Source organism: Drosophila mauritiana, chromosome X (genome assembly GCF_004382145.1).
Source record: "Drosophila mauritiana strain mau12 chromosome X, ASM438214v1, whole genome shotgun sequence".
Lineage (NCBI taxonomy): Eukaryota > Metazoa > Arthropoda > Insecta > Diptera > Drosophilidae > Drosophila > Drosophila mauritiana.
Genome location: NC_046672.1, coordinates 176860 through 248948, shown reverse-complemented (window position 1 = coordinate 248948; position 72089 = coordinate 176860). Strand labels below are relative to the sequence as shown.

The window sequence follows — 72089 nt, the reverse complement described above, 5'->3', positions numbered from 1 at the left end:
GGTACAGGAAGGAGCGGCACAGGAACTCAGATTCAATTTCACATGCCAAACGGCAGGCGGATTCTGAGGTCACTTGGAGTTCCTTGTCAGTATAGTAGTGCAGACCAACGTATTGGGCCACCTTCTCTTCTGAGACCCCCATTTTTTGGGAATTGCCAAACGAACGGTTATTTTTACAGGCCTGAACCGGCTTTAAGCACAGATTCTCAAAGTAATCCGTACCCTGAGCATCCACTAGTTGAACAAACTGTCCAGAGCTGCGTCTATCCGAATCACTGAGCACACACTTCATGTTGTTATAATCATACTCCACAGATCGGCATACAAATCGCCTTTCGTTGAGGCAAGCTGATAAACAGGCCTCTTTTGTACTGGTGTATATTAGTGCATTGTCCAGGCCGCGGATCACCTTGTTTGGAACCCTCTCGAAACTCCACGGTCGGTGGCACACATTCTCGCTGCGCAGCTGCAATTTTACCATGTAGTACATGTTTGCGCTTCTTTGCGGAGCTGCCGAAGGATTGGCTGCGGAGGAGTCGTTCTGCAATTGACAGTGGGTCTCTTGCGAAGGCGACAAAGGGTTAACTACAAAACTAAAAGCCGCCGCTTGGCAATCTGCCTCCTCGCGACACCATCCTTGACACTCATAGAGTGAAAGGTTTTTCACGCTGTAATACGTGTTGCCCGGAAAATCAAAGTCCGTTAGCTTTTCAAATGCCATACGGGCATTGATCTGTTCAGGCAAAGTCACCAGGACGACCACCACGGCGCAGAGAAGTAGGGGGCCCCTGTGCATCGAAGATCGATCACCTTTACTTTGGGTTGACTGCATTGCGATCTGTAAAATGAAAAATGTTGGGCTTAAACGGATCTATAAAAAACAAGAGAGAATGCTATAGTCTAGTTTCACGACTATCAGATACCCGTAACTCATATAAATGATATGAATATCAAATAAACAAATAATTTTAATTCTCATTTTATTCTCAACCTTAAAGCTTTTTTAGTTCCACAGATCCCGAAGTTCATACAGACGGACACGGTCAGTTCGACCGCCTATCGATCCTGATCAAGAGTATATATACGTTATATGGTTGAAAACGCTTCCTTCTGCCTGTTACATACTTTTCAACGAATCTAGTATTTCATTTTACTCTACGAATAACGGGTATGAATATGGGGAATATTTTACATCGAAAAGGAAGATTTTTTAAAAAATGTGTCGTAGAACTGAGTTCTCTTGTTCCCATACATTTTTTATTCCCCAATGTTAAGTAATTGGTACTTCTGCATTTTCTCACCTTTCTGGACACAATCCCCGACTCTTTTGTTTCACATCTCTCAGAGTGCTGATAGCCTTCACTTATATGGCGAATCCATAGATCAAGAATGAGGATTATACTTAATGGAGGGGCACAGTAGTTAGTACCTTTTGTTTAACGTAGTGCAGTGACTACTACTTCCGCCCTCAGACTGACCCATTACACGCTTAACTAAGCGCCAAACCACTGAACCACCGAACCAACAAAATGTAAGCCTCAATAACTCTTTTCCCCTTTTTTATGCACAGCTAAAACAGTACTTTGACTCAAGTAATTGCACCAGACATCATCCCACATCCCCGACTACATAAAACTCTAACCTTCTAGAGACTTAAATGAGCTGAACGCGGGGAAAAGAGATTCATCTTATTGCCAAGGTGCGGTTAGAGCTCCAAACAGCCGACTCTATTTCGCAAATTCTATTATTTGGACTACCAGCAGCAACTCCAATCCAAGTCTCTGGCAAAGCAACTTTTTAGCATTCTTGTGGTTTCCGTTGGTGCAGGCAGCAGCAAATTGCTTTTTGCGGGCAAATAGTTAATCTTCATCATCAGAAATCCCAACCAATTAAGTTCGGATGATGCCTATGGCGGTTCAGGGGATGGACATTCAGGTGTACAAGGAACTTTGGTGCAATATGGAACATTGTCATTTGCAAATAAGTCGGTGGTCTTCAGTGTGGGAGCGAAGATAGTTGTCATATGTTAATTCTGTACACGTAAGCATAAATTATAATATTTATAATAAATAATTTGGTCTTCATGCAGCATTATTCATTTAATGGTCTACAAATTTGCTTACCTATTAAGCAAATATTCAATTGGCAACCTTATTAGGGACAAAATCAAATTGATTCACACACACCAAGTCATGAATTACTTTCCAGTCTGGTCAGTCTGGCTAATGCTAATGACCACCGTTTTCCTATGAAATAGACTTGTGCGGAGGCATTAGCATCTGGGCAGGTATATTAACAATAGGAATTCTACTAACAAAATTCTTAAGCTATACGGAACACTCCAGACCAGGACCTTGATTGCAAGTAGTCCTCGGCACTGAGTATAGTATACGAGCGGATAGTGGCCAAGAGCAAACCGATACCCAAAAAAAAAAACAGATGGAAACTGTTAAAATAGTTTTTTTCAGGAATTTGAATTGGGATGAAGCCATGTTTTTCAATATAAGATTAAATTTCTTGTGTTACATTATTAATACTCTATTATAACACATAACAACTATTTCTTCCTGTGCATAGAGAATTTGGAATGGAACACGATGTCAGAGCAACGAATTCTTTTTTGCCAGTGTCAGATGTTGCCCGATGTCGGCCGGTCCGATTGCAGCAACATCGACAACAAAATCAGCAGACAAGAAAGTTTCTCCAAGTTGTACGAAATAGGTGGCAAAGACAGCGAGGAATGCCCGCTGAAGCTGCAACATTAGATCCCCTCGAAAGCACAACTGCGAGAGCGACCAGAGCATCTGAAACAAGAGCAATAACAGCCGCTGCAGCCAGCAGCACTGCTAGCAGCTATGGGAGCTATTTGTCGTTGCACCAGCTGCAACACGAGTAGTTTTCTGCAGCAGCAGCAACATAAGCGATTGCTTTCTTGTTGCTTACTTAAAAAAATGAAAAAGAAAACTATATAGTCGAGTGCTATGACTATTAAATACCCGTTACTTAACTAATCAATTTTAAAACTAGAACAACTTCGGATGTATGGGGGCAAATGTACATATGTAAATCGCTCTTCCAATCCGCAACAATGCGATTAAAATGCTAAGCCATGTCGATGGCCTTTTTTGTGGCATTAAAGTGAGTGAGGCAAGGGTGAGCAAACAAATTGGACCGCTCACCAACAGATGCATGGACGGCGGGCATGATTGGATCAATGGGTGATTGTAAAAATAAAAGCAAGAGGGAATGCTATAGTCAAGTTCCCCGAAAAAATAATCCCATCTGCATTAAGAAATTTGTCGTGTAGATACCACATCTGAATCCACAATATAGATTAAGTCCTACAGTAAAAGATGACAAATAATTTTGAGTGTCTAAATATTTCTTCGTTTTGCTTACTGTAGGTATGGTATAGAGTTTATAAAGTTTAGAAAGGTCACAACTCTACAATGAAAACTGTTCCGTTTTTACTACGAATTATAATTATATGGTAGAGTACTGGAGATCGATGGACTGTAGGACTGTTTCTCATCAGCTGGTGGTTGGGCCATCTCGTCTTCTCTGCTGTTCTTCGGTTTATTCTTGGGGCCAGTGGCGCGTACTTGACTACCCAGTAATCAAGAAAATTTGCAGTTACGACAGAGATAGCGAAAAGAAGAGAAGAATGAGAGGAACGGGAATGAGATAGAATTGAATCGAATCGTATATGAAGGGGAAGAGAGGTCTCTCGTACAGTGATCTTTGAAGGGTTATTATTAGACGCGCCGACTTTTACCATCTTAATCTGTCCATTCTTATTCTTGGTTAAGAGCCCTAATTGCAACACAAGGGGAAATCGGAGAACAACGTATGCATGGGCAGTTACAAATAATAATAATGGAATAATTTTAGAGTGTATGCAAAAAAACACATCAAAGCGACAACGGTCAGTGAAAGTAGCTTAGCCAAATATGCAATAAGAGACTGCCAATTTCAAGAGCATCTAAAATATCAGTCACAGGGACGGCAGTTTAAGGCGTGGGATAAGAGTGCCAACTTTTTTAAACAGACTTGCAAAGACCTCACCTCTAGAATTTTCATATTTAAACTTAACTTTCTAGCTTGAAAAGTTCCTGAGACCTTCATACGGATAAACCGACGAACAGACTAACGGACATGGGCAGACTGTATATATACACTGTATATGGCGAGAAATGCTTCCTTCTACGTATTGTATACTTTTTATACCAATTGACTCCACGGGTACGTTTTTCCCTTTTCTTCCCTGTTCCAATTTTCTTCTGCAAAAGTATCTACATATCGTTTATACTATATTAGATCAAACAAAAACACCTCCTGATGAGGTAAAAACATATGACAATCGCTTGATTAAAGATTGGATATCAACTTACATATGCGAAAAACGATTTTGCACTTGATATATGACTATAACTATAAGAAGTTTACTCATTCGACAGGCTTCATTAGAAAATGACCGGGTCGACAAGTAAATATTTTAAAAATTCTTTCTCGATTTCTTTACGTTATGGTGGCACCTCTCTCCCTTTATTTTGCAATTATGTAACTTTCAATCACCCGTTGTCTTATAGATGCCGTCTGCAAATGTGCAACCAAGTAAAGTTGAAGCACCTGGCATGAACTATGCGTGCCGCAACTTACCTTTTTTTATGTATTTTTTCTATCTCTATGTGTATATTTATGTATATATGATAATGCTTTTTTAATAGATGTGCGAAGGGGCAATAATTACTATCGAACAATGGAAGTGGTGTCCATCTTTTCCGTGGCCAGCTGAATTTACCCAAGAGTTTCCCCATTTCCCAGGGCATTCTCATTCTTACTCTTAGTTAGTGCAGTAAATCCAGTTTTTAATTTTAATTAAGTACTTTTAATCGTTTAAATATAGAAAAAAAAACTATTTTGACATTGTTGTTAAACTGAAGTTGTAAAGTTTAAAATCACTGCCTCATTGCTGAGAAAAGGGCAAACAAAGATCGTAATAGTAGCAATAAGACATAGGCGATTGCGAATTTTCGCAATATTCTCAAGGTATGGGCAAAATAGTTGCAGCTGCTTTTCTCTTCGTTTGGTGGTTGCCCCTTGTTGTCATTTCTTTTGGTTAGAACCGGATATTTATTGCATAACAAGTCAGCAGAAACGATATCCCATTCTGGAGAACCTGCCTCAAGGTTGATGCAGCGCACACATAACAACATGTGAAGAGTTATTTAAAAGTGCTGCTCAATCGCCGATGAAGGCAACAAGATATGCAATTTAGAAGACTCGGGGAAGACATGGATGGCACCCGGTTCAAAACCTTGTAGTCAGCCGATGTAACGTGCAACATTCAGCAGAATACAAAAAGAAATCCAAAGATCCCAAACATTACTTCGCCAAGGTATAGATTTTTTTTGTTCTGTTTTAGTTATTCCACTCCAAGAGAATAGGAGCACATATACTCCGTCTTTGGCCTCACTCATTTTGACATCAATAGCTTTTTCGCCAGAAACTACTGAAAAACAAAATGGGAACATAAAACGGATGAATACCTAAATAGGTAAAAAGAGACTTAGAAAATTGTAAGAATAAAATCTAAAATTAAAAGCCTTTTCAAGTATAATCACTTCTGAAAATGTTTACGAATCTAAAACATGAGTTCTCCCTCAGCTTTTCTAATATCTTTGATACATTTTTCGAACAGTGTAGCAAGTGGGCAAGAGACTTTTTATTCTTGGAATCAGGATGGGATAGAGGGCATCTTGGTCTCGGGTCTTTCGCGGAAGTTAAGCAACAAAAGCTATTAGCCAAAGAGAATGGGAATGAATTCAAGTTGGCTTGAAAGACGGATATGGGAAGATAGGTTTGTAGAAAGAGGCTGAGAGTCAGAAACCAAAGATGAGAATGAGGAGGAGTAGAGAATTGAGGTTGGCAACAAAGAGCAGGAGTCATTAGAGGCGCATTTGAGGCCTTGGAATGTGTCTGATCCGAAGAAGCCCAAGTAACTCTCTCTTGGAAGACCGAAAGCTGAAAACTTCAACCTCATCTGCAGCTTTAAAATCAGGTTTCTAGTGGCTGGTTTAAGAACGTTGCATGATTTATGGCAATTATGAGGAACAACCACGCTAGAGAAAAAATTATGATGACACAGGAGAAAGGAGCAGAAAACAGAAAAATCCAAGCGCGAGATTTAAAATTTTACAAGTAATTGCAATTGTGGGACCTAAGATGTAGGCATGGTTAGGAAAATTAGCACTGGAATGCCCGATGAATACAGAGAGAAATCCAAATAAAATAGACCTTATAACCGAAGTTACCCAACAGATGGGTTGGGAATCTAATTGGGTGAACATCGTTGTTCTACGTTCCCCGTTTAGTTTTCTAGTATGCTGCATTAGCCAATTATTTTTGGCTCGTGCTCATTATCTTATGTCAACATGTGCAAACACATCTGCATATGGATAACATATTAGGCTGTAAGCCTGGCGACAGACAAGCCCGGAATCACAATCGGTCAGGATTGAAAATAGTTTTAGCTTTAAAGGAAAACAAGGCACACAGCTGGTCACGTCGCCCTATTTTAATACCCGTTACTCGTAGAATAAAAGGGTATACTCGATTCGTTGAAAAGATCATATGTAACAGATAGAAAGAAGAGTTTCCGACCATATAAAGTATATGTATACATATATTCTTGATCAGGATCAATAGCCGAGTCGATATGGCCATGTATGTCTGAACTCGGGAATCATAAAATCTAGAAAGTTGAGAATAAATATTCAGATTTCAGAGACATAGACAAGCGCAAATGTGTTTCCAAACGTGTGGGTATGACGTCTGATAAATGTTTTAATATATTTTCAATTTTTTATTACTCTAGTTTATTTCTATAGATTTTCCAAAAAACTTTTTTGCACGCCCACAAACCGCCCGAAACTGCGTTGCTCAGACCTTTGATATTTTTTTCAACCGATATTCTGGTTCGCACTTCCATTAACTGAGTAACTGGTACCTGATAGTCGGGGAACTCGGGCATCTTGCACAGCAAGACAAAGAGGATATAAAATTAATTGAATGCCAATGTCGGTACTGACTTAAAAATATTATGAGTTTAAATGGTCTAGAATTGGCTAGATTGTTTAATTTCAATCAGTGTCAAATTAATAATAATAATACTGTTCATTGAAGCTAAGCTTCATTGCTGGCTAACGGAGAAAAACTACGTCAAACGTTACTTTTGTCCCGCTGCTAACTGTTAATAGCGATTAGGCCAAATTACCATTAATTATGGACTATTATTGGAAAGATACCAGCGTCGAACTGAAACGCTATCGCGAGGTAAATGCAAATTTTTGCGTTGCAGGTGAAAATAAGATTCATTCGAGGAAGAAGAAGATAAATAAACAAGTCAAACAAAAACATGACGCCCAAAAGAATTCAGCATGCTAAGTAGGTCGGACGGGCAGAGCTATTTTTTTAAGTAGACTATAACCGCATGCGAATGCGAGCCGTTAGTTGACCTGATTACTTACCATTTGTATGAGCAATGGAGTAAGGTTGCGGCCTGAGGTAACCATAATTTTACTGATACAATGTACATATATTTCTTTCCGCAAACAGCACAAGCCACTATGCTAAAAAATACATTTGAAGCTCACCAATGACAAGTTAATCTATGTCAATTCGTTGTTTTAAAAACCACCGACAAGTTTCGATCAAATAATGCATGTTAAACTTTATCACATTTTACCTAGGTTTTAGAAAACTTGGGTATCTGATTGGAAAAGTGGTTCGAAGCTTCCTTCTGCCGTTATCAATGCGGTTATTTTAATAAATCACACCCAATAGCTGTATAAGAACTTGATTGCTGGGAAGCGCTTAAAAATTGGTGCATGGGACGAGAACGCGGTTACATGGACACATACACACAAATCTATCGTGAATACCAACATTTCACTAGGGGCGGATTCAGTTTTGGAAGAACATTGTGCCGTTTGGGCATTTGAGTTGGGTTAGACGGATATTCAATTGGGCTTACTTCTGTCTGCCGATCTTTGACATTTGTTCACCTGAATGTTGTTTCTTTTTGAGGCTGGGAAGCTTGGAATATTTGCATTTCACAAAAGGTTTATTTTTAGGCGTACATAGTTAGTATTCGGCAAAATAATGCCAACTGTCCTACCACAGTTCAACTCCCAACTACGTGCTTTGTCAACATTTTTCCACCACATTTGTAGCTGGAAATTTTTTTCCGTTTCATTTATTATGCTCACCGCTGTTTGCACGACCTAAGACAATCTGGCCTAGAGAGACCGCTGAGTACAAAATTTCCAACCGAGGAACAACCTCATTCACATGCCACTCAGGCTATTTGGATTTGAAATTCGATTTGGCGTTGGACATGGCCAGAGGAGGTGCAGAACGGGAGGGGATGGTTGGATGTGGTGAAATCGCAGGAAGCCGACATACGACCGCGATCTTCAAGAGCTGTAACTTTGGGCCTAACAGTACAACAAATTTCTTCTCTCTTCATTTGTAAATAAGAGATAACGCTTAAATCGGGCTTATCGTCTATTAGATACCGGAACAGAAGGACGGAAATAGCAATATATACCCGGCTAGCGATCTTGATCAAGAATATATATTCTTTATAGATATACTAGCCTTTTACTTTACGAAAGGCGAATATGGTACAGGTAAGACAGAAATATTAATATATCAAATATGTAAGGCTATGTAGATTTTCATTAATATATGAGTGAGTGGTGAATATGAGTGGTTTGCTTTATAACATCGGACGCATTTTGAACTTAAATGTTTATGCTTAGCAGAAAATGTAGAAAACATTAATTTGCTTATGTCGGCAAAATTGCTTGCAGTGTATAAAAAATTTGACACAATATAAAAAATATATATGTATACGCCTTCTCTGTATTACCAACAGACGATAAAGCCATGTCCGTTTGCAGTCCGTCCGTTTCTACGAAAACTAGTCTCTCAGACTTAAATTTTTAAAACTGTCTGCATAAGACTTTCCCAAAAATCTTTTTATTGCAGATAGTATATGTACATGAAGGTCAGATGTTACTGCATTAAACCAAATATGTGTAAATATATTTTTTTAATATAAATACAAACAGTCGAAAGCCTTAGTTGTTAAAATCCATTATTTGGCTAATCATAGAAAATTATAGAAATGTAATTAGTTAAAATAGAAACAAATAGTCAAAATACTTGGTTGTTAAAAATCCGTTCTTTGGGTAATCATAGTAAAATTGACAGGTTTCGTATACTTTATGAAGTTGAAATCGTTTTCATCCACTAATCACATAATTTTCAACGAGAACAGTATACCCTATAAGTCAAAGAGTATCATGTATGTATAAATACAAAAAAGAAATCAGAGTAGACCTTTTCAGTTAGCTATACACATATCGATAAGCATGTTTTGCCTTGGTTCGTGAAAGCGTGAGCGACATGCTAAGAATTCAATAAGTTAAATACAATAAATTTGGTGAAAGCGAGATCTTTGGTGCGGAAAAGTGAGGATTCGTTGCCCCCAGCAAAAGGTGTGTTGCTGCTTGGCCTTGCCTCCGTCACTCACAATTCCGTCATCGTTTTTCTTTCGGACTTTTCTATTGATCTCATTTCGCCGAAAAACTGGTTGTCATAAAACACTCACAAAAAAATTGACCCCTATTAAGACAAAGCGTCTTCAAGCAAAACAATAACTAATAGTCAATAAAATGTTTGCTTCCTTACCTGATTTCTTTTTCGATTAGTCTTTTGTTTAACGTCTTCTACTGAAAGAACAAACAGAAAGTAATAGTAAGCGGACAATAGAAAAAAATAAAGAATAATTTGATAAGTGAGTCAAAATAAATAAATGGTATACAATTCCAATGCTTAATTTAAAGAATTTTAATTTTATCAATGAAAAAAAGAAAAGAATGTATATATGCATGTTCCTTAATAAAATCAGGCAACTGCAATACGCGTTACCATATGACCAATAACAATATAAAATGTATAATTAACATATGTTTGTGCTAAGAAAAAAGTTTTATGAAGATAGCAAAAACTTAACTTAAACTTAATAAATAGTGGACCTTATGATCTTCTCAAAACCCATTGACTACAACATGGGTTTGCTTGCTGTAACTAAAATACAAGTTTCATCCAAAACCTTGTATTTACCACATTTTCCGTTTTCCACGTCGAAGGAAAGAAAAAAAATAAATCTAAATTTTATTCAGTGTGCATAGATTGGCTGAATGAAAAAAAAAACAAATGTTAGAGCAAGTAGACCTTTCCCTTGACTTCTCCTTATGTAAAGTACAACTCGAGAATAGGTGAAAAAAAAACTTTGAAGAACAGAATCCACGCTAAGGCCACATTTTTTGTGAACAAAACGTTAGTAAAATATATAAAACACCAAATCCTGGCTTTGCTTGAGATATAAATAAGCAGTAGGTGGTATGGAGATCAGCTGCAATAGGCAATAACCATAATTCGCAATGCAAACTTGCCTAAAAGATGGATATTTTTTTTTTTCGGCCACCTCATGTATGCAAATTTCGCAGATTAAATGGCCACATTTAAAGATAAAAAGTTTTATGTATTAGAATCAGTTTAATTTCACCACAAAGAATATGAAAAGGATTAAATAATTCAAATGGTTGTCGTACACATTGGGCTCTCCTTTTTACCAAAGGTTTTGATTTTTATATGCGGATGCGTTTCGTATGATATTTTGATATTTTTTCATATTTTTACGCGTCTTTTAAATTTCTATTGATTATAAAAAAAAAACTTACCCAGCCCACTCTAAAACCAAAAAAACTGCCAAGCCCAGGCTGTTGAATAATTTTTAAGTTTTTCTCATTTTATTCCGCAATATTTATTGATACCCCAGAAAAGTGGTGAAATGTGTTCGCATTTCCACCAGCTGAGTGAAGGGTATCTGATAGTCGGGAAACTCTACTATAGCATTCTCTGTTTTAAATTTAATTTAAGCATGTATTTTGAGAAGCGACGACGTTATCTAAATGGCTGACGTGCTCGCGACATTGATGAGTTCATGTGGACCTTATTATCTGGAGACCAAAATAAGAGGTCCCTGATTGAAATTTCCATTAGGGAAAGCTTGCGCGATATCTTTGTTCTTTGTTGTGTTGGCTTTTTTAAAGTTTAGCTTTTCTTTGTTGTTTCGGCGTTTGCGTGTGTGACGGGTCGGGTATGTATACGTATGCCTATATAATGACATCAGATCTTCTGGCTCCTTCGGTTTGGGTGTTTAACTACAATTTGAGTCACGTTTCATTACTCGTGATGCCAGACAGTAATCACTTGATTTCACAAGCGGCTTTTTTGTCCCAAGAAGTGGCTAGTTGCCAGTTGCTCTTTGTGTAGCCGTTCTTGCTGCTGCTGCTACCACCAGATGAGACACGAAAAGCCGGCCAACTGGTTGATCAACAGACCTTGGCCAAATGGTGCTACTAAAAGAAGCAACAAGATGGCAAACAAATCTTGTTAGGCAAGTACAAAAGTAAGATCACGGTAGCAACAGCTGGAACACGAATTTTTCAATGGACTATGGCGTGTTATTCAGGGTTCATATATAGAGCTTCGTTTTAACATTGTCGGGACGAAAAATAAATTTATTTGTTTACAAAAATAAAAATCAATAATAATTTTTTTTTTACTTTGAAAATTAAAAATAATTTTACAAAAACACCTCGATCGAGGCAAAAAACAAGGGACAAACAAAACTTCAACTTACAAAAAATCAGATAACCTTTTTTGTAACTAGACTTTAATTAGATCTTGACATATCAATACACCATATAAATTTTCTCATTTAGTTAAGTTACCACAATTTGGCTTTATCCCGACCAGCCTTTAAATTGCAAAAACCATTATAATCCCTAAGATCCGTTGCCGCCATGATTTGGTTTTGCACTGAGCAGCTATGTTTTTGGTTGCGTTTACTCTGCTCGCACAATGTTGAGAGCAGAAAGAACTAAAAATAGAAAGCACTTGCCTGTGTTAGTAAATGCAAGGATAAAATACTTAAGGATATACATATGTGTACACATACACATCGGATATGGCTGTATGTGCACAAAAGAGCCGCTGGCTTTTGAATACAGAGAGAGCCTGGAGCCAGGTCTAAAAGCTGCACGAAATAATCGTGTTCATAAAATCGCATCTTCATACTCTAATGTTTTTGGATAAAGGCACACGGCAGGATCGAGTCCGATAGGATCGTCTACTGATTACATACTTTTCATCAAATTTGGTATACAATTTAATCTGAAAGTAACAGGCTTAAAAACATTGCGGCATTGCAAATGTAAAATAAAATATAAGTCGGCCTTTTTTGATAAAAATAAAAAGAATTTGTTATGGCCCCAGATTTTCTTAGTGAACATGATGAACCAGTTCGTGCCATCTGAGGATTTAATGTTGCCTATGGATTTAATTTGGTTTTATGCTGCGATCTCGTGACGCTTGTCATTGAACCACTTAAATGTGGAAAAAGAGAGGTTATAGGAGTAAAAGAAGAGAATAAAATTAGACTAAGGGGGCCTGTGCTCAAATTGGCAGAGATGTCAGGAATAATTAATTAACATGGCTCCCCGGGCAGTCGCCATCGGATGCGGCCGAGATATTGCTGTTGTTTATATTCCACATCATACGTGGCTACGATAGCTACTGTCTAATATTGCGGTTGCATTTTCATCGCCTCGACTTGGTTTTTTCTAATTTGCGGTTAACCGCAAAAGAAGGTCCAAAGAAAATTGAGCGAAAATCACAATCCATTTACATTTCTTGTGTACCTTTCTTATTTCAAAATTTGTATATTTTTGTAGGTTTACGAAAATTCTATAAAACGCTGTGCGTTCTTTTAAACCTCTTTTCCTAACGAATACATATAAATAGTCATAGTCGATGGATGGGTCGATTGAGTGTTTGAAAAAAAGACCAGATAAATTGACATGTAGGCGATGGGTTTTCAGGTTAGTCGTGGAGTAAAAAGGTATACTTGATTCAGGAAGAAGAAGCGATTGATCAGGATTAACGGAGTTGATCTGGCCGTGTCCGCATTAACGCTGACATCTTGGGAACTATAAAAGCTAGAAAGTTAGCATGAGACATGCAGAAAGGGAAAGTTTATTTCAGAAAATTGCACTCTAACGCGCACAGGCCGCAATTTTATTATATTATTCTTCAAAATAATATTGAAATTACTCCCTTGCTCACCCACTAGCTGAGTATCTCAACTATAGGGTTTTTTCTTATTAGTTTTGCCTTTTAGGAATTTTTAACGTAAACTCGCATTTCTTCACCTTTCTTCATTATTTAATTTTACATGGCGTGTACCACAGCATCCGATGCTTACGTTATTTTTTAACAATTAACAAAAAACTAAAATTTGAAGGTACAGAACGACAACAGTCGGCCATAGTCAAGTCATCCAAGTCGGCCTCCACTTTTAAGTAGGTTAATTTTGACCGGTTTGTATTCTTGTTGTCTCTATCTCTTTCTTAAGCGTTAGTAGAAAAACTTCTTTGTTTGTCTGTGGTCGCTGATGTTCCACATTGAGACTGCTGACTACAGACCACGCAGTTTTTTGACTAACCGAAGTCAAATTTGCTTTAATGCGGGGTATATGGTGCATGCGCTTTCCCTTTGATTTTTATACCAGTTACTCGTTGAGTAAAAGGGTATACTAGATTCGCTGAAAAGTATGTAGCAGGCAGAAGGAACCGGTTCCACCCATATAAAGTATATATATTCCTGATCAGAATCAAAGGTTTTTGATCCTGATCAGGAATATATGTACTTTATATGGCGGAAACGGTTCCTTCTACCTGTTCCATACTTTTCAACGCAATGGCAATCTTCTGAAGCAAACTTGCGATTTAAAACGTTGGGGCGATCTGACTATGAATCTATAGTAAACTAATTCAATTGCAGAATTGCAGAAATCAATGTATTCATACGTTTTATAAGCCCCAAGCATTTTACCGTCATTCTAGAAAACCAAACCTTTACATTTTATTTACGAAACGATTCTGATCACTCAACGACTTCTTTTATGTTTCCTTTTGAGTACTGCTAAGATCTATTACAGATACTAGCTAAAATGGGATGGCTTGATATACTATTTGCGAGTACATAATGGGAATAGAAGAGAAATAGACCTTAATGACAGGACATAGCAATTCATTCTACTAAGTAGTTCAAGATGATCGGCCACAATTACAATCTAGTTGGTAGAGGGTTTAGGGGGGACGGATGGCAAAGGCTTATAACTTGAATTGACATAAAAATCTCAAAATTAAATTTTAAATAATTTCCTTCACATGTTTGAACTTAAGAAAAAAAAAGATTCTTTCAGTTTAAGTATTCGTATTCTATAAATTTTAAGCATTAACTTAGTCCATCTTTTATTCTTAGGACCAATAAAATTATAAATATGTTTCTTGTCTTGTTTTTGTCGAGCATTTGCCAAGTGCACTTTCTATAGGGGTCCGGATATTCAGTCGGTGGTACCTTAGTATTGGTCGCCACTTTAGCATAAAACATAAATAGCAATTACACTGAATCTTAGAGTCTGAGAAACCAGTGGGCTGGATGGCCTGCATGAAAAATGCAAATGCTAGGCGATGTCGGTCTTTGTTTCTGGAGTGGCCAACCCATGTGGGGAGATCCATAAATGGCGATCCCATCTCAGACGATGATGATGTTCTTTAGCCGAATTTGATTTGTAAAATAGCTACGGCGCCTTTTTGGAAACCTGATATGGGTCTGAGATCGTAGAGTGCACTTTTAACATCGTTGAAAATAGTAAAAGCTGCAATGCAATAATTTTATATCCATCAGGATTTATTTCTATTCATAAATAAGAATTCCAGTTCTGTCCGTCTATTATGGCCTAATTGCTAAATTTGACTATATTCAACATTCTGATCATGAGTAACATTGTGTTACCCCTTCCTTCAAAAAGATTGCAAAAGGTTCAATAATTTTGTCTCAATTCTTTGTTGTAAAATATTAACATTGGTTTAAGAGTTAGAGAGTACGCGCAGTATGAATCTTGTGCCATTCATACTGAAAAATGGCACTGTTTTTAAAATCATTTAAATCAAAAAAGCCGTAGACAACGCTCTCATAACATAGTCATAAGCACCGTTTCATCAAAAAATGTTTTCTCTGCTCTCTACGTCTGTCTTTACGTTCGTGCTCAGCTGTTTGTTATTTCTTTTGACGCTGTTATGTTGATGTTGCTTTATATTGCTGATTTACGTCTTAAGAAAATTTTTTGTTACAGAGGTCTTTAAAAAATGGGTTAGATCTGAGAAAGGGGAACCAGATGTGACGTTGTGTGACAATTTGTACCGAACAATGCCTGCTTTGTTGAACCTTTACTGTTACTTTGCTTGCCTTTTAACTTTTTGTTTTGTTTTTTTTTTCATCTCTTTGTTATTATACCCGTTTTTTGTAGATTGAATGAGTATTCTAGATTCGTTGAAAAGTATGTAACAGGCAGAAGGAAGCTTTTCTTTCTATATAAGGTATATATATTCTTGATCAGGATCAATAGCCGAGTATGAGTATAAGAGCAGCGCGCAGTCACACCCACACTTTTAGGCAAACTTTAAATTTGTTTTCATTTTTTTCCCCCAATTTCTACCGGTATTCAAAAAAATATTGGAGTTTCTGCATCACACGTCCAGCTGAGTAACGGGTATCGGATAGTTGAGGAACTCGACAAAAGCATTCTCTCTTCTTTCTTTCTCATTTTATTCCCCAAAAAATGTTGTTCACAAAAAATTATATTTCCAGTCAAATCATCTTAATCGTTTTCATTCGATTTTCTTTTAGATTCTTCTTGTGGCCGTTTACAAGAGAAAATAGTTGAAATAGTTAAAAATTCAAGTTGTAGCATTCAGCGCTTCTCAGTGATCATTTTCTCTTCTCTGATTCTGGTTCCATAAAAACATGTTTCCTTTGGCATCTTTCAGCTGCGTAACGGTAACTACTAGGAGGTAGATACACAGATACAAAGATACACTACATTTGCTAATTCGACTTATATACATAGAATGTTAATGTACAGGCCCCCTAACACAGAACTATATAGCATGTTGCCACACCCACCTGTGGGTTAAAATCATTCGGGTTGATAATTTTCCAACGACGAAAAGATTTGCATGCAATATGCTGAGTAATTAAAGCAACAGCGAACGGCGAAAAGTCAGCGGTGCAACATGCTCGCAATTAAGGTGGAAAATAAATAATTAATTGACCGTATTGCTAGTCGCCATTTTAAGACACAAAAAACAAAATACTCCAAACACAAACGCGAATTAAAATAGCTTGAGAAAGCGAAGCAGTAACTAAAAATTTTCCTATTAAACTAAACGGCTATTGCTATGGAAAAGCAAGTGCCCTGCATGGCTGTATTTTTATCGTATTTTAGATTCCGGGGGAGCGTAAAATACAGATGGAGATAAACCTCATCTTCCAAAGGGAACAATCATTCGCGCACTCCAGAAACACACTTTCCATCGCTTTACCCTTCTTCAATAGCCATTTGCATACGCATGACGCTTGTAATTAACTCTTATTCGTTGTGAACTCATTAAAACAAGTACCAACTATAGTGAACTGGAGCCCAGCCCACCAGAACCGGAAAATAAAGAACAGAGAACAAGGTGTATGAACCTTATCGGCGGCACTCACGCACCCAAGAAAAACTCATGTCTTACCCAACTCGTTTTGCCCTGTACGTTCAGTACACCGAAAAACATTTGGAATGCGTCGAAGTGAGAACTTGAAATTTATAATAAAGACCAGAAAAACAAAATGAGAACACTTTCACACGTTCACCGGTTACATTTTTGTTTATTATGGAAATAAAATCTTTCTTTCAGCATCTGACCAATAATTTAAATTTTAAAGTTTTATTTACGCCGAAAAAAACACTAGAATGAAAGCTAGACAAGCCGAAGCTTACATACCCTTTACCCAAAGGTAAATATTTTGAAAAAAGGAGAATGGTAAAGTGAAGTTTATTCATGAGAAATAACAAGAAAGCTAAATTTTGTCACTTTTTGAAGTTTGTTTAACCTGCAATAACAAGAATAGACCCTTTCGGTCTTTGACTTTTAGAAATTGGGAGATTAGTTTGCGTAGAAGAAAACGGACATTGATATTAACTCGTATATTAGAATATGTCTCTTTTTACAAAACGTATGGTATCTTCATAGGTATTTTGACAATATTTTTTGTGTGTATGTACATACATATAATACATGTAATTGTATCAAATCAAAAAAATAAAGATCCGAACACACATATCGTTAACTTTTTTTCGTGCCGCAACGAAAAAGCTGTATGTGTTCTAACTAAAAATTATTTCGTTTTAATCAAAACGCGAAATATGGGTTTGGGCCCTTAAGCAAAAATAACCGTTAAAATAAGACAGATTCATTAACGAGGTCTTGGCTGCCTTTGATGTAGCACAGTTATTAGTGTTTTCGTTATATTTCCATAAAAAAACAAAAAAATTCGTTTGGATCGACGGCATAAGTGCTAGGTCATCGACGTCATCGTCATCATGATCACGCGTTTATTTGGTGATATTACTATGGATCAAACGACGGGCCCAATTAGATTTGGAACAGTTTTTGTGGTATTTTCTATATAGCAAGAAAATATAAAATACGAATGACCACAGACCCAGTTCCTAAGAATTTCGTTTCATAGGCCTCCACGCAAGTAAGTCTAAAATTTTTGTCTGTAATAATAGTATATCTCCAAATGAATTCGATGCGCACCAGGATTTGGTGGTGTGAATATACCCTTAGAGAACAACTTTAAAAATGTCAATACCCTTAAACAGTTTACATAGCACCCTAGAAATCGTTTTTGCTGGATTTCGCCAGTCTAAGTACACAAAAGCCAATTTCTTCAGAATCCACTTGCGCCATCTTTCGTCATTAATACCCACTCCAGCTTGTATCGTTTCATCATTTTTTAACAGCCCCTCAAAACATCAAGGGTTTAATGAAAAGGTACACTCTGCCCATTCGCATAGAAAATTTCTAACTCCATTTGTGTAGTGTCATGCGTATGGGCTGAACAAGTGCCTCCAATTGAATATAAGACGACCCACATAGGTAATATGGGGAAGAGCAAATCTGTGCCAAGCCAAGCGGAGCAAGCCAAAAAGAAGGCCATCAAAGTGGGGCACTAATGAAATCTAAGATGCTAGTGCGGGAAGTCAAGAACACGATAAGTCTTGTTCACTATTTTCACTTTGGGCTTAGCTAGTTAGCGTTAAGTGTTAGATCTATGTTTTGCATTATTTTTTTTGTATACCCGTTACTCATAGGTATGGAAGCTTTAAAGAATACTAGACCAGTTGATTAAGCCATTTTAAACCTTTGAAAAAAATTATGATAGTTTAGGTAATTCTCGCGCAACGCTTGCTCACATACCGCAAATACCACCTACAAACACGCAAAAACCGTCACAATTTTTTTTAATTGTTATAAGGTGCTTTTAATGTCATTGCATGACCAATAACGTTTTTTCTTGTAAATGAATACATATCTACATACGTCGTTATGTAGAATATCACCTGGAGTATATCTGTAGGAAAAAATAGTTTAATGGTTAACGGGTATCTTACAGTCGAGATACTTGACTTCGGCGTTTTTCTTGTTTTTCTTTTCTTTTTGGGTCAACTTTGAACACGCATTGGAAAGGAGAAATGTGCCGAGTAAGTTGAGGGTTTAAAGTGGAAATCCGTCTTTAATGAGGAGAAATTTTTTCCTGCCTCCATTGATGGATTGCAAGACTGGTTTAATGGCGCTGTCGCTGATTTGCATCGCGGCAAGACATTAAATGATGTTGGATGCTAATGTCTACCCCTTGGGGTCTGCATTTCGGTTCTTTGATTGCCGTTTTTCTTTACCAAAGTGCCGAAGTTTTTTCTGCCTACAGGTTCTAGGTTCCATTTCCGAAATCACATTTAATGACTCCATTCCACTCCATTTCATATGTTCTGTACTTTCTGTTTTTTTTGCGGTTCTAGTTCACATATTTATTAGTACAGTAGAGAGGTCACTCTTATGCCAGATTAATACGCTATTTCCGGAACGATAGAAAAAACAAAGTTTTCATTCGAGCCGAGTTTGTTTTATTACTAAGAAACCTATTAATACAAACGCCAAGTAACTGGGAGCTCACTAGAAATGAGGATTGGGTTTTCTTGTTGTGTCCGGTATATTTTTCTGTTTCTTAAAATTTCCAAACGTTTTTCCAGCTTTTCTCTTGGCTGCGCTTTTAATACGTTTCTCATGCTCTCTGGCCGTTGCTTTATTTTTTCTGTCCACACGCACAAGAACATGGGCCACTAAACACTTGCTTAATGAATGGGGTGACCATACCGCTGGGTAATAACGGTTAACTGCGTTAACGGCTTTACCAGAAAATCTAAAAACCGTCAACATCTTAGAAGCGAAGAGGTTACACCCCACTTGCCACTTAAAATTTCAGATTTACATAGACTTTTATACAATTTAGTACTATTTTAAAGTTTCATTTTGCATAGTGTTGTCATTCATATAATTTGGTAATTCGAACAATCTTAAATAGTTCTATTTCTCATCTCAATTAGTTGGTCTCACTGAAATCCCCAGCAAAATATATTAGATGGGCATCCTATCGTAACTAGCAATGTATTCAAAATATTTTTTATTTTAAAAAACATTTATTTAAAACTATCATAATAAAAAATTACTTATACATATGTATGTATTCATTTTTCCTTTAATCTCTTTCAACGAAACTCCGATATCAGTTTCGTTAGCGTTTTCTTCTTTGCTTTTTAATTTTTTACCTTTCATTGGCCTGACAAATAAGTGTATGGAGTAGATGTAACAAAAAGGAACGTTACAAAAGTTCATAATTTTTTTATTTGGCCGTTTACATATATGTGACAGACATGGCCGGATTAAATTGGCAAGCCAAGGTACTTGACTATACCGTTCTCTGTTTGATTTTATTTTAATTTTTGTATAATCTGTCTATTACTTTTAAATGTTTTTATTCACTTTTGTTGAAAATATATCCCTTTTATCTTTTTTCGCCTTCGTTCCTGATCTTACCTCTGTAATATATACGTATATGCTCAGTATTTATTGCACAAATTATCTGGCTCGTGGCCTTAATCCTCTAACGAATGTTTTTTAGTTTGTTTTGCACTTTCACAGTTTGTGTTTTGTATTATTATTGTGGTTATTCACTTGGGATGGTGTTCACTTGATAAAATCGCAGCTGCAAGGAGTGGAATTTTTCACACACGCGATTAACAAAAAAAAAAGAAGTACAGAATATTGCTACGCTGCTGATGCTCCGCTGGTGATTGGCGATGACCTTCTAGCTAAAAACTCGAGCGGTGCGAGGTGTTAGCACTTCAATTGCATCACGCGCAATGGCTGCTGTTGACGCTTGAGCCTCACTTTTATGCCTTTCTCAGCAGTCCGATCCATCCAAGAAGAAGAACCACCCAAGCCCATACAAAAAACCCGAATACGAATCCGACACACGAAGAGCGGAAAAGAACGGATGGAGAAAGCAGCAGCACAGCATAGCACAAACCCCATTTCCACGGCACTCACACATACACAAAACAGTGCACTCACACGCTTCAGCGATCGTACACTAAAACACAATACATATTTCTTTAGTTTTCCATATAAGCCTGAAAATTAGTTGGATGTTGCAGTTTTGATGACAGTCAATCAATGTACAAAAATTACATGTTACAGCTTTTACAAAAATGTACATGTAAATCTCCTAAACAGGTTATCTAAGTCAAATCAGTTCTTTAAAAGCCACTTGAAAAAAGAGATAGAAAAATAAATTGTTTTCTGTGTATTTAAGAAGTGAGAGACCGATTTGAAAGAAGCCCCTCGAATGTTTAAACTCTCTTTTCACTTGTAAGGTAAGCAAGCGGTGAGCTGGTAGGTTTAAAGGGGAATGGGTGAGGCTTTGTAGCATTGAACTTGAATGAGAGGCAGGCACAGAGCGACCTTCTTCTTCTTTTACAACGGCACCTGTTCACAGAGTTATTTCTTTTTCGAGTGACTAACGCTCATAAACAAACATATGAAAATATTGTTAAATTCTGTTCAAGTTGAAATTAAACGAGTAACGGCTATAAATATACGTTGTTTATATTCTTCTGTAACTACATTTAGCAAGGTGAAAGCCGTTAGTTTTATTATTTATATTTTAATCTTAAAGTGTTTTATTTTAAAGATTTTTTATCATTTTACCTTTTTTTTTGTTAATATAATATATATATAATTGAATATAACAGAATATATAAAGTCCTTTTTTAGTAATTACTGGGGAAAATTATTCTTCCCATAAGAAGGCTAATACAACACAAGTTCTATAAAAAGCTTAAAACCAGCCAGACCGATGTTTTTTGGGATGGCACTAGCATGAGCTCAACGCGCTCATTAAACTGGGTCATTATGGACAGATTTTGATCCAAAGTGCGAAACGGAATGAAGCTAAACTAAACAGCATTATATTTAAACTCGTTCGGTAAAAATGCTTATTTGGCGTTAGGAGCACATATTTGCATTATCAGACGCCAGAGCCGATAGAGCAGGAGCAATGAAGAACATCTACATTGGTAAAGCGAGATATAAAGAAAATAAATATTTAAACTGGCTATTATGGCGTTGGAAAAGTTAGTACACTGGGAAAATTATCTTGAAATTATTTATTTATATTTTTCGGTTATAGAAATCTTTGTCCAAAAATAATAAAAAAAAAGCTTTTTTAATATTTAATAACGTGTAATATCTAAACATCTTAATGAAAATAAAAAAAATTGTATAATTCGTATATGTTCAATTATATTAAATACACAGGAGAAGAATACACTACAAGAAGATAGCACCCTTCCAGAGGATATCATGATTTCAGTCAAAAGTTTGCAAAGCAGTACAGAAGACATTTGCTACTATATAAAGTATATATATTCCAGATCAGTATCAGCAGTCGAGTCGATATCGGCAAATCCGTCTATTGGTTTTCATGAATCTTTCTCTAAAATCTTCCTTCTAGCATAGATAGATAGAATGCTGTCGTAGAGCAGCCAAAGGAACAGACGGAATATAATAATAATATTAGCTTCGGCATGTCGATGTATTATATCATCACTATACATATATAATTTAAATATTTCTTTCTCTGTTTTAATGATTAAACAACGAGCAGTAGGAACTTATCCAAAGTCCCCCAACCTTTCAGGTGATTGGCCACGGTGTGATTGCCAAACTTTGTACAACTGCTAAAAGTGAGCGCTAACAGTTACCTAGCAGTGAAATTTCATTCGCCTTTTGTTTTCCGCAAAATTACTCACTCCCCTTCTCAATGTGTTTAATTATAGCAGCACTTATAATTATAACAATCAAGCAACATGAATGGTTTTCAAAATCAAGCTTGAAAGAAATAGAAAATAAAAAATCCTGATAATCCGCCTGTCTATCCGTATGAGATCTCGGGAACCATTCAATGATTCATATATGATCCTCAGCTGTCTATAAGGGCGTGTAATATTTTGCTTTTGTGCGTATTTCGCCTTTTCTAGGATTCAAAACTACAACAGAGCTTAATCTTGTCATCTTAAGAAGAACTCACAGGATTAATGTAAGTTAATAATGCTTAAAAATGCCCACAATCATTGCTCATCTGCGTCGAAAATGGAATTTCTGTTTGTAGACCGCTTCCAGATGTCTACCAAGACAGGGCTCAAGTCTTCCTCTGTCGGTTACCACTTTCTTTGCCATTCCTCACACCTTTGCGCTAAGAACCGGCAATTCCGTTTTTCCGAAAACAAAACGGCCAAAAAGCCATTACCAACACAATCAGGCATCGTGGCTAATTAGCGCCTTTAAAGGCAACGGAAAAAACGGACAAGCATGAACGCACTGGGAAAAATTAGGCTAAGTTGTTTTGAATATAAAAGGGATAAAAAAGGAAAACACCTAACCATTGATCTGTAGTGTAGTAATACTTCTGCTTAGAAAGTTACAATCAGTACTGGCCAAGCTTACAGGCATATTAAAGCCATTTACTTTCAGGGCTTACAGAGAGCGCGAAGAATACGCCCGAATGGTGGGCTGCGAGGATCAAAATTAAGGAACTGGGAATCATTCATCAAGCCTGTGTATAATCCAATACAAGTGATTAGCATGGATTAGGAACTTGGATTTATCTAAACCGGAGATCACTGAGGGGGTATGAGTGGCAGACATGGACCATTTAGGAATTTTACCAATTTGTTTGGCCAATTATCTTTATATTTTAAATATCACTTCTTGGACAGAGTCCCACATGATGAAAGTAAGGATGGCAAAACTGTGATTGCAGTTTTACATTGCTCCAATTATAATGAAAATTCCGGAGACATGCGAAGCGCACATCGATCATAATTTGCGACATGGTAAAAAAAACTTAAACGCAAAGAAAAATCAGCATAATATGAGGAAAAAGTGAAATGCCCTGGAATTCATGGAGGCGGGGCTGAAAGGAGAAGGAGCAGGAAGAAGCTCGCTGGTCAATTAATGGATAAGATAATGATGATGATGTTTTACCATGAATTGCAGAGACGGTCTTTCGCACCCTGGGCATTAGAATTAAGCTTTAACTTCGCATCAAAATTAAATGCATAGCTCGCAAGACAGCCAAAAAACAAGAGAGAACGCCATAGTAGAATTTCCCGACTATCGGATACCCGTTACTCAGATAGGAGGATTGCAAACAAGAACTGTTACAACTTTTTGGCAAATCGATAAAAATGCGCAAAAAAAATTCAAAAGCGTGGACACCACATCGGCTTGGCTAGTGACCCTATTCACGAATACAATTACTTTCCCCTTATCTGTTACATATTCTTCAAATGTAGTACACCTCTTTCTTTATTATATTTCACATTTCAGGGTTTCCTACATTCTTGTACAAATTTTTTACCTTTCAAAACAGAACAATGAGAAAAAAAACAAATCTTGCAGAAATGTAAGTTCAGAAAAAATTAGAAGAAAGTGGTTGGGAAAGTGTTCTAAATAAGTAAGCTTATCATTGCTAGACTTCTGGCTAACCCATTCGGTATGCCATTTAGGCCAGGAAGACCAACTGGCACAAAACCTCTTGGGTGACAGTTTGACCAGGCGACAACAATTGACCGATTTCCATTTTACTGTAGCCTCCGCCATCCACCCCAATCTCTATCTTTATTTTCCAGCTGCAGTACTCAACATTTAAAACACCCCGCTCCCGGGTTTCACTGTTCGGCAAGACAACTGATAACTGAATGAGACGTTGACCAACAACATGCAACATACAAAACACAGGAAAAAATAAAGTTGATATAAAATTCTCATTGGATTAGTTCTGATTTGACTTTAAATATTGTGTTGTAGAATTATACGTATGCGAAATTTTTATTACTGTGAGTACCAATGATAACAATACTGGTTTTGCGTAATTTCATTTAAACCTAATTATGGATAAATAATTATTGAATATAAAGTTTTTAAATTAAAAAATGAGTGCTCGTAATGCTGCGATTTGGCCTGGCCTGTTCCCAGTAGGTAATGACCTAAATTGCAAACTCGGCTTTAACTTGCGACGACGTCTCAGCAGCATCGGAGTAGGACTTGAATTCAACTTCAGCTTTTACTGTTGTCTTATTGTGTCTGACGTTCCGTTGTTGCTGTTCTGCAAACTGTTGCAAGTTGTAGCTTTTGCTGTTGTGTTTGTTGACTACGTAGTTGTGGCCTATGTGGTATAAAACGTCCGCAGGAATGGTTGTGGTCAAATCTATCACCGAAGCTTTGTTCATTTTAGTACAGAGTTTGACTAACATCACCTAAATTCTAATAATTAATATGCTTATATTATTCTGATTTCAGAGCAGTATATTTTATAAGCAAGTCCTATATACCTGATAAGAAATAGTTTTAGAAGTTTGTAGGGACAATTATCAATCCTTCATAAATTGTTATTAATATATTTCGTATTTTAGGGTATTACAAACTTTGGTCATTTAGGCCAACTCTTTGGTTACCAACCACCGTTTCAACTAGCAAAAACGCGGCAGCAGATCTAACTTATTAACATAATCTCAGGCATTGCCATCTCTTTTGCCGGGGTCTCTCATTATGCCTGCCGGTTTAGAGTCTTGGCAAGCCGGGGTTTTGGCTACGGTTTTAGTCAGAATCTTAGTGTACGTCGTAGGCTTACTACGACTGACTGGCAGCTCATCATCGGCGGCATCAATTCGCTGGTTGCTGCCTAGCCGGTTGGCGTGCGAAGGCAAACTGTCGGGCACTTAGAAAAATCTTAACCAAATAAAGAGTAGAGGCTTGCTGCCTTTGAGTTTCACAGGGGGAAATAGTTTTTGGTTTCTTTGATGTAGGTACTTTTCTTTATTCCCCCAATTGTGTCAAAATACACATGTGTATAAACAAAAAATAAATAAATAAGATAAAACGGAATAAAAATTCTCAAACATTTTCTTAACTTTCAGTGTGCCCGCATGGTTGTCATTTTTGTACCACTGCAACGCAGTCCCATGATGGAATTCTTTCTCTGACTTTTCTTTCTTTGTACTTTACAGTAATTTCTGACTTAATGGCGACTGCCTTAATGCCAAGTAACGGCATTTCTAACCTTTTCATTAGCTTTTAGTTTAAAACTAAAATTTGTCTGCTATTGTGATCCGTTTCTCCCCGATTTTCAGTAACTTTTTATTTGTTCAATCGCTCCGACTTGCTTTTGCCTGGATTGGACTGGATTGGAATCACTATTAAGTGGCATCTTTGGGCGGTTTGTGGGCGTTTTACAAAACAAATTAAAAATATGAAAAACAAGAGAGAATGCTATAGTCGAGTTCCCCGACTATCAGATACCCGATACCCAGGTTATTGGGGAATAAAATGAGAAACAATTTAAAAACTGTTCAAAACTGTGGGCGTGACCTGACTTTAGGATGTTAGAGTGGGCGTGGCAAAAATTTTTTTGGAAAATCTATAGAAATTTACACGACTAATAAAATTATGAAAATATATTCAACAATTTAGTTAAAATGTGAGCGTGGCAGTTTTTACAGGCAATTATAATATTAAGTGAAAATTTCCAAAAAATTTCAAAAATGTAGGCGTGGCAGTTTTGTGCGGTTTGTAGTTGGAGTGGGCGTGGCAACATGGGTCAACAAACTTGAGCTGCGGACACGAGGACGGACAGAAAAAGAGAAACTAAATGTAGCACTTAAAAAAGGTATAAAATGCATTTTCTTTTGATCAAACTAGTAGAAACAATGTTAACATATATTTAAGCTATGTATTACATTAAAATTAAGATTTTTATGCGTGTTGAAGACTACTTAAAACAAACACACGTTACTCAGCTAGTGTCAGTTTGAGAAAAATGAAGATAGATTTTTGTGTTTTATTTAATAATACTAACATTCAATGTTCGGGGAAGGTCTTATCAAGAATATCTTCAACTAATTGTTGGGCTCAGGTGGTTTTCATCTGTTAATGGAGGTAAAATTGCTCGCCTTCTTGTGGACATGGCCTGTTTTGTCGACTTAGTGGTATTGATGAAAATTTCACTTCAAAAAATGGGCACAGGCCGCTTTTACGACTTGGATTTGTGCTCAGACTTCCATTATTTTTCTATTACCTTTCTTTTCGGAGCTTCTCTTCGTTTAACAATTATTTCTTTTTTAAGCTTTTGTTTGCACTTGATTTTATTTTAATGTCTGGCGTGTTTACCTGCTTTCTTGCCACGGTCATCTCCGCAACCAGCCAGACTTACTTTCATTGCGCCAAAATGCCAAATATAACTAATGGCTTCTCCAACTGATTTCACTCAAGTTTTTCGTGTTTCGGCCCGAAATACAAGGTTCTTTTTTGGCTAAGATAATCTTCTCATCAACTTCGTAAAGCTTTAAAAGCGGAAGGCTTATGAAGGGCAATTGATTTCTAACTCGAAGCTCGAAGTTGGGGTTCTTCAAAGAAGAGATTCAAGTAAATGGGCGAAAGTGGTTAAGCTGGACAGACAAATCAAGACTCTTTTCGAAAATGCAGATAAAGTAGATATTATATATATATTATATATATATGTTCCACAAATAAAGGGCCAAATTAATCGATTGTTTGATGTTATTTAAGCCCTGTTAGGAATCTTTCCCTTAAGTCAGCTTGAATTTTCTGCGAAGTAATGGCTTCTAAGTAATAGCAGATTTCCAGTTTCTTGTTCTGGACTTTGAACACCGGAAATGCGAGACCAACAAAAGACGGCGAACGAAAAATTACAGAACGAAAAGAACTATAAATCCAAAGAGCGCGGCAAAACGTCTGTGAAGAAAGTGAGAACAGTTATGTAGTGTAACCGATGCCGTTAGATAGCTCCCAACTCTGATTTAGATCCATAACCGAAATCCGGAAACAACAACAATAATGAGTGCTATAGTCAAGTGCCTCGACTACGAGATACCCGTCAGATAATCAATTATATGACGCCGTGATATGTTATACATGCCTATGTTTTTATCTTCAGATTTTAATCGAGGGTTAATGGGTATGCTAGAATCGTTGAAAAGTATGTAACAAGAAGAATAAAGCTTTTCCGACCTATTAAGTATATACATTCTTAATCTGTATCACTATCCGTGTCGATCCGTATGAACGATCTCAGAAACTAAAGCTATTAAGTTGAAACTAAGCATGCAGATTCCAGAGACATAAGCGCAACGTAAATTTTGCCACGCCCACTGTAAGACCCACTAACCGCCCAAAATTTTAACCAGAGAGATTGCTATAGTCGACTTCCCCGCCTATCAGATACCAGTTACTCAGCTAGTGGAAATGTGAACGAGAAATTTCAAAATTTAAGAATTTTTGGCAGATTTTCAGTCAATCTTTTGCGAAACTGGAGAAAATACAATAGAAAAATATATGAATTTTCGAAAGTTTTTTCAAAGTGGTTAGAAGAACACCTAGTCCTGAAGGTAAAAGAGAAAAATAAAAAGAAAAGGAAATTAGCTGGATGCCCGAAAACGTCATATTATTTTAAAAGTTTGAGTGGCCGAAGACAGCAAGTAGATGAACTCGTATGGGCGCAGAACCACAACGAACGTCTTTTGGGTCAAGCTGCAATGCTAGCTGCACGGAAGCGCGGCCTGCTGGATCTTGCAGACATACTTAAAATTCTTTTTTTGAACCCAGCCAAGGCAAATATAAATAATATCCCATAATATCATCAATAAATATAAAGAGGCGCGTTCGAAAACATAAGCGACTATCTCTTCCACCAGAAGTCATTCAAAATTTGAATTTCAAATGTTAGCTTGCGAATTTGAACCTGACACCGATTCTTCAGACTCTATTGATTGTAAAGACGAAGACAATTATGAATTTGTATACAATATTGAAATTAAAAATTAACTTTAAAAATATAATATTAAAAAAATAAATAAAAATTAAAAATTGGTGCGGAGTTGGGGGCACGCCCACTTTTCCAAAATATTCCTGGAGGCATGTGTAACACATAAAAAAAAAATCATCCAAATATCTCCAGTAGTTTAGAAGTTATTATTTTTTGTAAAAAAAACAGGCCAAATGCCCCATAGTGCATCGGCGCTCGGATTCCATCTCTCTAAGTTAAAGAAAACTTGTTGTAATTGTTTCTATTTCCGTTGACACAGGGAGGATTAATCCCAATTGAGCTTTACACATTCGGAGTATATTAAAGCTCGAGTAGGTTCCGATTGTACGATTTTTTTTATAAATTAAATAAATTATGAATAAATATAACTTCTATAATTTTTGGCTACAGTTTGACAAAAGAAATTGATAAAGCTTTTATTAATTAATCTTAGAATTTTAAATTAAAAAAAAAAACAGTTTGATGCGAAACATTAAATATTTATTTATGAACAGAAATGTGTTAAGTCCAAACAAAGTGCGTTAAAAATAGTGCGTTAAAATAAAATAATACATAAAGCTACCAATAACCAATACCTAAAAAAAAAAACGATTGGTGGCTAACGAACTCTCGTCATTGAATCACGTTTTATTCACACTTTTTTTGCATTCTGTTAAACAGATTTTCACATCATCACATTTCAACCACTTGGAGAAGGAGGAATAGGCACAAACAATGCTGGATAACTAGCTGAAGTTGGGAAAAGAGCCACGAGAAGAATGAGTCTCTGATCAGCAATTGGCAAATGAAAGTGATTTCTAAAACATAATTTGGTTGGACTTTAAAGCTCGGTAAATTTATTTTTACTTTGAAGTCTAAGGGAAACAAGAGAACGCTATAGTCGAGTTCTCCGACTATCAGATACCCGTTACTCATCTGGTGAAAGCGGAAACGAGAAATTTCTACACTTTTCTGTCATATCGACATTTTTTAAAATGTTCTCGGAACAATAGAAATTGGCAAGTTAAATAAAGCAAAAAAAAAACAAAAAGAGCGAATTTTAAATGTATGGCGTATAACTTTTAAAACAGTATCAGCGACTTTCATTCGAAAAGAAGACACAAAAACCCCAAGATTCTTTGCGGTTTTAGTTTACATACCTCACAGACAGGATGAGAACACAGCAATAAATATGTTTGACTTCGTCTCAAATGTATTAGTATTAGGTAAACTTGAAATTGTGTGCGGTGCATCTTATCTCTTTGTGGGTCCCCTCCAACAATTTTCTTGTGCTTTGAGTCGAATCTTGTTGCGATCTGCGATAAATGACAGAAAAAGAAAAAACACTTTGGATCACTTTGAAGCATGAAGATTGAGGTGCTTTTTAAGCCATCCCTTACATTTCCTGTCCTCCAATCAGAGCAGAAGTGTTTATGAACTGTTAGAGTTAACTAACTAAATCGGAGCACTAACACTTAAATATAATGATGAATTGAAAAGATATATTATCAATTTAATAACTCAACATATTCTCATTCTCATTCTTTCAACGGTTACGACGTCATAAAAAATATTGTCTGTGATATACATGGTTTTAGTTTTGTGCGATTTATCCACATTTGCTACAGCAAAGTCTTTACCCATGACCCATTTTAACTCCAACCTCCCGATTTCACTCCCCTTACTCGCTTATCCGGCAACTAAATATGGCAAAAACACCTTTTGGTGCCGACATCTCTTGACAGTTCTTGGGTGGAATTGACACCGCCCAAATGGGGAACAATTTCTACTGACACAAATTTACAGGGAATATCAGCCCTTTTAAAGATAAAAAAAACAAAGAAAGAATGCTATATTCTAGTCCCCGACTATCAGATACCCGTTACTCAGCTAGTGTGAACGCGTACGCAAAATTTAATCATTTTTCTAGGATATTGGGGAATAAAATGAGAAAAAATTTAAAAAGTTTTTTAACGTGTGGGCGTGGCAGTTTTGGGCGGTTTTAGAGCGTTGGCCAATATTTGTTTGCAAATCGATAGAAATTTACAAGACTAATAACAATGTGAAAAAATATCAACACATTTTTCAAAAGGCGTGCCACTTTGGTGCGGTTTGTGGGCGTTAGAGAATCTGTTTCCTGAATCTCGACCATCTAGCTTTTATAGTTCTTGAGATCTCGCCGTTCATACGGACAGACTGACATGGTCAGATCGACTCGGCTTTTGGTTCTGATCAGGAATATATACACTTTAACGCTTCCTTCTGCCTGTTACATACCTTTTAACGAATCTAGTATATCCTTTTACTCTACGAATAACGGGTATAATTAAGGCAGAGAAGAGGACAGCAGTATCGGCCCCTAAAAATTATGCCTTTAAAGATTATAATTGTTATGCACAAATCTTGTATGTCAAAGGCGAGAGTCCATAAAGTCCATATCAATGACCAAATTATAAGGCAGAGAAGAGGACAGCAGTATCGGCCCCTAAAAATTATGCCTTTAAAGATTATAATTGTTATGCACAAATCTTGTATGTCAAAGGCGAGAGTCCATAAAGTCCATATCAATGACCAAATGATATTTCATGTACCTATTCAAGTTCCAGGTTTTAATTTGAAAAACATCCCGACGTTATACAGAGCCTAATCTACACTAAAAAAAGCCCAGAGCTAATATATTTATAGATTATTAATGATGGCCGACGGTTCAGGTTCAACTGCTGGTAACAAATAATGAATTCCGCAGCGACTTCCATTTGCGTACCAGTTGCATGTAAAACATAACCCGAACTGGGTCATAGTCGTCATCACTGTTTTTTATGTTAAAGTAAGATGTAAAGTAAAACCCGAGAGAGAACATAATTGTAGATTTCCTAGACTATTTGATACCCTTTACTGAGCTAGTAGTAGTAAGACAAACTGGCGCTGCATTTACGTCACTAAAGTCAGCTTGCTGTTCAAGAAATTGTATACTTTAAAGGTTCTGAACCACTGCCTTTAATCTGTCACATACTTCTAACGAATCTAGTATATTCTTTTACTCTAAAAGTAACGGGTATACAACGGGTTTGGGTCGGGTGTAGGGGTACCATGTGTAATCCTATTTGATTGCACTTCGGGTGTCACATATAGTGAGCGTCGGAATTTGAGCAAATATGCGCATTAGGGCATTCAGACTGCCTCCTGGTTACCTCCTGATCTCATGAGCACCACGATTCACTGAGGAAAAACATGATTACAAAGTTAAATCTTTAAGAAAAAAATCCAAAAAGTCCAAAAATATTAATATTGACGGAGAACTCTGTGAATAAAAAACTTTGGAGCCGAATGGATTTTAGGACATCTTATCTAAGACACTCATAGCTTACAATGGCTAGACAACTTTTTGCTGTGTGTCGCAATAAATACATTTCTTGATCTTATTATGCGCGGTTGTATTATAACGGTCCGCAATTACCATTCACCGCTACCAAGGCGAGCAGCTCGCGCAGCGCCCGCTGCTAATGTGGATCGTTCGCGGATAGTCTGATGTCGCAGTACCCCGTTCCGGGTAATTCCCTTAGCCCCGCTAAGCCCCTTCCTTTGCCACTAACCCACTCGGAACCTCGGGCCGTTTGCCAACAGGTAATTAGTAATTTTCATGGAGCACCTCCCGCATCATTGCTGTAAAGTCTCTCTGCTAACTTGGCATAGTGTCGTTGTTCTCGTTTTAATATTATGTGTATTATTATTATCTCGTTGCTTGTCTTTGTTTAAGTTGAAGCCCCCGTTCTTTACACGCCTCCAGACATTTTCACTGAGAAAATGGTATTGGCTTAAAATGGTTAAATATAAATATATATTTTATTTTTTTATCAAAAAACTACGAATACATTAGAATTGCGACCAATGATTCATAATTTTTCTCTTGCGACTTCTAATACCGTATAAAAATCCATTTAACACACTTAAACGTTTTAAACACAACGAGATCTTTACTCCAAGCTAATTTTCTTTAGATCTTCTTTTTTTCATTTTATCTGTTGTATTAGAGGAGCTTTCAGGGCAGCAGCTTCAAAAAACCGCAACAGTTGTGGGTCTCAATTGGCTCAATTACAGTCTTCAACCGTGACGGAAATGGAACAAAAAACTGCACGGGACAAAATAAGACAAAGGTGGAAATGGGGGTGGAGCTGGGAATTTCAGGTTGGAGACCCCAGCAAAAGAAATACTGTTGTTTCGGATTTAGAGGCGCTGCGACAAGGGCTTGACATTTGCCGTTGCACATTTTTTGCCCTAATAAAATAATTTTAGACAATTTGCCAGGTATTGATTTCTGCGCTACCCTTTAAATTTTGTATCATTTCCTAAGATCAGACAATATAGTAGTCACTTTCGCACTCTCCTAATGCGCTTCGTCATTACGTGGACTGTCATCCACAGTGATTTTGTAAGACAATCGATAACAAATCGAAATACCAACCCTATTCAACAAGTATACAGGTATCCGTATGCCAGAGAACACTTACAAGCAGTAGACAGAATGATAACAAAAGACTACAAATTCAATGTAGACAATAACAATGAACAATAATACCAGACACACTGAAGAGCGACAAATATTTAGCACAGTAGTTGCATCACAGAAGAAATTTGGCTGCATTTGCCAAATGTTTGATAAATTCTAAGGATAATTCGAATTTGCATTGGTTGCGGAATAAATTAAAATGCGAAAGAGTCAGTGAACAGGGAAAGTAGTGTTGAGATTACTTAGAAGATATTGATAGATGTGATATCTAGCCGTTTTCTGGTCTGGTCTTCAAACTTTGAGGTTGAAAAATAAGACCTCAGGATCAATATGATGTCTTGATTTTCTGCGCAATCATTCTAGATACTGGCCCATGGCTTTTTGATTGGGCTTACTGGTTAGACTGCAAATAATAAGGGTCCAAAGTAGCCAGCTTTCATGTCTGGTTAGGAAAGATTACCGGCTTTGTTTTCTGCTTGAATATCTCAGAAATATGGCTCTATATTTCCAGAAGCAAATAAGTTGTCAGATACTTTGATGATAATTTGGTTAATAATACTCCTTACTCCTAGAGTAAAAGAGTAATATAGAATCGTTGAGAAGTATGTATTCAAGAGGTAGAATAAAACGAATCCGATCCTATATTCTAAAGCCGGCTAACAAACAAGCCGAATTAATCTGTCCCTTTCCGTTTGCGTGTCCATATGGACACTGTGATCTTGGAAACTAAAAGAGGGACGTTGAGGCCCGCTCTAACTCCCCAAAATATTTCAGGCTGAATCCTACACTTACTTGCGGTTTTTACAATAAAGTTCATCAACTTCATTAATTGGATAACCTCAAGGATGCAAGAGCGACGCTCTAGATAAAAATCTCAGTGTCTGTCCGTCCCATCAAAAGAAATAATATCTAGATTATATAGACCACCTTCCTAATTTATTCGATTGTAAAAGTCAAAAACGGGCTGATAGACAAATCTCTGTAATGGATTTCCATTATTTTGAATAAATTAGACGAAAAGAAAACCCCCGTCCTTAAAAATAGCCTTGAACTCCGCAGCCATTTCACTTATGACAGTTCCAGTTAAGATACTCATCAAAATCAGTAGGCTTTTCAAATTATACGTCTGTCTAGATGGAATTTGATTGATTCTGATTGAGTCAGGCAACAACCTCTTCGCATACATTCTGCTAAGAAGATGGGCAGAGAACTTGGTCACCATTAAAGCTAATCAATTTCATCCGCTGGCCGTCCATCAAAATTTGTAACAAGCCCCGCGGGGCGTTTGCACAGTTGATGAAGATCAGGAAAGCCTTGGCTAGTGATTTGATTTGTCGATTGGTTGGCTGATGTTGGCCAGAAAATAAACAGCAGAAGGAAGAGCAGGAGAAGCTGAGCTCAGTCAGTATGATCTTCTTTTGACATGGCCTTATGCTCGACATGATTAACATGTTTTAGTCTTGCTAGCCGGCGAACACGGGTAACCTGAAGTCCGGCTGACCACTTGTCATGACGAAATCAGTCATTTAAAAAATGGATCAGAAAGGCCCTAGCTTGGATCCTTGGCATACCAAACATACGCGACGACACCAAAAATGCTTCATAGTACAAAAACAATGTCTTCCCCGTACGCATCTTAAATACTATTAGTAGACTTCGGAAGAACCATAACTCGTGAATAAAATTCTAAATTTTAACAGCTTGAGTGGAAAGGAATGATTACCGATATGGTCAAATCATTTTGAAATTGTATCTCGATGAGTAAAGAATATGTGATTATCGAAAAACTCAACTATAGATATCTCATGTACCCGTTACTCGTAAAGTAAAAATGTTTACTAGATTCGTTAAAAAGTATATAACAGGTAGAAGGAAGCGTTTTCGGATCAAAAGCCAAGTCGATCTGGCCATGTCCGTCCGTCTGTCCGCATGAACGCCTCGATCTCAGAATTCAGATACATAGACGCACCACAAGATTGTTTTTAAATGTTGCCAAGCCAACTACAACGTCCACAAACCGCCCAAAACTGCCACGCCAACACTTTTGGAAAATGTAATGATGTTTTAATTTTTTCTTTTTTTTTAGTCTTGTAAATTTCTATCGATTTTTTTTCCGCTTGTGCATTACATCTGTTTGTCATCTCCCATCCTTGACTTTGACTCTGAAACTCCGAACAATTACATACAACTTAGGTCTAATTACCGGGTTCAGGAAGAGGGCCTAAACAAAACTGTGCCGCTTTATGCACAATCAAGTAAAACAGAATCAGTGAAGATTCCCCAAGTAATGGGAAAAGAAATGGGAATGCGATATGGATTACGATGAAACGCGGCCACTATGCAAGCGTTCCGCATTTAATTTTTCTATCTTACAAATGAAAGTTACCTTGACGAACGACCCATATAGCTACAATACCAAAAAGGGTCAAAGAAAATATGATGGCCCGAGTGCAAAGACCGAAAGCACTGGGCGGCTGCTCGTTTTCCTTCAATATTAAATTATTGTCTTCCGCTCTTGTTATCTTTAGTCTGTCTGTCTGTTGGCAATTATCTCTCTATGGTCATAGGGAAAACCACAGCAAAACGGGGAAAAAATTCAGAAAATATAACCGAACTCAAGCTCAAGGGTTATACTCCGTCTAAAGGCAAATCCCGCAAAATTAAAGAATCGGGTAATCAAAAATCAACAGCTTAAATGTCTACGCGGAGAAACCAAGATTTAGGAATCTGACAATCAAAAATTATACATCAACATTCCACTTGGTTAAAAAATCGATTTAAGTTTTAAACAATATAATTTTATGAATTTTAAAACATTTATAATTTGGTAAATGTATTAGTAAAATTATTTAACTGACTGAAATTCTACGATAGGTAAGTTAGTTATGTGCATCGGGTTCCATTCAGAAATACTGGAAGTCAGCGTTAAAGTAGTCTTTGCAAATTACAGAATTATGTTCAACACAAAAACACTGAAATCGATTTATATTGCAAGAAAATGAGTCGTAGGGGTATGGCTATAAATTCGATAAAAGCATTCTGTATAAGAGGTACAAGGGAAGTAATCAACTGATCTGTGAACTCTGCAAACAGAAATGTAGCACGTCCTAAGCTTGAGTACTAATAAATTCATTATTAATTTTAAATTATTGTGGCGTTTGGGCGGTTTGTAAGCGTTAGAATGGGCGTTTCTAAAATATTTTTGTTTACCGATAGAAATTGACTAGACAAGACTGATCAAGACTTTATATAGTCGCAAATGCTTCCTTCTGCCTGTTACATACTTTTCAACGAATCTAGTGTACCCTTTAACTCTACGAGTAACGGGTATAATTACGCTTTAGATCGTTTAAAATAGACTTAGACCTAATGTTAATCAAATGCTTACTCGATATTATACAAATTATTTTATATAGAGCCCTTAAATATGCCTATTTTTTTCCCCACGCTGCCCAAAAGTGAGCAACTCCAAATATCAACACGTTTGTAAATAGGCTCATACTTCTATATTACTAGCATAACATTAATAACATACAGTAATAACTTCAATATTTTAAAAGTATTAGGTTATGAAATAGGTTATGAAGCTGGGTTCATAGATAATATTGTCGATTAACTTGCAACGAGGACTTTTAAAGTGACCTTCAACAAAGAAAACATCAATTTTTTGTACTGGTATTGCAAAAGAAAATGTAACAATTGTTTCGGCCGTACATTTTTTATTCATTCCGTTTTTCTTCTTGGGCTGCATGTTTTTACTTTTCTACCACTTGGTCAGCGTAACCATGGTGTTTCTGGAAAATTGCATCACAAACACGGAGCGGCGTATACCAAGCTACACTCGCTGGCACACTCACTCAATGGCGGCCTGTGACTAGACAGTCACCTGAAACAGAAAAGTTATTGGCTCAGGTTGATCTGAAATTCGGGGATTAACACATCCAGGGCGCAAAGATACAAAAGAACGGTATAACGACTAAGTTGATGATTAATTGTAACTACATTTGCGACCATATTCTCCAACAAATATCGTTTCGGTTTCACTTTTGGTTTGTTTAGGGAATCTTTCGGTAATCTCAACTATAAATTTCGCAAAAGCTTTTCCATAAGCCAACAAAACATGTTTTGATGTATTGCATCTCTATTTAATGGAAGTATTTTATATTTGAGTTCCGTTTCGGGCTGAAAGTCTCAGTACCAAGTCCCATAACGCGTGAAACAATGATAAATGAAAAAACTTCCAAAAGTTCAAAATATCAAATCGAAAGACTTTTCTATATTTTGAATCTTGAAGGTTTCAAAAATAATATTATTTCTTTAATTGATAATGTATTTTAATGTATTATATTCAGTATCCCATTTTCTAGGCAATCGCATATGTTTCAAGAAGCGTGTATCTCAGTTTTTCCAATTGATATCGATTTTAGTCCGAATGAATGGAGTTTTGATTATTGCGACAGTTATACCAGGTGCTTGCCACCGTGTAGCCAGTATTATTTGGGTACTTTTTATGCCATGCATATGCAAGCGAGTTCTGCCAGTTATCCGATCCGGTTACCCCACTCTTGACCAGGCTTTACTGCAGAGCAATCCAAAATCCAAGCCCAGATCACCTCTCTTTTGCGGCACTGACACAAACTTTCAGCTTTGCTGTTTACAATTGATCATCGTAAGCATTCGTTTGGTTTCATTTGGAGTTGGACGGTTGCAATTGCAGTTGTTAGGTTTTTGCAAGTGCATATAATATGACTACCTCTTGTTTGCTTCATGCCGCTATTTCACACACTTCGGCTGTACGAATCAGAGACTGTGGAAGTCTCTACTCTAATGGTTTAAACATTATATAGCCACGAGTCCGAATCCCAGACCGAGCTGCAACTACCAGAGTTTCCACTCATGGAAGCCAACGTTGGCGGCGCTTGATCAGTTGCGGTTTTTACTTTCATCGGTTCGGTTGTCGTCGTAGTTTGGGCCAAGATATCAGAAAAGATCTGCCTCCCAACGAAACACACTTAGGTTTGCTTTTTCTTTGCATAGGCTTGGTTTTGCTTGAATTGGCCTGACTGACCTGACACAAATGTTTATCCATCCAATTGCCACTTTGTGTTTATTTATTTTTTTTTTTCGGTTGCTACCCTTTTTTTTGGAAACATGGAATTGAAATGGCACCAACTAAGAGAAGAATGTGCTGATATGTATACATATTGGGGGCTGACCTACCTTCTAATGGGAAGGTTATCGACACACTCAATATGTTAGTTGTTTTAATACCTAAAGTATCCGAAATAGAAAAGATTGATGATATGTGAAACTATAAAAGAGACGCCTACGCTGTGAAAGATTGTTTCAGAATACCCCTCCTAACGCCCACAACCATCAAAACGTGTCACGCTCACACTGTTGAAAAATTAAAACAAATTGTTTTTTTTTTTTTATTAATTGATTTGCCTTTTTATATCCGTATGCCTAAAATCTTTTTGGCACGCTTTAGATTCGCGTTGTTGAGTCAAAACCGAATTGCATAATGTGGTGGAAAGTAAGCAGTAGTGGCTGTGATCATTGTCACACCATCTTGGCGAAATGATACGCGGAAGTTATATAAACAATGGTACCAATAACCTCCCGCTGCATCGACGCTTTTCCAGTTGGCCACAACCACGACTGGTTGTGGGCACAACACGTTTAACAAGTTTTTCTCTTTTGATTTTCAGGAAGTTGTTGCAGATTTAGCCGGTCTGCAAAAATAAATATAAAAAATATCGAACCATAAATAAGTGAAAACTACGAAAACAAAACTTTTAGATTATCCAAGCCCAAGGTGTTTGTTCGCGGTCTCCGAAATCCTTCGAGCCCTCATCCAGAATAAGCTATCGTTCAGTCGTATACCACAGTTATGCCAATGAACGAACTGATCAAAATATAATACTGCGACAATGTCAGCGGAGGAATACGAGACAGTATTCAAAAGTGCGCAGAACTGCGCTCCACGGATAAACAAAAAATACCTAAAACAATGAAGGGTAGAGACTAGTCAAATATAGCTAGAAAGATACAACATCTACCCGCAGCTTACCACTAGATTTTTGGAAATTAGTTTAAAGTGGCAAAGTGGAAAATTGTGGGGAAAGCAAAACAGTGTCCTTTACCTAGTGGCAAATATGTCATACCTAAGCATAGCCGCATTGGCTGTCCTAATGCTCAACTTCAATTGTATCAGCAAGTGCCTTAATGAGACGAAAAAACTTGAACCTGCGCCCTTGACAGGACATCGGCTTGTAAGCAGGGATGGTAACACCACCATTCTGCATGAAGTGCAGAAAACGGAAACAGAGTTACCGCTATTTTTAAACACTCACGAGATCCTGCCGCTCAAGCCGCTGAAGAAGAAACCTTATATGCCCCTGGAGAAGATATTGCCCACCATTGAGTATGTAAAGCCACCGCAACCACTAAAGGAGTTCGAACTGCATCCGGTTACCTTTGACTTCAATTTGGGAGATTTAGAGGATTTGGAACACGAGGTTATTAAGAAGGGGGATCTGAACAATCAGAATCAGCATGTCCTGACCTTGGACACTAGCTACTATCCCTCCAATCCCGATGAGAACGATAATGTGGATGTCCACATCGGCGAGTTTTCCACAGAGCCCAACACAGCCACTTTGCCGGGAACGTCGTCTACTCTTTCGGCGATGACCAGCAGTACTTCCAATACTCACATTCTAAAGATCCTGGGTAGTAAGCCGCTAATGGCACCAAAACTGAGTCGCGACCTGCTTAAGCAAAGTGGAGACAATGATATGCAGCTAAAAACCTTGGGCAGTACCATTAATAGCATCCATCGTTATCTGGGGACGACCGCGAATGGAACAGGAAACGGCAGCGCAGTGGAGAGTCTCTATGGCCAGGCCAACTATTTCCAACTGGTGGCAAATCTCTATGACCACTTCTACTGGCAGATTTCTGAGATTCGAACAAATGTTCGCACAGGCTGCGGGCTCGAAATGCAAGCGTATTTGACGGCACTTCATTCTAGTTACGAGTGGGCCCAAAAGGGTAAGTCACTGCATGAGAATATCCATTGCTAAATTTTTAATCCCATTCCAATCTTAACTCTTCTAGCTTATGATTCATCTGGGCGCTACCGTGGCCAGCTTCTCTTTGGAAACGACAAGTGGCTCGGTCAGCTTTCTTTCTGTTATGAGCTCAACCGCCAGAGTTTAACTGAAGAGCGCCAGCACTTTGATTTGCAGTTCTATGTAGCGGATGTTGCGCTTCATTTGCCCAGTCTAAATCGATCGGTTGGTTCCTGATTTAAATTTCTGATTTCCAACATTTATTAACCACAAATCCCGTTCATTCTGCAGATGCTTTTGAGTCTGGGAGAGTGTTTACCCAAATCTTGTTCTGACATTGATGTCAAATCCATCTTGTCCCTTGATCCATATGCTCGAATGCTGACTGTTTTAGGCGCGCACAATACCTCGATGCAACAACCTCCGCTTCAGATCCTCCATGTTCGCACTGTGCCCGGACTTTATTCCCACTGGCGTCAGTTAAAGTTTCAGGTGTTCATGTAGGTTATCATCTTAAAAACAAATATAAATATATTCAAATTGTTATCCCACTGTAGCAGCTTTATGCTCACTCTCGTTCTGGTGATTTTGGTTGCTTCCTATTATCAGCTCAAAATCGACGAACGTCGTTTAGTTGTGGCACCTATTGCAGCCATTAGTGGCAAATGCGATGGAACCTCTGCCAAAAACGACGTATTTTATGGCAAGTCCTTCGAGCTATTTCAAATGCGCCCCTTGGGCTGCACTAGCTCTTCAACGGATGGCCCCGAAGTAGATGTGAATGGAAATAGACAAAGGTGTGGGGACTCATCGGACGTGGAAAACGGTGTTCAACAAGAATTCGCTGACCCCAACACTTCCACGTCAGTTGGGGAAAAGTCAGAAATGGGCGATTACCAAGTGGAAAGTGGGAGTTGTGCTGGAGGCACTGGAACTTATGAGGCGAAGCAATCTGTTGGTGAGCATTAAACCATACCTGAGCATTCATTTACCTAATACCAGTCACTCTGTCCCTAATCGGCTTTACCCTTCGCAGCTTTCCATCAACAAATACTATTGTGCTTCGCATTGCAAACAAATGCCAAGGCAATTCTAAACATCAACAAGACCAAGGAGGTAAGTTTAGAGGTAAAGTATCTACAATTAATCCATTCATCTGCTACTGCTGGCTTCCCTAAGCAGACCCACACTGCCTGCCTACATGGATTAAGAGTATTCTCCGTGCTTTGGACCATGATGGTGCACACTTATCTTCAGATGTTTGCCATTGGTGAAAATAAAGTAAGTGCTTTGCTATAAAAACCAAATTAAACGAATCGAATTAACAAAGCGAAACATCAGTTTGAAAGGATCATCACAGAGCGCTCTTTTTGGTATCAGGTGATTGGCAATGCCACTTTCTCTGTAGACTCATTCTTTTTTATCAGCGGCCTGCTTGTCACAATGCTCTACCTCAAGCAGGATCGCAAACATCCGACGGAAACATGCCTTTTCATAAAAAGCTGCTTTTCGGAATCGCTTATGATGCTGCTCTATCGCTACCTACGACTAACACCAGTTTATCTGTTTGTAGTTATCTTCAATGACTTTGCCGTAAGGTGAGCTATATTTATTGTATTCTTTTATTATACTTTGTCATAACATGGATTTATTATTGCAGGCAAGGGCTAGACACTTCGGTATTTCAGCCGGCCAAAATAGAGCACAATACTTGCCGTCTGTATTGGTGGCGCAATATTTTGTATATAAACAACTACTTTCCGCAAACCGAAATGTGCATGATGTGGAGCTGGTATATGGCCAACGAAATGCAGTTTTATGTGATGGCTGCTCTGCTTTTAGCTTTGGCCAGAAAGTGGGTGAAAGCTTTTCTAGATTACTTTCCTAGAACTTAAAACTTACCGTTTTCAGGTACTTCAAAGCCGTGGCTATTACACTTTTCATTTTTCTACTCAGCTCGTGGAGCATTTCTGGTATAATATCCTTGACATATCAGTACACCCACAAAGTTTCTCTGCCCTTCGAGTCTTTCGATTTCCTATATGACAAACCATGGCAACGAGTGGGCCCTTATATAACGGGTGAGAAACAGAATTTTTTTAATAATTTATAATTTACAATTTCTAATGAGGGTACGGAACCATCATAGATCATCGCGGTTTTAAAAACATTAAAAACGAGATAGAAAGCTTTGCCAAGAGAATGTTTTTATACCCTTAAAGTACTTATGTGTATATATTTAAATAGAATATATAGTAGAATTCATCTTCCAACACTGGAAACTCTTAGTGAAAGCACCTAGCAAACATCATATGTATGGGAAGCAGATCGATAGAAGTGGAGGCAGATTGACTAAGAGAATAAGAACAGTACATAGTCTAAATAAACAAAGGGAAGTTAGGTCCAGGGGAGTCCAGGGTCCAGGGGAGGCTGCTGCCTTACCCTGGCGACGCCCTTGATACCTGCAATAGAAAGATGACTTTTCGAAAATTTTGCATGAAGAAAGTTTTAAAACTGAGAGATAAACGGACAGACGGACAAACGTGGCCATATCGATATCGATGACGCGTTGCAAATTGCTGACTCAAAACAATAAATAATATAAAAACAGTTCAAAAGCATATATTGTATGTTTAAAACAGCTTCCAACACTGGAAACTCTTAGTGAAAGCACCTAGCAAACATCATATGTATGGGAAGCAGATCGATAGAAGTGGAGGCAGATTGACTAAGAGAATAAGAACAGTACATAGTCTAAATAAACAAAGGGAAGTTAGGTCCAGGGGAGTCCAGGGTCCAGGGGAGGCTGCTGCCTTACCCTGGCGACGCCCTTGATACCTGCAATAGAAAGGTGACTTTTCGAAAATTTTGCATGAAGAAAGTTTTAAAACTGAGAGATAAACGGACAGACGGACAAACGTGGCCATATCGATATCGATTTCGCGTTGCAAATTGCTGACTCAAAACAATAAATAATATAAAAACAGTTCAAAAGCATATATTGTATGTTTAAAATCCCTAAAACGTAATAGATTAAATTTGAAAAACAAGTTAATATTTTCAATGAACACATAGCAATAATATAGGTACATATGTACATATATACTTGAAAATGTGAATTTAATTCTTGACTTACCCTAATTATGCACCTCTTCATTTATTTTACAGGAATGTGCACCGGATACGTTTTGTATAAGGTGAAGACTCCGCCGCTAATTTCCAGGCGTTTAAACCTTTTCCTTTGGGCATGCAGTCTTTTCGTACTTCTGATCGTGGTCTTTGGGGTTTGGGAAGGACATTTAGGCACCACCAGCAGTGCCTTTTACGTGGGCGTGGCCCACACAGCCTTCGGATGTGGGCTAGTGTGGATCGTCTTATCCTGCTGTTGGGGCCTTGTGCCAACCGTAAATGCAATACTGTCGTATCGTGTTATGTGGCCACTTTCACGACTCACATACTGTGCCTATCTGATCCATCCCATCATAATGTTCATTTGCTCTTCGCACATGAGCGGCACTGTTCACCTAAGCAATCCTCTCATCCTGACCTTGTTTTTAGGCAACGCCGTCGTGTCGTTCGGATCCGCCTTTGTCATATCCGCCTTTTTTGAGGCACCCGTTATCCGAATACTTAAAATATGCTTTAAAAAGTGATGGAATCTGAATACCTTCGCACGTCAAAGTCAATTGGTTTTGTAACCTTTTGGCAGTCGAATTGTGAATTGTTGATTAATATCCCATATATGTATCTTCGAAGTGTACTTGGTTCTTCTTCCTTTTTTTCGTGTCTGCAACGAAGTAATGCACAATCAGATGGCATCTGATGCTTATAAATATCTATACTATAGACCTAAAAATGTTATATATTCTTATAAATGAAGTGAGCTGCCTCACTGGGAGAGAAGCGTTTTTTAATAAAATATACCTTAAACCAAAGATAATCAACATTTAATTTGTATAGAAGTATTCTACATGATATTCGCGGGGTTCCGCATTATATTGGCTTGGAGTTTTCTGTTAAATAAACTAGACTTAGTTCACGACAATATATACATAGTCTATGCGTCAACTTCAACACTATTGTCACAAATAGTTTTGCAGGAGGAACAGAAAGCTATTGATTCAGTAGCTTCGATGATGGGATTAGACATGACCAGGATAGATTACGGTGCAGAACTAGATAACTTGCATATGTATTGAAAAGGTTGGAGAAACCAGCTTGAATTCCCCCACTCAATGTATCAAAACTGAAAATAAGTCCAATTTGCAAGGCGCATTTTGAAATGTTTAAGTAAAAAATGTTTTAAATATTTTAAATTGCTCCATTTAATCCATTTATAATAAACTGGTTGTAAGACAATGTATTTTATTTTTCCTTACATTATTTTGGTATTGAACCCCATGCATACAACGTAATAAGCATTCGACTATAGTGATTATCTTAGACATATCGATGTTGGTGACCGAGGTACTATCGATAATACTATCGTATTATTGCAATTCTATTGCACGGCTCTATCATTTCCGTTATTTCAATTCAACTAAATTATAATCATTGAAGTACCCACAGAACATGTGTCAAATTTTTGTAAAGCAGCTCTTCGAAAGTGAACTTCACCGAGAAGAACAAGGCGATTAAAGCAAGCAATAGTAAACAACAAGTGTCTCCAGTCCCCGTCGATAAGCGTAATGCGAAGTAGTAAAAGTAAACGCATTATCAGTTTATCCAGAGAAGATAATATCGAGTCCGGGATGATATTCTTTCGAAAAGTGGCCTAAAGATCTGTTGAAAAGGTGCGCAACTTTTTTTCAGCAATTCGGACCTGTGCCTGTGGTTAATTTGCAGCTTTGTCAGATGGTATACTATTAAAAATCTGCCGGCAGTCTGTAGTTGATTTTTACGGGATTGGAGGATATTAACGCATTTCGAAAGTATGAAAATGAGATGAAAACAAAATTTTCAAGTTGACATGCAAAAAGATCAAAAATAATCTAACTTTGTTGGACTGGAGAGCCATTGATTTCGAAAACAGAACAAGAAAACGGAAGAACTGGAAGCTAAAGAAGACACTTCCGACATCTGGGTAGCATTCACACCGCTTAAATTGCCAAGTTAAAGATTCCTTAAAATCCCATAAAATTAAATTTCCTAACCCAACGGCTTCATTAACTCGACGATTTCCTCAGTGACAGAACATTTCTGTCATGACATGAACTTATAAGAACTTGCAGTTCGCCCAAATTGATAGCAATCCAGCGGATTTAAGCGCAGTGATCTAAAGTAATCCAAAGGTCCCAAAAATATTATTTCAGTTGGTTAACGCTCTGATCGTTTTCAGGACTCAAGATAAAGAATTCGAGACGTTTGAGACATATTCGAGTACATTGTGGTCATACCTGTTAAGGAATTTCAATTACTATTTCTAATTCCTAGAGCCTTTGGTGACCTCCATTCCTTACGTACTCGCATCGTGACTTTGGATTTGTTGACTAAATCTCCAAGAACAGTCCGAAAGCGCGAAACAACCTGGACGTGGAGGAGAATTGCAAGCAGACGGTGATCTAATTCGGCGCCAGTCGGGCATCCCATTCGCCGAAACGCGGGTATAAATCCCTCTTCGTTGTAGAGGGATATGTGCAGCCAAAACAAGAAGACGATGAAAGGCAATAATATCCAGGCCTAGCTTGAAAATGTATAAAGTTCACAATATAATTTTTGAAATACTAATATAAAAATCTTCCCTGCAATATAATTACAATGCCTGAATAATAATCTCGAAGCCCTATAGCAATATCTAAATAGATTATTTTTTATTTTAAGTAATTTTTTATATAAAACCTAAATATTAAAAAAAATATAAAAAAAAATCTGAATTTTAAAGGCATACATATTTTATATCAATCAGCCGAAAAAACTCGCTACGACTACTTCTGTAAATTAATATATATATATTAATATATTATATTAATATTATATTAATATTGTATTATATTATATAACATTATATTAATATATTATATTAATTATTAATATAATATAATACAATATTAATATAATATTAATATATATATATATATATTATATATATAAGCAATAATGCATATATATAATTATATATATTGTATATATATATATATATATATATAAATATGTATATGTATATATGTATATATATATACATATATAATATAATATTAATATTATTATTACTTGTAAATATATTTATGCATTATTGATTATTATAATAATTATAACTTAATAAGTAATAATTTATATATATTATAAATATATAGTTAAATATATACCTATGTTTGTAGATATATACGTTAATTATTGAATTATTTAAAATATTTGCCATTTTTCTGCCCTTTTTTTGCAATTGTTGCGGTAAGCAGAAGTCGCATCCAAATGTACATATCTAGTGAAGTACGTGTATATATGGGAGTAATTTTCAGTAAGCGGAGAAGCAGCGATGTACAAGTGTTAAACACTTGCTAATTCCAGATGTGCGATGTGCATGGATGACCCGACAATGAGCTGATATGTGACATCCCTGGACCCTTACATAGATCCTGGTGTTTCCCTTTTCCTCGTCATATCATCATATTCGGTTTATAATTGCATTTACGGATTCTGGTATATACAGTAGGCAGCACCAGGATTTCATGGTGTTTTCGGAATTTAATGGCCTTTTCCGTAATTTCAAGGTAGTTGGGCGGTTTTATATATAATATAAGGGGTTGTCATTAAGATCGAGACGTGGCGTATGAGTAGGCTATCCATCAACTTCGTTCGTATTATTACTATTGTTTGTAAAAAAAATATAATTTTTGTACATATATATATATATTTCCATATGTATCTGTGTAAACTGCTCACGAAATCCTAATCCTTCTTGATCCGTGCCTGAAGAAAGCAGTATAGGATTCCTGCCTGAGCCATAACGTCGACTGTGCTGGCTGCCAGTGGATCCTTCTGCTTCACCTGCGTTTGGCCCGGCCTCAGCAAGGTTGGTCCAAACACCATGGCCAGATTGTGCAACGACATCTTGTTATCTGTCTCCTTTTCGTGGACTCTACAATAAGTAGTGACCAAAATAAGTGTATTTTAAACGTCCATGTTGCTATAAAAAACAAACCTTATTAAATGATCTAATATCGAAGTAATGGAGGCTTTGTTGGCCTGTGGCAACTCCTCAAAAACTTTGAGAAGTTCGTTGATTCGTGTGGATTCGTTGTTGTTGCTAAAGGCGCTGAATGTGTCGAAAAATCGTGGATAAAGTTGATCCGTGAAAAGAGCCTCGGGGAGCTCCCTTAAAAAAGTTTTCAGAATGCCAGTGACCGAATGGATGTCCACCTCTCGTAGCAACTGCTCCGCCTCATAGGCATCTGAAGAAAATAAAATTAAGTGCAAATTAGTAATAAGACATGGTTACCCATCAAAGCCATATATTCACCAGACTCAAAGGCCTTCTTCAGCTTCGCCAAATCTGAAGCAGAACCGCTGACGCGGTAGCAGCCAACCTCCAGCATCCCACGCCGCTCTACCTCCCGAATGCAGGCGCCTATGATGAACGGAATGTCGCGTTTTTCACGTCTGAATAAACAGAAATATATAATTATTCCTTTTTTAATAATATTTGCTCAGAAAGTTTATTAATATATTGAATTATATCTTGAAATCAAGATCTTCACTATTTTCATTTCACGAAAAGTGGTGCTGTTATTTTATATATGGAACTATTATTTACTTTAATACTTGACTCATTTTGGCACCGAAAAGGGCTCCTGGCTTTGTGTTGCCGCGGAAGAGCTCGCCTGGTATAAAACGGAAGCTACAGCCGAGCTCTAAGGTCTCAGTAAGTTTAATTGACTTCGGCTGCGTTGTTTCTGTCAACCAACTTAAACTCAACTATGGAATCAAGCGGAATTATTAATGTAAAATTTAATAACAAAGATCAACTATCAACTCCCACCTTAAGTATGTGCTTGGCTTTAAGAACCGGTCGCTCTTTAGCATCATATAGAAGAATGCGCACATTCTGGCTGCCCTCTAGTTCCAGCATAAAACTTTCGTTCCAGAGCGGCATTTGACTGCGACATATCTTCTTGGTGGTGGCCTTGCGAAAATAGTGGCCATAGGAGTCCACCTCGACGCATATGTACAGGTCGTTCGCTTGCTCCAGTCCTTCCAATCCCTGGACTCCCATGTACAGGTCTCCAACCAGCAGGCTCTCGTCGTTAGTGTTACGCATAAGATATGAACCCATTTCGGTTTTCATGCCCTTCTGCATGGCCACAATAAAAGCGGTAACCTCCAAGGAATTAATAGTATTTGCTCCAGGCAGGTTGCATTTTTGCTACATAAATATGTACGTGATTTATCGCCTTATTAAGCTGATGTAGGTCACAGAAACTAACCTTAAGGGATAAGATTGAGTCCATCCACTGGGTCCTCTCAAAATCCGAGCTAAGAAAAAAGGTTATGGTTTTATTATTTGCCTTGTTCCCCAGGCGCAACACTAAATTGGGCGTTGCCAGCACCAGCTGTGATTCCAGATCCGCCAGCTTACGGCGATACTTATCACCGGAACGAAAGGCTCCACTTCCACTGTTAGCCACCTCCATGGCCAATTGATCTCGAACAGAACGCAAATTGCGTTTTACTTGCGAAATGTTCGCTGGACTAGATTCCTTAAGCTCGACCGCCGGATCTGCTTCCTCGTAAATGGATACGTCCTTTAGCGGAATGAACCACTTGAGCTCATAGTCGATTCGATCACGGCCTAATGCCTTGTATTTGGCACATGCGATGACATCATTAAAAAGAAAGAGATGACGCAGCTTACGATGCCCATCAACAAGTTCCACAATAAACGAATTACGCACCATGCGTCTTAAATTTCGATTTGATTCAATGGGCAGCCGCTGATTGACCACATTGAACTGATTTAGGAACATCTGAATAATCTTTTGCGCCTGCCTTAATGGCTGGTGATCCGGATGCGCATTTGGGGTTTCGCGCAGCAAGTCGTTGAAGACCAACGCGTTGATTTGCACCCTCGCAACTGGTTTGTGCAATAGATCCTCGAGAGTTAGCGATTGTTCCGTCTGCAGATTAAGCACAATAGTGGAGACGATCTTTTTGAACTGGGGGTTATTGGCACTGCACTTCTTCACAGTCTCAATAGCATTTTTGTAGTTGTGCAAAAAGGCACTGTATAAGTCAAACATCTCTGCCAGTCGACGAAACGGCTCACCGATCAGCACATCACCACCCTCGTGAGACACAATAGTCTTTAAATCAGATAAGAAAGCGGTATGCAGATCAAAAAGCTCATCAATTTTGAAGAAAATTGTGTTCTCCTCCTCCTCCCTGATCACAGGCTGCGAAGTAGTTAGGGTTGCGTGGATGGCCTTCTTGTACTGCATTTGGTAAAAATAAGAATTAGCCATATTAGCAATTTTACCTTATCATTAAATCACGTTGTAACTCCGTCACGACCCCCACTTTTTAATACCCTTTTAGAGTATTAATTTCAGTCAGAAGCTTGTGACGCAAAAAATAAATTTGTTTAATCAATATCAACAGGAGGTATATAGGTCGGAGCGTGCCGGAACGGGCCGAAACGGACCCATATCATACAACTGCCATAGGATAAATCGAAAAAAAATTTGTTTTTTATTTTATATTGATGCAAATCGGACGACTAATTCATAAAGCTGTCATATGAGCAGTACGAAAATATATTAATAATAACTTTCTTCATTCCTGCTTTAACTAGTTTTTGGTTTAAAACTGAAATTTAAATAGCATATAATTTATCGTTATTTTTATATTTAATTTTAATATCCTGAGAAAACCGATTTCTATACCTTCCCACAAAACGAAGTTTATAAGATCCGAATTACTTACCTGCATCATTTTATTGAGGCATTCAACGTAGATAGTCTCACTTTGAATAATTGAGCTAAGTATGGATCGTATTTTAGCACCGCGCGCATTTCCACAAACCTGTGAAAAAGCGAATCACTTGGATGAGATGTGTAGTTGTAAGTGGTATAAAAACACATAAAACGTGGTAGATGAGGTCAAAACTTTCCTAAACCCGCTACAGATGACTTTTCACAACTATATATTATATATGGTGTCGTCGAGCCAATACAGTTAGTTGTAAAAAAATTATAACATTTTTGCAAGACTACATACACACTGGCTACAAACCCAAATTTGCATGAATGAGACAGAGAAAGGTATACTGTGATTAATGAACAATAGATAGGAGTAACCAGTCAGAGCGATGTAGGAAAATCGATCATTAGTGTCTGTAAAAATTGTTGGTTTAATTGTGGGCGAAAGCTTAAGCACAAACTATGGTAAAACTTAACTGAGAAACATGCAAACTATATAAATTAAAAACAAGAAAAAACCATGTACAGATATATCCAAATGTATGAAAAGATCTATAGTAGCCATACTACATTAATAAGCATCTACTGTTGGTAAATTAAAGCTACAAAGTCGAAGTAAGAACCTTTGACTGATTATCCGTATCCGGTACTTACAAGTATCGCCGAAACTAAGTTCTGTTGGGAAAAGAAAACAGAAACGAATAATCTTCGTTAGTTCAGTGTTAGTTATAAAGTTAACTCTTAGAGTGTTGATGGTTATGAATTTCATTAAGGTTTTTTAATTGAAATGAAATCTTAATTAAGCGAAACAAAAATAATATTATTATAAACAATAGAGAATGCTATAGTCGAGTTTCCCGACTATCAGATACCTGTTACTTAGCTAGTGTTAGTGCGAACACGAAGTTTCATCATATTTCTGGGATATCGATAGATATTGGGAAATAAAATGAGAAAACGTTTTAAAATTGTTGAAAAGTGGCGCTCTACTGTTTTGGCGGCTTTAGGGCGTTTGAGTGGAAAAAAGTTTTTTGGCAAGTCGATAGAAATTTAAGCGACTAATAACATTATAAAAAATATCCAACAATTTTTCAAAAGCGTGGGCGTGGCAGTTTTAGGGCTTTAGAATGGGCGTGGCAAACATTTTTTTGGGAAATCGATAAAAATTAACAAGACTAATAATAATAAAGCTATTGAACAACATCGAAAAGTTTTTCAAAAATGTGGGCGCGGAAGCTGTGGGCGGTTTTAGGGCGTTGCAATAATTTTTTTGCAAATTGATGGACGTTTACAAGACTAATACAAATTTGAAAAAATATCAAGACATTTATTAAAAGTGTGGGCGTGGCAGTTTTGTTCGGTTTGTGAGCGTTAGAGTGGGTGTGGCAACATGGATCAACAAACTTGCGCTGCGTCATTGTCTCTAGAATCTGTATGCTAATTCTCAACCTTTTAGCTTTTATAGTTCCTGAGATCTCGACGTTCAGACGGACAGACGGTCATTGACAGATCGACTCGGCTATTGATCCTGATCACGAATATATATACTTTATTTTACTGTACGAGTAACGGGTATAAAAATATGAATTTTTTGTTCTGAAGCGCTGGATTTCAGGGCACTGTAAATTAGCACATGCATTTTGAAAGCAAAGTCGTCTAAGTCATTTGGGCTGGTAATGCATTAGCCTACTTGTTAGCTTTTAGACACTTTGCTAATATATGTTGACTACGATTGGGAGATGATTAAAAACGCAAAATGACAGAAATAAAAAGGTTTGCTTGGGCACTAAGTAGCCGGATAACGGTCACAGAGGACTGGGGCAGGGGCGGTCTTCAATGAACTGACAACGAACCTTGCGAATTGCTCCCGGGGTAGTTTGTGTTGTGGTTTGATCGTCGTGCGAAATGGTGCGTAATATGGGCGGACCCTCGTACTCCCCGTCACTGTCTAGCGAACTGGAGCGCGTCTCATTACTTTGCCTTTAAAGTTATTATACAAAATATAAGTATCAATAATCTGATTAGATTTTATCTGAAACTTAAGCTCACTGTAGGAAGAAATCGATGTTGACGTAGTTAGAGGTCCTGCCTGGAGATTCGGGATCCGCTACATTAGCCAAAGGCAAAATGCTGCTGCCAGGCGTCGACAAATCATCGCGACTGGATGAGGATCCGGTGCGACCGGGCTTAATGAAAACGTATTCTCCATCGCCGTGGTCGAGGGGTACGCTATCATAGTACGGTTCACACTCCGCTAAAGCTCCGCCGGCTGCCGCTGACTGCTGGGAAGCCACCGCCTTTGCACTTTCCGAACTTAGCGAAGACACGCTTTCGTAGCTCTTGATCTGCTTGTAATAAAAAACCGGCAATCGTTAGATTACTTATAAACAGAGAACTCATATTCCGTACAAAGTGTAAATTTGTGGGGGTGTGACCCAATTAAGAAACGATATTTCCTCAAACCTATTAAAGAAAGTCTCAGCTTACCACCTCCGGTATGCCTTGTGATGTCAGCGACTCCTTGGACCCTACACTACGCTGGTTGGCACCCGATTCACGCGATTCCGTTCCATTGTCCGCATCGATAGCCTGCAGCCGCGATCTCCTTTCCAGACTGCTAGTGCTGAGCAGTGAGCTGCTGTCCGCCATAGACATTTTTCCGGTTTTACTTAGACTACCAGTTGGCGAGGCACCGACTCCGGTTCGTCCAGGAGTCAATGATCGCCCGGGCGTGGAGGAAGTGCGTCCTAGGCTACCACCTCCAGAAGGCGAGGAGTCGTGCCTCCTCGTTTGTTCCAGGCTGTCTGCCTTGCTTACCATCTTACGACCGAGCTCCTCCATTAATTCAGGATTGTTTACGTTCACAAATTTACTAAGCTCCGGTGTGGTTTTCCGATTTGCCGAGTGCTTGGAATCCAAATTATCAGATGATTTCTGACGCAGTATATCAGACGGCTTGATGTTCCGCTCCAGCGAATTGCCCAAACTGTCAATGGAGAGACTGCCGCTTGAACTGCTCGGTATCGTGTTGATCAAATATGTCTCCCTTTTTGGCGAAGACGATAGCTGCTGGCTGGGAATGGTAGGGGGCTCAACTCGCCGAATGTTCTTTGGCGGAGGTCTGGGAAAAAAAGAATAAGAGGCATAAGTAGAATGCAGTATTCCTAGTATAATAGGAACTATAACTTTACTTAATGCTTGTCCTTGCTTCATTTTCTACTTTTTCTCACCTGGGTGGCATTTTCTTCTTGGCATCTACGTGGGCAGCGTACGATGTGAGCGATGGCGAAAGCGGGGGAGCGGTGGCTTCCGAATATCGAGAAAATGTGGATGGTGGAGTGGGTTGCTGCTGCGGTTCACTGATCCCCGATGACGAGGTAGTTCCATCATCGCTTTCTTTGCCTTTGGCCTCTTTGACCTGAATGACTGTAACGTATTGCGACGTCGACTTGCGCAATGGTTTATCGATATCGACATCGTTTCCTAGACACCCTCCTGCCACGTTATCCGGCTGGGCTTTTATAGACGCCGCCAATTCCGTGATGCACTGCTGCAGGGCCCCATCGGTGTCCTCACTATTACTATCCTTGTCTCTGTCTTCTTCCCGCTTTAAATACAGTTCCCCTGTTCGTTTGCCGTCCGCCGTGATCTGAGTGGAGTGAAGCGGACCGCTCACCTTTTCCGATCCGCTACAACTCCCACCTATAACGGCATTTGTGTGAGTTGTGTATTTGTTGTCTGGCTTGAGCGACAGGCGATCCTTGTCCTTGGCGCCAGTTAAAGAAGAAGACTCGCGCAGATTTAAACTAGATTTCTGTGAATAAATATAAGAGGAAGTGAATAAAAGATATTAATTAACTTGATTAGAGAAGTGAATTTCATTGAATTTGCATCTTAAGAAAGATAGATACAGAATGACTTAAGAAATAAGGTAGGCGGTGGTTTGCTATTTTCAAAATAATTTAATGAGGGGGAAAGGGCTCTTTATTTTTAAAAAACCTTCAATATTATACAAAAGAAGGAGTAGCCTGTATGAAAATTCGAATACATACATAAAAACATTAAGTATGGAATTTTCGACTCTGCGAAAATTGACAATAGGCTAAGATATACTTATTTCCTCTAATAATAATTAGGAGTGGAGACAATTTTGGTCAGTTTCCTCTGTCCGGATATTATATGGTGGTAAATAAATATTTAATTCCCACAAGAGTACAAACTCCTCTTTGGAACTACATTATTTTACCGGTTACTTGTAGAGTAAGAATTAATACTAAAATTTGGTATTTCGTATTTCGGACCCCAAGAAGTAAATAAAATATTAATCAGGATCACTCTAGCACCCACACACTGCAACATGCTATCACGCCTACAAGTTTAAAAATGTGCTGCTTTTTTAATTGAATTTTTTTTTTTCAAATGTCTTTAAATTTTTAAATTCTTACCACGCGTATTGACTGAGTGAAGGTTGTTTGGTAGTCAAGAAAACTGACTATAGAGTTTTCTCTTCGTCTGTATATTTTTTGTGTTATTTTTTATTTAGACTCCGAGAGCACAGAGCATTTAATTTCGTTTAATTTGATTGCAATTCGAGCTTTTCTTTACATTAAATGTGCAAACGCCAACAAACTTGGCTGAATCTCAAATACCGTTGCGTGCGTTGAATCTGCCACATAGTTTTTTCCTCATTATTTGGGTTTAAAAATTACACGGGTGAGCAGCAGAAACAAACCGATAACCAAACAAAAAAAAGTAAATAACTGAGAAAGCAGCAGCCATACAAGGCGCTTATTACCAAGAAGTGAAAAATGTCCAACTTAAAATTGTATGGTTACCGGATGGATATCTAAGTGGGTGGTTGGTTAAATGAGAGCAGAGAAATGAAGAAAGCGTGCAATTTAAAGCCCAAAAGGTCGACAGCGCTAGAGCTGTAGAGAAAATTGGAAGCTCTTTTTTTTGTGGTATTTCTTAATTCTTTGGTTACAAGATTGTATATACACTTATAGATAAAAGAGACCTACAGATATATGCACGGATTCTACGTGTATGCGCGTAGTTATAAAAAATTTTGCGATAAGTATTTTATTGATTTCGACTTGTCATAATACAGCTAAAATTGTTGTAGCTTATGTAGCATTTTCCATTTTTAATTTCGCTATGTTGAATATATGTATATTATTGCAGTAGAGATCTCGTTCTTAACCAATTACTCTTACGCACCCCTCTGGACCATAATTTAAACTTCTCCTTAAAGGAAGCCATGCTTTAAATTCAGTGCCACTTTGTTGAGCTATTTTTCCTTTGATATGGTTTAAAAATTGATTGAGTTGGAAGGAAAATTAGAGGTTAACAAAGACGAAGTGTCTATGACTGGGAGGTAGGATTTGATTCAACCGAAAACACGTTAACACACACTTGCGCGGTAATGAAAAACGAAGTACCGAGCTCTTGAACGTACAAAAAATTGTAATAGTTTACGTAATGCCTTGTTATTGTAGCCCTTGTGTTTTTTAATTTAGGCTATTAAACAGGCGGTTGTCCGGAACACAAATATAAATGGAACTTTTTCTTTAACTATATTTACAGATATTTTTAAATTTTATGTATATTATGAATGTATGAATGACGCGTATCCGTATACGTCCGTTCGTCCATCCCGGCACTGTTATTCACCAAAAACTATACTGACGACAATAAATGAAGCGACGCCAGCAGCAACGCTAGAAACCTAAAGAAAATAAAACTCACACACGCCCGACAATCCCGCCCTCTGTATAAAAAAAATGCTGGTGTGGGTAGATAAGGGTCACCATTTGAGATATCAAAACGAGTGCTAAAAGTGGTAGAGCCCATGGACAACGCACACGTAATCGCAATTTTTCTAACTAAATAAATCAAATACTGTACCTCAATAAAATGTTTAAAAGTGTTCTGACTTCAACTCAGCTAAAGTTTGAGTCGTTTTAAAATTAATTAATTAATGACAGTCACGTTATTAGTAAAAACAAGAGAGAATGCTACAGTCGAGTTCCCCTACTAACAGATACCCGTTAGTGGGAATGCGAACGCGAAATTTCATAATTTTTCTGGGATATCGATAAATATTGGTGAATAAAATGAGAAAAAATTAAAAAATTGTTCAAAAGTCTGAGCGTGGCAGTTTTGGCATGTTTCGAGCGTTAGAATAAGAGTGGCAAAAAATATTTTTAGCATATCGATAGAAATTTACAATACTAAAAAAATAATGAAAAAATATCGAAACATTTTTCAAAAAAAGTGGGTGTGGATTTTGGCCGGTTTTAGGGCGTTAGAGTGGGCGTGGCAACAAGTTTTTTAGCGAGTCGATAGAAATTTACAAGACTAATAAAAATATGAAAAAATATAAAACACTTTCGGTGCGTATATATTTTTCGAATCTGTATGCCTAATCTCAACGTTCTAGCTTTTACAGTTCCTGAGATCGAGACGTTCATACGGACAGGGCCAGATCGACTCGGCTATTGATCCTGATCAAAAATGTATATACTTTACATGGTCGGAAACGCTTCCTCCGACCTATTACTCCACAGCTTTTACTCCACGAGTAACGGGTATAACAATACCCACATCCAAAACTGAACGCGTAAGTAAGAAAATATCTACGTAGAAACGAAACGAACCAGTAGTTTGTGCAAGGGTAAGGCAAGGGTATATATACACAAACAAGTGAGAATGCTATAGTCGAGTTCCACGACTATCAGATACCCGTTAGTGAACGAGTGGGAGTGAAAAGGTGAAATTAAATTTTTTTCAATAAAAAAGATTAAATGATTTTTACAAATTGAGCGAGTGCCTGCTTTTTGCTTGTGAGTGTTATTGTAACAATTATTGTAAGAAATTAAAAAAACATATGATAAAATTAAAAATAAGCAAAAAAGAGAGAGCTATAGTCAAGTTCCTCGATTAGAAGTCGGAATTCCTTCCAATCGGAATTTATCACAGAACTAAAAGATTGCACACCAATCCAACTTTAAATATCTTAATTTCCCAATAGTTTCTAAACCCCTGAAGCTAGACTTGTGTATGTCGCTGACAATACATTTAGCACGCTTTACACACTTTTTTGTCCAAATATTCAACATTAACTTACAAAGGAATAATTATGCTTGGTGGCAAAAATGGATATCAGAACATTTACTTGTTGAATTGGTGGACACTAGCTTCTTACTTCGTTAAAAAGTATTTTATTTCATTTAATAAGTACTTAAATAATTTATTTTGTTTAATAGGTATCTAAATAATTTATTTTGTTTCTAAATAAGTTTTAATTAATATATATATATATACTCACAAAATCTTTGTCTAAATTAGTGTTGCTTTCTTCTTGTGGAGCTCCATTGCTGCTGCTGCTACAATTGCTGTTATTGCTGTTATTGCAACTACCGCTAGCAGCCTCAAAGAGTGCCTTTGGATCCCCGCCAGAATCGCGATACCGTTCCACGTCGGACAGCAGTCGCTCTAGATACTCCACATAGAGCGTCTCCTGCTCAAGCTCCTTGCTCAGCTCAATAATGCGCACCTTGTGCCGCTCGAGACTAGCCCGAACATCCTGTTCCCATGCATCGGATAGAGAGCTTTGCGGAAATCGCTGCATCCACAGACGCTGGAAGTCATCGAAAACGCTCATGTTGGTGCAAGCGCCTCCTTCAGGTGCTTGCTCTTATAATAACCGTTTGCTTTATTAATTTAAAAGATGCGGATGATGATTATTCAAGATGATGACGCGGAGAGGCCGTAGTTGCCTTTTATGTAACAACAAGCACCAGCTGTGCGTTGTCGCCTTTTTCCCCTGCAAAAAAATGTTTAAGTTAAGTAAACGTGTCCGTATTTCAATTTCCACAGTAGAAATCTTAAATATACTCTCAAATAAGCAGACACATACAACCACAGGAAGAGTACCTTTATGAGTTCCATTGAATAACTGTGAATAACTTACCAATAATTAAGGTGTCATAAAAACCGTGTGTCAAGCACACTATATTGATTTAAGCATCGAAACATCGTTAGAATAAGTTTATTTCTCGGGCTTTTATATAAATGTTTAAAAGACTTTATGAACCACAAATTATTTGTAATACCCTTTTAAAGCGGCAATGAGAATTTAAGTTTGTATCCTACCCTGAACTGCGTTTCTTTGTACACGTTACTATTAAAGCAAAAAGGGTATACTAGATTCGTTGAGCAACCTAAATTTATCCTACTACCTGTGTAAGGGGTATCTGACAGTCAAAGAACTCGAAATCTAGTTTTGGTCTTTGCTTGATGTTATGAAATTTAATTATCCGAGGCATAAGTCGTTCGATGGTGTACAATATTTAAATATTTTTGGATCATTACAATACTAACAATAAAAGATATATATATTTTGATTTTATCAAGAAATACGTCTTGGGAAATACATGGGAAAGACAGATAAATATATTCTTAGTGGTTTTAAAAAATATATATTAAAATAATGTTTGATCAGAATAGGTAAGGTAAATATTAAGATTTCCAATTCAAAAATGGGATGAGTTTTGAGAATCTAAAATGTAAGATTTTAATTATAATGGGATTAAAAGGTAGTTAACGCTCTCTAGTTTGGGTTAGAAATAAAGGAAAGTGGTCTTAAAATTGTATCAGTTTGAACTTGCTTTATTTTTTTTATTATTTTGTCTTATTTTTTGTTATTGTTGTCCAGTTGCAGATGCAATATTAGTACTGATGCTTTTCTGAACCCTTGACAATCCTATCGTGTTTCGCTCCCTTCTATTTGTTTTTATTTGTATCCCTTATATCTAAATAGTTTTCTCCTTGATATTTATACAAATGGTTTACGCGTGCAGTCACATGAGTTCAGGAGATATTCTCGGTTTTTGTTTTTATCAAAACTACAACAAAAGCGTAACACAAACATATAGCGCACAGACGCACAGAAAATAAGTGATTCCTTTGATAAATGTTGTTTTTCTTTTGTGGTTTATATTTAACCTACTCCTTATTACACTTGTCTTCTTTTGTCTTTTCTCTTTTTAGAAACAAAATCAGTGGGCGTTGCAGCCGCAAAAAATTCATTTTATACACGTTCCACTTAAATAAAGTTGTGCTTTAATACACGCAAAGATGTATTTTTGTGTTCTATTCCGTTTTATATACAATTAAATTCCGCTCAGAACAAATTTGGATACACAACTTTATTTAATTTACTTCAAAGCGAACACACAAATACATTTGCATATATACAGCACCAGCGGTTTTGGCATTGGTGTGCGTAAAACTCGGCTTTGCTTTTCCTTTGGAATTTCTTGTTTTCCAAATCGCCCCTTACGTTTCATTTTCGAACACGAGTTTTATTCACCATTCTCACAATTTACTTTCACATTGATTGGACTTTAACAATTAGACAAAACAGAAATATTTTCGCAGATTTCCAGCGAAGCCGATTTTACAAAAAATATCGCTTATCGATTGCATGTGGATACTAGAGGTGGACTAGCAAATATCGCCAGTATCGATGTGTGCTAGAAAAAATACTAAAACACCGGAATATTTATAACATAAATGGAAAAAAATTTTCCCTAATAACCATTGCTTAATTTTAGGTTTAGTATTTAACTAATCCTAAAAGTTCTTGCTTGAATACCAATTAATGATAAGCTCTTTATGGCGTTAATATTAATTAAAGTTGCCAGAATTCGAACAACAGATTTTTAAATAAATAATATAATAAGTAAAATTAATTATATGTAATTAAACAATCTAAATACAAGGTTAAAGTCCAGCAGACATCATTGGTCATTTATGTAAATCGGTTTTACCCTTGCGGTTCCCTATTTTTAGCCAAGAAAACGTTTCAAATCGACCTTATGTCGGCTTATCACCAGCTGCCAGATAAAATAATACGCTATACAATTAAGTCGCTACTTCTGACTTTACTTCTTTAGTTCTTGCCGGCCTCTTAGTCACACCATACTTTCTATTTCTGACGCTTCACAGTTTTGGATATGGATTCTAACGGCTTACATTAAGGCGATGGATGGACTCTTGTCTTATCTCCAAATAAAAACTAGATAACGGGATGGATATATAAAGCGCCCTATACCGCGCAATTTTCATTTAATTAATTCTTCTCTTGGTATTCTTATAATTTTTAGCTTGTTCCAATTTAAGTTCCTAGTTTAAGGATACACACAATAAATGTCGTAAGTTCCTAATGGTATGAATAAAAAAAAAAAGCTGTAAATTATTATTAAGTATACTGCGAGAGGATGAAAATATAAAGTACATATTTTTTTGACTTAATTCTTTTGCCAAAACGAGTAAATCTTATTATTTTAAGGTGTCTATGATATATGTACGGAATGGGCCTTTCGATCGCAGTACCCGATGAAAGGTGAGCCCGGAAGCTGTCAGAGTTCACTTAAACATGTTTTATGGGGAACTATTTGACGCCTTTGGTGACCTATTTGTCGGGTACGATGGCAAGTGTCCCCCCGAAATAAATCGCACTTACCAACTTAAGTATTCTATATTTGGGAACACTAATGCATACCGTCAATCCGCAATCTAATTCTAGGTGCTGCAAGAAGTACGCCGTATTCTGGATTATCCTGGTGGTGACCGCATTGGGTGTGACCTTGGGTCTGGTTTTTGGACTCCGGAGCAAAGCGGAAGAACCACGTCGCATTGGCGCCGTGGCATCGAATGGCGTGGGATGTGCGGAGGTTGGAGGCTCCATTCTGGATATCGGAGGATCTGCTGCAGATGCGGCTATAGCCACCATGTTGTGCGAAGGCGTGATGCTGCCCCACAGCTTGGGCGTGGGCGGTGGGTTTGTTGCTACCATTTACTCAAGAGAGACAGAATTTAGTGAGGTTCTAATTGCCCGAGAAACCGCTCCAGCTGCGGCCACGCAGGACATGTTCGTCAAAACAGAAATCACCGGCGCATTGTCCTGTGCCGTTCCCGCCGAAATTTATGGATACTCCGAGCTGCACGATAAATATGGCCGCCTGCCCTGGAAAACGCTTTTCCAGCCCACCATTGATCTCTGCCGCCGTGGCATCCTGGTCTCCAGGTATCTCTCCGGAGTCCTTCAGCGCGAAGAAGAGCGTATCAGAAACGAACCCTCCATGGCCGAGATTTTTATTAATCCGAAAACGGATGAGGTCTACAAGCAGGGCGAGGTCATGTACCGTCACACTTTGGCCGAAACTCTGGAAATCATAGCGGATGAGGGCGCCAAAGCTATTTATGGCGGCGGCAGGGTAGGGAGAAAACTGGTGGAGGATATCCAGGCTATGGGTGGCATTGTTACCGAAGAGGATCTGCAAAGTTACAAGTGAGTATGGAGTAAATACCTTAATTAGCTGATATTGAATATCAATTTGAATACCAGTCAACTTAATTGATATATGACTTTGTAGTGTTCGCTGGGAAATGCCGCTCCACTCCCACTTCAGTGGTGGCTACAAGTTACTCACCTCGACACTGCCCACGAGCGGGGCCGTGTTAACCTTTATGCTGAATGTAATGGAACCGCTGTATACGAGCAATACGGACAAGTACTGGCAGCGTTTAATCGAGACTTTTAAGCACGCTTACGGGCATCGTACCAATTTGGGCGACATCCACTATGAACCAGATGTACAGGAGATGTACGAAAACCTTATCGATCCGGCCTTTGCCGCAGAGATCCGTAAACTTATTTTAGACGACAGGACCTTCGAGGACATGTCGTACTACGGAGCCAATTTTGCTAATGAGGAGGATCATGGTACAGCACACATATCCGTTTTGGCACCAAATGGCGATGCCATTTCAGTGACCAGTACAATAAACAGCCATTTGGGAGCCAAAGTAAGATCTCGCCAAACAGGCTTTATCCTCAACGACGAAATGGACGACTTTAGTACGCCCGGAAAGGTAAATGCCTATGGCATACCCGCCAGTCCCGCAAACTTTATCAAACCAGGCAAACGGCCGATGTCCTCAACTTGTCCCAGCATCGTTTTAGACACCCATGGGAATGTTAAATTGATTGTGGGTGGTGCCGGTGGGTCAAAAATTACCACCTCTGTTGCCCAGACTATTCTAAGGTACTTTGTACTCCACGAACCTATTGAGAAGGCGGTGAATTCAGGACGATTGCATCACCAACTGGCGCCAATGCACATTGACATGGAACCAAATGTTCCTAGGCATACTGTCGCCTATTTAAGTGCTATTGGACACGACATCAGATTTCTGGAAGATGATAAGGCATATTCCGCACAGACGGCCATTGGAATCTTGGGCACTGAACCACACCCCGTCTGCGATCGTAGAAGAGTGGGGAGCGCGGTGGTAGTCGAACCAGATAGATTAGAATAGATGTAAGGGATGTTCATTTCATCTTAAGTTTTAGGAAAGCCCGTTAGAATATTTTAGTGGTGTTCATCTGAATTAAATAAATGTCGGGGAAGATCTTTTCTAGATGCTTTCTTTTATAATACACCGTTTTTATACCCGTTACTCGTAAAGTGAAAGGGTATACTAGATTCGTTGAAAAGAATGTAACAGGCAGAAGGAACCGTTGCCGACTATATAAAGTATATGTCGAATTATCTTCGTCTCCCATTATAGCGTAGCGCGTTTCTAACTATTCACAGACGATCACTCAAGCATACTGTCCCGCTCGTCTTTTAACAGCCTATACGAACCCTCGTAATCTTCTACTACTAATACTACTACTACTCCGACACGGCCATCCTGACTCTAACACGACCTCGTGTTCCATTCAATTGTGTTTTTATAAACAAAAGATTTAATATTTCCATTTCAATTCGTACAAACTTATCAAGTTAATTTCACAAAACAGTATCAAGCCTTCTTAACCAATATCTTGACATAATTCTTACTATAATGTAATTTTTAACAAAATCAAATATTCTTCTTCATTCAACATTACAAATTCAATGCCCCACACGCCATGATCAAAACAAACATCAGTTTGTTTTGCACTTGTGCTTGCATTATTTATCTGGTCTTGTTACTCTGTCATTTTTGTTGGCCAGCAGTAAATCTTACATCACCTTTATTGGTGTGCTTCACTTTCTTCAGTGGCTTCAACATTTTCATTTTCGTTCTCTTCATCATCCTTTGTTTCCACGAAACTCCACCAACAACAACAGGCGCCATGCTCATTTGATACACACACAAATGATGCCCACTCAATAACGGTACGCTTTCCGTGAATTTCATTATTCGCTACTCCTTCTTAACACAACGGATCAACCAAAGACACTAGAATAACAAGATGCGTAACGCCATACGAATTTTTGGCACACGATTTGTTGGCCGTGGCTCTAGAGGTGGCTCCAGGCTCTCTCGAGTTTTTGTTCGAGAGCGAGAGAGCGGATGGCGCTACAGCGAACAGCTCTTTTCTGTGCATACAGTGATAGCAGACAACTGTATGTGGGCACACGTATGCTCATGCATCGTAAACAAGATATGCCCTTCACCTTAAAAGTTCTTAGACTTTAAATCTATATTATTTTTGATCAATTGACACCATGTGAAAAATTCTTGTTTTGCATTGCCTTAACGTTATTATTATTCAAATATAGCTTAGAAATAGTAATAGCCGAATCTATGTACATAATATACCAAAATAAATTTCACAAATGACTTTATATATTGGAATATTTGTCATTAGAGTATTCAGCTTGCGACGTGAAAAAAATTAATAAGCCAATGATTGTTGAGTGCTTGTGTCCGCACTTCGTGCCTCATGATATGACTTTTGCAACAAACTGTTTTCATATTTTTATTTATTTTATAAATTTTTAATACTTTGGAAATCTAAAGGCACCATCTGATTTTTTTTTTAATATTTGTAAAATACACATTAAAGTTTTTGAAATATTTTTAAAAATAATAAAAAACAAATGTGTATAAAAAAATTTATTGTTGAGCATTAAATGCACAAATAAATATAGTGCTTTCTCATTATGGTTTTATTTAAATAATTAATGACCAGGCTTTCCGCAGTTGTGACACTCGAAGTAGGACTTAGCTCGTTTTCCTGGCGGCTCTGATGTACCATCGTTTGAAAGGTGGCTCGGTCGTTTTCAGACAAGATGTAGTCCACCGTTGAACACCAGGATTGCGCGGCTCATCTCGCATGTTCAGGATTAAGCCTGGGCAATACCACAGCAAACGATTCTTTTGGCTCTCTTTGTGAGTGTTGCACTTGTTTAAAAAGTTCAGAAAAATTTCGATTTTGCGACTCCAAAATTGCCAGAAAACCATTTTCACTGTTCAAAGTAGGTATAGGCGATCCCACTTCTGAAGTCGAATTATCTACGTCTCCCATTAGAGCGTAGCTCGTTTCGAACTTTTCACAGGCGATCACAATTTTGGGCGATTTGTTTTCGGTATACCGATAGAAATTGACCCGACTAATAATAATACGAAAAAATCCAACCAAATCAAAATAATCAAAACATTTTTCACAAGTGTAAGCGTGGGAGTTATGGGTTTGTGGGCGATAGATTAGGGTAGCAATATTTGAAAACAAACATGCGCTGTGGATATGAATCTGGAATCTGTCACCTTAATATCAACAACTAGCTGGTATAGTTTGTAGAATCGAGGCGTTCATACAGACGGACGGACGAATAAATGGACTCGGCTAGCGATCCTGATCAAGAATATATGCTTATAGGGTCAGAAGCTCTTGTTTTTACCTGGTACATACTTTTAACGAGTAACGGCTATAAAAAGGTTTGGTTGTCAAGGCCTCTACGTAAAATCACTTTCATAAGTAAAAAATTAATTTCATTCTACATGGTTTGAGTCTCCGAAACAATTGTAAGATGGTTTAAGTACGCGCAATACTAAAATTTCAGTAGCTTTAACACATTTTTAGTAGTATTTATACACGTTACTCGTAGAGTAAAAGGATATACTTGATTCTTTGAAAATTTTGTAACAACCAAAGAAAGCGTTTCTCAGAATATAAAGTATATGTATTATTGGTCAGAATCAATAGCCGAGTCGATCTAAACATGTCCGTTTGTCCGTATGAACGTCGATATCTCAGGAACTATACAAGTTAAAAGGTTGAGATTCAGCATACAGATTCTGGAGACAAAGACGCAGCGCAAGTTTGTTGAACCATGTTGCCACGCCCACAAGCCCACAAAGCACTACCGCGTCCACACTTTTGAAAAATGTGTTGATATTTTTTTCACATTTTTATTAGTTTTGTAAATTTCTATCGATTTTCAAAAAAATTTTTGGTACGCCCACTCTAACGCCCTAAAACTGCCCAAACCGCCATTTTGGGTTGCCAACAAATCAAAGCGCACAATATGTTGGTACTCCTCTCGCATACACGATCATTTTTGGTGCCTATTATACGGGAGAGGAAATGAGAGGCAATCTAAATATCTCTCTTGCTCTCTTTGTCGTGCGTTATCATTTTGGGCTTGCGGTAATATAAGACAGAATGAGAGGCAGGCATTATAAATTGAACCCTATTTTGAGCAGCCATTTTGTGCTGCATTTAACGTTGCGATGAATTTCTTTCTGATTAGCGGCAATTTGAATATATTGTCACCTCGTTCGTCCGCCGCCATTTTGGGTTGCCATTCTATGAGGACATTATGTTGGGACTCCTCTCGCATAAGCGATCATTCTTAGTAATATGGGAGAGTAAGTGAGAGGCAATCTAAATATCTTTTTTGCTGTCGCTGTCAAGCATTGCCATTTTGGGTTTACGGTTTTTTTTTTAATTGTTTAACGCCTTTTGACGCTGGCATTTTATTGTTCTTTGTTTTTTGTTTAAAAAATATATACATACAATTTATGGATATTGGGGGAAAAAATGAGACAAAATTAAACAATTTTTCAAAATTATAATCTGTTACTATTTTTGGCAGCTAAAAAGGTGAATATTGACAGCTATAAAAGAATTTTTAATGTTTTCTCGTTCTTCTTCCGACTTAGAGAAAAAATTGTGGCCAAAAAGAGGAGCCCTTCTTTTTACTCCTAATGGTCCGCACCTGAAAATGGCGGCGGCCGAAAAAATAAAAATATTTAATTTGCGTCTCATCCAGCCACACCCACATTTTTGAAAAATTTTAGGATATTTTTTCATAATTTTATTAGTCGTGTAAATTTCTATCGATTTCCCAAAAAACTTTTCGCCACGCCTACTCTACCGCCTTAAAACCGCCCAATACTTCCACGCCCACATTTTTGAAAAATTTTTGGATTTCTTTCATAATTAAATAATTCTTGTAAATTTTAAATTTTTCCCACGCCCACTCTAATACTACGCACACTCGAGTTCCCCGACTATCAGGGTCTCGCCAAAGACACTAGAATAACGAGATGCGTAACGCCATACGAATTTTCGGCACACGATTTTTTGGCCGTGGCTCTAGAGGTGACTCCAGGCTCTCTCGAGTTTTTGTTCGAGAGAGAAAGAGCGGAGAGCGCTACAGCAAACAGCTCTTTTCTACGCATACAGTGGTAGCAGACAACTGTATGTGGGCACACGTATGGTCATGCATTGTAAATTTGACAAAATATGCCTTTCACCTTAGAAGTTCGTTGACTTTAAATCTATATTATTTTTTAATAATTGGCACCATCCGAAAAATTCTTGTTTTGCATTGCCATAACGTTATTATTATTTAAATAAAGCTTAGAAATAGTAATAGCCGAATTTATGTACATCACAAAATAAATTTCGAAAATGACTTTATATTAGAATACTTGTCATTAGGGTATTCAGCTTGCGACGTGAGAAAAATTAATAAGGCAGTGATTGTTGAGTGCTTGTGTCCGCACTTCCTGCCTCGGACTTCGGGAAATTAAAGGCACTATCTGATTGATTTTTTAATATCTGCAAAATACACACTAAAGTTTTCGAAACTATTTTTAAAAATACTAAAAAACAAATGTGTATAAAAAAATTTATTGTTTATTATATATTATATTTGTTGAAATTACGTTATAATTTAAATAAGCTTTATATGTTTTGATCTGGCAACGCTCAATTATAGCTTAAAAAGTCATTGTAAAATTCCTATTACTCAGTTTCAATTAAACCGTCAACTACACCACTACGTTCTTGTGTTTACTTGCTCGGTCGGTCTAGAAGCACATAACGGTTGTCCTGATCGTACGGTAAACAACTAACAGTTGGTTATGGGCCTTCAGCAAGCTAAGTTTTCGGTTTGAATAATTCAAACTAATTAAATGGACTAACACGCGTCCGGTTGAAACTCGAAATAAATAAAAACTAATTTGCGGAATTCGACAAAATGAGTGTGTCAATTCAAATAGAAAAATTAGGCGACGACAATTACGACGTATGGAGCATTTTAATGCGTAGTGTGCTTATAACAGCAGATCTATGGAAAGTCGTTTGTGGCCAATATGTAAAGCCAGAAGATGGCTCTGAAGATTCCGAAAGATGGAATATGCTCGATCAAAAGGCCCTGGAAAGTTTGTTTTTAAATTTAAAAGCAACGCAGTTAATGCATATAAAGGCATGCACAACAGCAGCAGACGCATGGAAAAAATTGTGTGATGTACATTTGCCAGGTGGCCCGATCAGAAAAGTGCAGTTATATCAAAAACTATCAAGGCTGAGAATGCTTGAAGGGGATAACGTTGTTCAATATGTCAATAAATTTGCTGAAACAGTCAACAAATTAGCTGAGATGGACATAACAATTAATGATGAATTAAAAAGCATCATGTTGTTATCCAGTTTACCAAATTCGTGGGAAAATTTCGTTGTAGCGATCGAAACACGCGACACGCTGCCGACGTTCGAAATGGTAAAAGTGAAGCTTCTGGAAGAAGGAGCGCGCAAGCAAGAGAGGGACGATCGCGAAGGTTCTGTCCAAGCCGTGTATGTACATACAAAATTACATGGAACTGCAAAGCAAAAATAACACGAAGAAAATAACCTTGAAAAACATAGTTTCAAGGGCAAATGCTACATTTGTGAGAAATTCGGTCACCGAGCACGAGAATGCCCGAACAAAGAGAGGCTTAAAAAACTAGGGGAAAGCAAGGAGAAATCAAACTGCTTGATGCATATTAGTGCTACCACTCAAAGGAAAAACATATGGTGTGTTGATAGCGGTGCCACGTCGCATATGTGTTGTGACAAGGGATTGTTTACATCTTTCATTAATAAGGAAACATCAATTATGCTAGCAGCTGATAAGTTCGTGAAATCGAGCGGCATCGGGACTGTTATGCTTAAATCACAAAATGTAAACATTGAATTACGAGATGTAATTTACGTTCCATCATTGCATATGAATTTTTTATCAGTGAGCAAGTCCGCGGAGTACGAAAACATAACTAATTTTGATAATAAGGCGGCGGTGATAAAAAACAAACAAGATGAAGTGATGATGAGAGCAATGCAAGAAGACAATTTGTATTTATTTACAAGTAGCTCTAAAAACGGTGCGGTTCATTTGTTGAATGATTCTTCTCGCATGGCAACATGGCACAATCGGTTTGGTCATTTAAATTTTCAATGTTTAAAAGAAATCAAGGAAAAAGAGCTAGTAATTGGCATGGACGTTAAAAATATGTCGGTGAATATTAATTGCGACACATGCAATATGGCAAAAATACACGTATTGCCATTCCCACAGAATAGCGAGAGAGCTACGCAAAGTGTACTGGAACTAGTTCACAGTGACGTGTGCGGGCCAGTGAATGTTAATTCTTTAGGCGGCAACAAGTATTTCGTTACGTTCATAGACGACTATTCAAGGAAAATATTTATATATTTTATGCATGCGAAGAACGAAGTGTTTGATAAATTCAAATTGTTCAAATCATATGTCGAGTGCCAAACGGGCAAGAAAATAAAAGCTTTGCGAAGTGACAACGGGACAGAATATGTAAACCGGCAGTTTACAGAGTATTTGAACACCTGCGGCATAAAAAGACAATTAACGGTTTCGTATACACCACAACAAAACGGCGTCGCGGAACGCGCTAATCGAACGATCGTCGAGATGGCCAAAAGTATGCTGATTCATGCGAAATTAGAGGAGTTTTTGTGGGCCGAGGCCGTGTCCACAGCTTCATATTTGCGTAACAGGTGCCCTTCCAAAGCACTCATGGGCGCTACACCCTTCGAAATATGGCAAAATAGGAAGCCATCCGTTAAACATTTGCGAGTGTTCGGATCTCGCGCGTTTGCACTGGATAAGACAAGAAAAAGCAAGTTCCAGGCAAAAGGAAAAGAGTATATATTTGTAGGATACTCTTCAACAGCTAAAGCTTACCGTTTATACGATCGGGAAAAACGTATCATTGTTGCACGTCGTGATGTCAAATTTGTAGAAGATGAGTTTGATAACACTGAATCTGAAAAATGCACTATTTCGGAACAAAATAATGACTTCGCTACAAACATCATTCACCTTGAGTCAAACATCCAAGTACCAGAGCAGCAGCGGCAGGCTATGCCCATGGTGGTCGAGCAGAGCAGTAATTCTTACGACAGCTATGACTCCGGTGAAGAGGAGGAGGAGTTTGTAAGCGCAAGCGATGAAAAGCAAATTCTCACTGAGGAGGAGATCGTACCAGACGTACAAGAGCAAGAAAGCAACGCATCTCGACGTGGACCCGGCAGACCAAAAATTATTCTCAGTGGTAAGTCCGGTAGACCCAGAAAACAATACAACAGCCTCAATTACATTGAAAACATTGAGACGCCACAGTGCGTTGGAGACGCTTTACGGGGCGAGCATGCCCAAGACTGGAAGTCGTCAATGCAGAAAGAATTTGATGCTCTCATTTCAAATAACACATGGACATTGTGTGATTTACCTCCAGGACAGAAGGCCATAGGATCCAAGTGGGTCTTTCGCGTCAAAAAGGATAAAGATGGAAATATACAAAAGTTTAAATCAAGACTTGTTGCTCAAGGTTGTGGGCAAAAGATGGGCGTCAACTATTCGGAAACGTTTTCTCCAGTAATCCGCTACGAAACCATCAGAATGCTATTCGCTATAGCAGCAGAAAAACAGCTATGCATGCACCAGGTTGACATATCAAACGCATATTTAAACGGCAGACTTCAAGAAGAAGTGTATATGAGGCAACCACAAAACTTCATTGATGAGAAGCATCCAAATAAAGTATTAAAGCTTCAAAAGGCGATCTACGGACTTAAACAGTCTGGGCGTGTCTGGAATGACACATTGGACGAAGTTTTAAAGAGCATTGGTTTCAAGCGCAGCAAAAATGAGGCGTGCCTGTACGCAAAGCAGCAGCAGCAACAACACAGCTACATTGCAGTATATGTCGACGATCTAATCATCATCAGCTACGACGAGAACGAGATCAGCGCAAATAAATTCGACATACATGATGGCGGCCAACTAAATTATTTCCTTGGCATGGAAATCCAAGGAGAAAGTACAAGAGGGTCGATTTCGCTATGCCAGAAGCAGTTCATCATAAACCTATTGGATGAATATGGCATGCAAAATTGTCGTCCGGCAGCTACGCCGCTAGACCCTAGTTATAAGATGGGTTGTAGAAATGAGAATTGTGTCAAGGTAAATATAACACAATTTCAATCATTAATCGGTTCCCTTATGTATATAGCAGTCTTGAGCCGACCAGACATTTTGCATACAGTGAGCAAACTGTCGCAAAGAAATACTGATCCACACAGTGAAGACGAGACTGCAGCGAAACATGTTTTGAGATACCTTTCAGCCACGGTTGATCTCAAAATCACATACAGCAAGTCCGGCGAACAGGTAATGGGCTTTGCCGACGCAGACTGGGCAAACGACCTGTCAGATCGCAAATCATACAGTGGGTATGCATTCTTCCTTGGAGGCAGTGCGTTTTCATGGACTTCAGCTAAGCAGTGCGTCGTCGCCATGAGCAGCACAGAAGCAGAGTACGTTGCTTTATCCACGGTTGCAAAAGAAGCGGTGTATCTTCGCCGTTTGCTTTTAGAGATTGGATGGTCATTAGATGGACCAATAACCATATGTGGCGACAACATAAGTTCTCATCATATTGCGAAGAATCCAGTACACCATAAACGCACTAAGCACATAGATATTAAGTATCATTTTGTTCGTGAAAAAGTAGAATGTAATGAAATAATTCTTAAATGTGTACCCACTGATAAAAATGTTGCAGATGTACTAACGAAAGGCTTGTGTAAGCAAAAGCAACAGAATTTTGCTAAGTTGCTTGGATTAAATTATTTTTCGTTTTACATCACATATATATAGCTTAAGAGAAAGTGTTGAAATTGCGTTATAATTTAAATAAGCTTTATATGTTTTGATCTGACAACGCTCAATTATAGCTTAAGAAGTCATTGTGAAATTCCTATTACTCAGTTTCAATTAAACCGTCAACTACACCACTACGTTCTTGTGTTTATTTGCTCGGTCGGTCTAGAAGCACATAACGGTTGTCCTGATCGTACGGTAAACAACTAACAGTATTAAGTGCACAAATGAAAGTAGTGCCTTCTCATTATGGTTTTATAAAAATAATTAATGTTATGCACATAGAAAAGATCTGGTAAACAAACTTATAAAAGTTTATAATAGTCAGGGCGTGAATTTTTAATTATTATTTCATATCATCATATTGCTACGAAATTGTCCACAACTCCAAATATGTAAATTCGTTTCTTCGATCAGAATTGATTTTGGCCCGAAAATCGTCTTCTAGCACAACACGCACACATATACGCGTTCTCGTCTCTTGTTTTTACTAACACAAGCAAGCAAATTCTATTTCTAGATTTTTTATGCTCTCAGCGTAAGGGAGCGGAAAGAGAGCAAATTTGGCCTTCACCAAAAAAGTGGCTGCATAGTGCCAAGCCAATGTATGGCCGTTACGCATCTTGTTATTCTAGTGTCTTTGGTCTCGCCGTTGCTCAGGTATTGGATTTTCGAACGAGAAATATCAACATTTTCTGGAATACCGGTAAAAATTGGGAAAAACAATAGAAAACGCTTTAGTCAG

General features: G+C 37.8%; 4 protein-coding genes across 17 annotated transcripts in view; 2 read left to right on the top strand and 2 right to left on the bottom strand.

Annotated features, from left to right (window-relative positions):
- The window catches only part of LOC117147847, a 22198-nt gene extending 1677 nt beyond the window's left edge, over positions 1-20521 (bottom strand). Inside the window, exons 1-3 of one of the 3 annotated variants that reach the window (XM_033314921.1) lie at positions 20187-20521; positions 9760-9800; positions 1-838 (exon numbers count right to left, since the gene is read on the bottom strand). The exon at positions 1-838 is cut by the window's left edge and continues 303 nt beyond it. In XM_033314921.1, coding sequence (XP_033170812.1) covers positions 1-832 — 832 coding nt within the window. In that variant the 5' untranslated portion in view covers positions 833-838; positions 9760-9800; positions 20187-20521. The remainder of the gene's footprint in view (positions 839-9759; positions 9801-20186) is intronic. The other 2 variants (XM_033314922.1, XM_033314923.1) reach the window with 2 other exon arrangements.
- Positions 20522-37949: 17428 nt separating this feature from the next.
- Positions 37950-44051, top strand: LOC117147846. 5 transcript variants are annotated; one of them, XM_033314915.1, is made up of 11 exons: positions 37950-38056; positions 38752-40096; positions 40163-40341; positions 40408-40616; positions 40674-41074; positions 41153-41244; positions 41299-41397; positions 41458-41714; positions 41777-41971; positions 42028-42197; positions 43285-44051. In XM_033314915.1, the coding sequence occupies exons 2-11, from the start codon at positions 39199-39201 to the stop codon at positions 43767-43769; spliced, it is 2985 nt and encodes a 994-aa protein (XP_033170806.1). In that variant the 5' UTR covers positions 37950-38056; positions 38752-39198; the 3' UTR covers positions 43770-44051. The 5 variants fall into 5 exon arrangements, with proteins under 5 accessions (XP_033170806.1, XP_033170807.1, XP_033170808.1 ...); XM_033314916.1 differs by having other exon boundaries at positions 40677-41074; positions 43285-43769; XM_033314917.1 differs by having other exon boundaries at positions 41153-41232; positions 43285-43769.
- Positions 43378-59525, bottom strand: LOC117147844 (active breakpoint cluster region-related protein). 7 transcript variants are annotated; one of them, XM_033314908.1, is made up of 17 exons: positions 59374-59524; positions 57358-57855; positions 53258-53841; positions 52515-53148; positions 52077-52375; positions 51881-52007; positions 50682-50702; positions 50032-50130; positions 48537-49541; positions 48092-48475; positions 47867-48027; positions 47573-47712; positions 47255-47504; positions 46422-47191; positions 45513-45799; positions 43816-43903; positions 43378-43756 (listed from the first exon to the last, which is right to left on the bottom strand). In XM_033314908.1, the coding sequence occupies exons 2-14, from the start codon at positions 57691-57693 to the stop codon at positions 47002-47004; spliced, it is 4230 nt and encodes a 1409-aa protein (XP_033170799.1). In that variant the 5' UTR covers positions 57694-57855; positions 59374-59524; the 3' UTR covers positions 43378-43756; positions 43816-43903; positions 45513-45799; positions 46422-47001. The 7 variants fall into 7 exon arrangements, with proteins under 7 accessions (XP_033170799.1, XP_033170801.1, XP_033170798.1 ...); XM_033314910.1 differs by having other exon boundaries at positions 43378-43903; positions 46422-46919; positions 46996-47191; XM_033314907.1 differs by having other exon boundaries at positions 43378-43903.
- Positions 59526-60450: 925 nt separating this feature from the next.
- On the top strand, positions 60451-62538 carry LOC117147313 (scoloptoxin SSD14). Of its 2 annotated transcripts, none has more exons than XM_033314160.1 (3): positions 60451-60518; positions 60622-61386; positions 61472-62538. In XM_033314160.1, the coding sequence occupies exons 1-3, from the start codon at positions 60472-60474 to the stop codon at positions 62415-62417; spliced, it is 1758 nt and encodes a 585-aa protein (XP_033170051.1). In that variant the 5' UTR covers positions 60451-60471; the 3' UTR covers positions 62418-62538. The 2 variants fall into 2 exon arrangements, with proteins under 2 accessions (XP_033170051.1, XP_033170053.1); XM_033314162.1 differs by having other exon boundaries at positions 60490-60566.
- The last annotated feature ends 9551 nt before the right edge of the window (positions 62539-72089 follow it).

Excerpts from the sequence above, each read along its gene's own strand:
- LOC117147846 (XM_033314915.1), top strand. The coding sequence starts at position 39,199 with ATGTCATACCTAAGCATAGCCGCATTGGCTGTCCTAATGCTCAACTTC. Across the intron at positions 40,342-40,407 it reads TGCCCAGTCTAAATCGATCG|ATGCTTTTGAGTCTGGGAGA; the intron begins GTTGGTTCCTGA and ends TTCATTCTGCAG. Across the intron at positions 42,198-43,284 it reads AGTGGGCCCTTATATAACGG|GAATGTGCACCGGATACGTT; the intron begins GTGAGAAACAGA and ends TTTATTTTACAG.
- LOC117147844 (XM_033314907.1), bottom strand. The coding sequence starts at position 57,693 with ATGAGCGTTTTCGATGACTTCCAGCGTCTGTGGATGCAGCGATTTCCG. Across the intron at positions 50,131-50,681 it reads ACTTAGTTTCGGCGATACTT|GTTTGTGGAAATGCGCGCGG; the intron begins GTAAGTACCGGA and ends GCTTTTTCACAG. Across the intron at positions 48,476-48,536 it reads ACTCAATCTTATCCCTTAAG|CAAAAATGCAACCTGCCTGG; the intron begins GTTAGTTTCTGT and ends ATATTTATGTAG.
- LOC117147313 (XM_033314160.1), top strand. The coding sequence starts at position 60,472 with ATGTTTTATGGGGAACTATTTGACGCCTTTGGTGACCTATTTGTCGG. Across the intron at positions 60,519-60,621 it reads TTTGGTGACCTATTTGTCGG|GTGCTGCAAGAAGTACGCCG; the intron begins GTACGATGGCAA and ends ATCTAATTCTAG. Across the intron at positions 61,387-61,471 it reads GAGGATCTGCAAAGTTACAA|TGTTCGCTGGGAAATGCCGC; the intron begins GTGAGTATGGAG and ends ATGACTTTGTAG.